This window comes from Callionymus lyra, chromosome 13, assembly GCF_982586985.1.
Source record: "Callionymus lyra chromosome 13, fCalLyr1.hap1.1, whole genome shotgun sequence".
NCBI lineage: Eukaryota > Metazoa > Chordata > Actinopteri > Syngnathiformes > Callionymidae > Callionymus > Callionymus lyra.
Genome location: NC_141830.1, coordinates 21153007 through 21224283, shown reverse-complemented (window position 1 = coordinate 21224283; position 71277 = coordinate 21153007). Strand labels below are relative to the sequence as shown.

The 71277-nt window shown below is 38.9% G+C and overlaps 4 protein-coding genes across 4 annotated transcripts in view; 1 reads left to right on the top strand and 3 right to left on the bottom strand.

Moving 5' to 3' along the window:
• Positions 1 to 8528, bottom strand: part of cep76 (centrosomal protein 76) — a 9440-nt gene extending 912 nt beyond the window's left edge. The window contains exons 1-11 of the mRNA XM_087806565.1: positions 8385 to 8528; positions 7731 to 7886; positions 7514 to 7598; positions 7211 to 7435; positions 6935 to 7120; positions 4891 to 4988; positions 4668 to 4796; positions 3496 to 3684; positions 2454 to 2620; positions 1893 to 2052; positions 1661 to 1834 (exon numbers count right to left, since the gene is read on the bottom strand). Coding sequence (XP_087662691.1) covers positions 1661 to 1834; positions 1893 to 2052; positions 2454 to 2620; positions 3496 to 3684; positions 4668 to 4796; positions 4891 to 4988; positions 6935 to 7120; positions 7211 to 7435; positions 7514 to 7598; positions 7731 to 7886; positions 8385 to 8441 — 1626 coding nt within the window. The 5' untranslated portion in view covers positions 8442 to 8528. The remainder of the gene's footprint in view (positions 1 to 1660; positions 1835 to 1892; positions 2053 to 2453; positions 2621 to 3495; positions 3685 to 4667; positions 4797 to 4890; positions 4989 to 6934; positions 7121 to 7210; positions 7436 to 7513; positions 7599 to 7730; positions 7887 to 8384) is intronic.
• A 1898-nt stretch (positions 8529 to 10426) lies between these two features.
• On the bottom strand, positions 10427 to 19321 carry ptpn2a (protein tyrosine phosphatase non-receptor type 2a). The gene is made up of 9 exons (XM_087805932.1): positions 19122 to 19321; positions 16061 to 16151; positions 15879 to 15979; positions 15713 to 15811; positions 14557 to 14694; positions 13726 to 13935; positions 13113 to 13274; positions 12821 to 13032; positions 10427 to 11920 (listed from the first exon to the last, which is right to left on the bottom strand). The coding sequence occupies exons 1-9, from the start codon at positions 19176 to 19178 to the stop codon at positions 11731 to 11733; spliced, it is 1260 nt and encodes a 419-aa protein (XP_087662058.1). The 5' UTR covers positions 19179 to 19321; the 3' UTR covers positions 10427 to 11730.
• Positions 19322 to 24814: 5493 nt separating this feature from the next.
• On the bottom strand, positions 24815 to 30152 carry seh1l (SEH1-like (S. cerevisiae)). Its single transcript, XM_087806152.1, has 8 exons — positions 29966 to 30152; positions 29641 to 29691; positions 28183 to 28329; positions 27771 to 27982; positions 26765 to 26863; positions 26557 to 26697; positions 25455 to 25609; positions 24815 to 25244 (listed from the first exon to the last, which is right to left on the bottom strand). Exons 1-8 carry the CDS (start codon positions 30074 to 30076, stop codon positions 25087 to 25089), a joined length of 1074 nt encoding a protein of 357 aa, XP_087662278.1. The 5' UTR covers positions 30077 to 30152; the 3' UTR covers positions 24815 to 25086.
• A 1076-nt stretch (positions 30153 to 31228) lies between these two features.
• cep192 (centrosomal protein 192) lies at positions 31229 to 60433 on the top strand. Its single transcript, XM_087806575.1, has 51 exons — positions 31229 to 31309; positions 31827 to 32058; positions 32442 to 32540; positions 32783 to 32907; positions 33242 to 33258; positions 33918 to 34050; positions 34138 to 34253; positions 34637 to 34723; positions 41090 to 41393; positions 41656 to 41834; positions 42053 to 42124; positions 42424 to 42579; positions 42732 to 42942; positions 43021 to 43170; positions 43726 to 43790; positions 43923 to 44147; positions 44257 to 44401; positions 44465 to 44541; positions 44630 to 44896; positions 45450 to 46167; positions 46256 to 46367; positions 46443 to 46590; positions 47316 to 47928; positions 48038 to 48229; positions 48292 to 48440; positions 48505 to 48735; positions 48835 to 48957; positions 49303 to 49443; positions 49518 to 49581; positions 49653 to 49792; positions 49969 to 50061; positions 50823 to 50941; positions 51291 to 51467; positions 51710 to 51800; positions 52165 to 52344; positions 52425 to 52685; positions 52759 to 52880; positions 53374 to 53483; positions 53738 to 53900; positions 54161 to 54251; positions 54666 to 54744; positions 54826 to 54949; positions 55225 to 55330; positions 55389 to 55608; positions 55678 to 55754; positions 55990 to 56085; positions 56165 to 56284; positions 57826 to 57938; positions 58116 to 58242; positions 59257 to 59315; positions 59910 to 60433. Exons 1-51 carry the CDS (start codon positions 31249 to 31251, stop codon positions 60040 to 60042), a joined length of 8013 nt encoding a protein of 2670 aa, XP_087662701.1. The 5' UTR covers positions 31229 to 31248; the 3' UTR covers positions 60043 to 60433.
• Positions 60434 to 71277: the final 10844 nt, after the last annotated feature.

Below are 71277 nucleotides of genomic sequence, written 5' to 3'. Positions count from 1 at the left end.
TTGTGAGTAGTGTGTGTGTGAGTAGTGTGTGTGTGTGTGTGAGTGTGTCTAGGGTTGTTTATTGGCAAGAAACTGGTGATATATCGCCAACACGATATATCGTGATAGTGTAGTAACAAGTATATATTTGTAGTATTGTTGAGTACTTGACTCTGGTGTTGTGATAGTGTAGTAACAAGGATATATGTGTAGTATTGTCGAGTACTTGACTCTGGTGTTGTGATAGTGAAGTAACAAGGATATATGTGTAGTATTGTCCAGTACTTGACTCTGGTGTTGTGATACTGTAGTAACAAGGATATATGTGTAGTATTGTCCAGTACTTGACTCTGGTGTTGTGATAGTGTAGTAACAAGGATATATGTGTAGTATTGTCCAGTACTTGACTCTGGTGTTGTGATAGTGAAGTAACAAGGATATATGTGTAGTATTGTCGAGTACTTGACTCTGGTGTTGTGATAGTGTAGTAACAAGGATATATGTGTAGTATTGTCCAGTACTTGACTCTGGTGTTGTGATAGTGTAGTAACAAGGATATATGTGTAGTATTGTCCAGTACTTGACTCTGGTGTTGTGATAGTGTAGTAACAAGGATATATGTGTAGTATTGTCCAGTACTTGACTCTGGTGTTGTGATAGTGTAGTAACAAGGATATATGTGTAGTATTGTCCAGTACTTGACTCTGGTGTTGTGATAGTGAAGTAACAAGGATATATGTGTAGTATTGTCGAGTACTTGACTCTGGTGTTGTGATAGTGTAGTAACAAGAATATATGTGTAGTATTGTCCAGTATTTGACTCTGGTGTTGTGATAGTGTAGTAACAAGTATATATGTGTAGTATTGTCGAGTACTTGACTCTGGTGTTGTGATAGTGTAGTAACAAGTATATATGTGTAGTATTGTCGAGTACTTGACTCTGGTGTTGTGCTAGTGTAGTAACAAGGATATATGTGTAGTATTGTCGAGTACTTGACTCTGGTGTTGTGATAGTGTAGTAACAAGAATATATGTGTAGTATTGTCCAGTATTTGACTCTGGTGTTGTGATAGTGTAGTAACAAGTATATATGTGTAGTACTGTTGAGTACTTGACTCTGGTGTTGTGATAGTGTAGTAACAAGTATATATGTGTAGTATTGTCGAGTACTTCACTCTGGTGTTGGGATAGTGTAGTAACAAGTATATATGTATAGTATTGTCCAGTACTTGACTCTGGTGTTGCAGAATTTAAGAGATCACATGACACTTGATGAAGTCGTAACTGCTTTCATTTGTTTTCAAATATGTCCAAACATCAGCTTTAAAAGCTGCTGGAGTCGACTGTATCCTCTAGTCCTCAGTCATCGCTGCGATCTTGTAGGATTTCATCGTTCAGCTTTGGAGAATGTAGTGACTGATGTCATTTAGTGGCCAGAAGTTGAATTGCCACAAAAAAATAACAAAATGTGAATATTTTCATTTTAACTTTAAATTTTAAAAAAGTGAACAATTTTATTTGAAAGACATTTCATTGAAATGTAAAATATAAAATAACTCTGGTAAAAAATATTATTTGAAAGCAAATGTTTGGAGTTTTTTATTTATACAGTGCTTTTGAAAAACATTGCTTATTTAAAACAATGTATTTCTATGTTAGAGAGAAAAATAAAGTGTCTTACCTTCCTGTGCTCAGAGACATAGTATCGTATCTCCAGCTCCAGCTGGTTACTCGCAGCAGCAGCATCCAGTGTCGAGGAGCAGAGAGGGGGCAGTGGGGGCAGAGGGGTCGCGAACCCGGGGGTACACACAGACTTCAGAGCCTCGTCACTCATCGCTTTCCACCGTGACTGGTTCTGAAGAGTTCAGAAGGTTAATACGACACAAAGGGCCGGTGCTGATCGGATGTTCTACCTGCAGGTCGAAGACACAGAGCTCCACGGCATCCGTCGGCTGACAGTTTGCCAGGAAGGTCTGATGGTTGAAGACACAGCCCACGGTGCGGTACGGAGACGAAGGTTTGGGTTGAGGAGCCGAAGGTGGTGCATCAGGAACGATGTGCTGATGCAGGTATCTGACAAAACACATGTTTAAGTATTACATTGATCTTGTTTCAACTGACCTTGATTGAAGAACTTAATATTCAAGTGTCAATTTGAGTTGGTTTTGAAGAGCCCTATTTTGGGCCAAAGCATAAATCCAAGGAGTGGAGTTGGCTTTTTTAAGCCAACAGCACCGACTAAGCTCAGACAATGAGAACTTTTTCATTCATGAAGCTTCATTGTTTCATCATAATACTAAAACGTTCAGCTCGATACAGATACTTAATACAGATAATTTGTATTAATGATTATTAAGAAGAAGAAGAAAAAGAAAAATAACAAAACCATGCGTTAAAAATGTGTTATAAAACTTTTGTGCAATAAGAAACTGCAACTATGATAACAAGTTCCAGGTCAGAAAAGGAAAGCTAACCTGTGTGCGGTGAGACTTTCCCAAAAAGTGATGCTCCCATCGGTTCCTATGGTCATGACCCAGGTGTGAGGCGTTCCCTTGGCTTTGGTTCCAACACACACGTATGCGTCCAGGCCGAAGCCCAGCAGGAGACTGCACAGCAGCGTGGCGTGGTCCTCACAGTCACCCTGATGACGACAGACAACACTTTTTTTATTTATTAAACGAAAAAATAAATAAGTGATATACATGGAAATAAACTGAAGAAAACAATTTGGACCCGAATGTATATTGTCATTAATGGTTAGTAGTATTTAAAAGCAAGCATTAACTGCAAGAAATATTATTGAACATCACTTTTTAATTCTTGTTTGTTTGTTGTTGTTTTTTTTATGTTAAATTTGTTCACCGATTGATTCGAACAATTCCAAAGCAGGTGTTTTGCTTTCAGCAGACAAAAAGGTAAGTAAGTAAGTTATTTTTATTTATATAGCGCTTTTCCAGACCAGGGTCACAAAGCGCTTAAACAATCAAAACAATACTCAAAAAAGTATATACTTTAAAGATCAAGATAATACTGAGAACAACACAGGAGTTCCAGAAATGTATAATGGTAAAAAACTGCAACAATTTTTCTCATAAAAGGAGAAATATCCATCCAGGGACTTGATCTGAGGAAAGCAAGCAAATCAGAAATGATGGATGTTTTAAAAAGCACTTGAACTTCAGTGATGTAGTCCCTTTTCCCTGGAATGTGATAGGTATATCTTATATATGACAGGAACATCTCAGTGTTGGGACGTGTCTGTCACGGTGAAGGAACATTTTAACGACACTTGGAACTACTCCTGCATCACCAGTGAGTGAGAATAGTCTTAGACAAGAGAATTATTGGGAATTCACAAACATTGACACTAAATAAGTCAAGAAACTGTCTTCTAAAAAGAATATTCAAAGCATACTTTTCTTTACAGTCACTGCATAAACGCATAACAACATAAGGGTTTTTATATTATTTATCTTAGAGATTAAACAGATTTATTTTGCAGGTGTTTCCACTCACCTTCCCCCGGCATAGAAACGCCATAAGGGTGCACCACTGCTCCATCTTTTCTCCTCCGCCGACCACCGGAGCTTTCTCGTGGGCCAGAAGGCTGACGAAGCGAGCAGCCTGTCGCGGACCTTCTAGCAACCGGCCGGCCCGCAGGACGTGTACGTAAGAACACACGGGCCTGTTCACACCATTCTCATCCTACAGTGAGAAACACATCAGCAACAAGAAGAGACATTAGTCAACCAAATATATTTAAAGAGACATAAACAAGGTACACAGGAACAATTTATGATAAATGCTTGTGACGCAGAAGTAAAACCACGAGATAGAAATGGCCACACTACCAGTCGATAGCTGGGTTTGACAGGTCTGTTAAAAAGCTCTTAAGTGCTACGATCTTCCTTTGAGCGCTCTTAAGATTGCTTCTTAACTTATGAAGATCTTTCGAAATGCAGATCCAGATTCATGATTGTGAATTATCGACGTACATCGACTGACTAGATTAAACATTCTCTCCGCATGATCAGTGTTTATTTAATAATAACCAAAAATAAGAATATAGGCTAATAATAGAATAAAATATGTTAACAATTGTAAGGTACATTTCCTGACAGAGATGTTTCCTCAACCATGTGAACAATGTTGTCGTCAGCAGGTGATATTTTGGACTGTGAGATCACTCGTCCTTATTTGGATTATTTGTCAAATCCTTTATGTTTCATCTGCGACAAAATCTCTCTTCTACAGAGGCAAGATTAGCGGACCGTGGTGTAGTTTGATATCGAATATTGGCTCCGGAAACAGTTGAGTCATCGTCCATGACAAGATCGTCATCGATCAGGACCAGTCAAATTCGTCAGTGAGGGATAGTTAGCATGATTATGGCACCTGGAACTAACAGAAGAAATAAAAGTTTTGTTTTTCTGAATGCCACTGTACCCAAAGATATTTAGATAGAAGCTGCTATCATTTTAGGGGTTTATCAAATACTTTTGGGATTTACTTGTGCCTCATGAATGAGACTTCTAGACTTCAACATTATCCCATCATCCTTCCGTCTCTACTGACAAACCTCTTGACTATTCATCTGACTTTTCACCTTATCTCAGACTATTGTTTAATAGTCATTGAACTTCTTATGACATTTGGTGGGGTTTTCTGAATACAAGATTTTATCCAACCTGTGCGAAGATTTTCACCATCTTAGACTGGTTCGACGAGCGGATCTCCAGGAACTCCCTCCACCATTGCTTGGCATAGACAAGGAAGAGCCTCTCCTTTTCTGCTGCTCTCTGTCTTTCCAGTGATTGCTGGGACATATTTGCAAATGAGAAAAATCATTAAAAATTCATTAATAAATAAATAAAAAAAGAAGCAAAGGTCAAAGAAGGAGAGAGTAGGTACCTGTGTGCTCACTATGTCGGCGTTCAATGTTTCAGTGAGAGGAGGGTAAAGCTCCAGGCTGATGGTAAGAATCCCAACTGGGAGTTTGGATTCACTTCCTTGAAACACAATATATCATTTGTCTCATATGTCACTTCATTCAAGAAATCATTTTTTCTTTAAACCAGGGACGTGCGGTCAGGGGAGGCAGTTTTCAATGTGTAATCCATCACAAACTGTCTACATATATGCAATTGACGCACAGCGGTGGCTGCATCTCTGAATGTCGCCAATATAATGCTCACAGATACATACATTTTCCTCGATGTCTGTCTTACTGATGTCTTTAACCATTAAAGTTTAATGTTTGTAAAGGTCTTATTTAGTTTTGCTGAGCGGAAATACAACCACAGTGAAAAGGCAAAGCTTGAGGCATATGCTAATGAGCCTCATCAAACCACATCTCCATTGTGGCGGAGAGACTTTGAAAACTAAAGGAAATAAGGTTTTACAACAAAGTAAAATTAAGAAACCGTTTTAATTTCAACCGTATAAAAAAAAGAGATAAGACTAAGAAAACTACAATATAATATTAAAAACTACTTTTGTCCTTACATAAAATATTATTTGTTTTTTCTCACGCTTATATTGACCCATTTAATACTCAATATTTATCTTTTCATGATAATAGGCGTCGGTCCTTTTTGTATAAATCTAGCCAATCACGGGAGTCACCACGCAATATTAACCAATCAGAAGCAACAAAAGGCGGGTCTATTTTTAGATGTTCACCCAATTAAAAGGTCTCCGATTTTTTAATATGGTTAAAGATTTTGAATTCATATCTTTAAATAAATTGATTATTAAAATATAATATTTCAGCTTTGACTCTCATGTCAATGTCAAAGATGACAGGTTTATGCTATAACTGGAGGTGAGGACATCAGTCTTATACATCATTTAAATCATCTTTTAAAAATCGAAACCCAAGTGCATGTGTGTGAAAAGAATGCCGATGAGATATGAAATAACCAATAGCCATGTGAATAAGTTTCCTTTTTGGGTTTATATACTTGTGACTATGACACTAAAGGAATCAGTGCCAACCAAACATGAACCTCACCGCACGTCACTGCTTCAAACAATGGTTACGGAACAAAGAACTGTGAGTAACGTGTGACTAATAGACAGGAAAGAAGCCGTCATAGCTATTGGTCATTCATTTCATGAGTCAGAGATTTAAAGGTATTTCTGTTTATTAATTTTGTAAATACATTTTTAGACTATGAAGGTGCACTTTTCTAAAAAGTTGTACCTCATTGGTCGAATAGCTCGTCGACATTATATAAGCATGATAGCAATATCAAAGGTTGTAGCATAATTACTGGATGTAAAAACTCGCTGGAAAAGCAGCAACTTATTTTTGCACACTGCCAAAGAAGAGAAAACTGGGATTGTGTACGCTTATATGACCAACCAATAGCTATCATAAGGTGCATTAATCTCAAGTACTTTAGATTCTGCACAGATTTAAGATAGATGTCGGACAGTCGACAAATTTCTGTTCATGAATTTTGTGGAGGAAGAAATGCAGGTTTGTAATAGTTCTACCTCAAAAAGCTAGTATGTGGACATTTGAGATGCAGATGGGGTGTACGTATGCTCCTCCCATGATCCAACACTAATAGACTCAGGGACTCATTCATTCCTTGTGCTATTAGATTGTTTAATTCTGAGTTTGGGGGCAGAAGTAAAATAAATGATGATTATATTCCATGTTAATCTTTGTATTTCTTATTTTTCTTTGATCTATGTTCTTTATCTCTAGATTGTGTCATCTTGCACTTTATTTTTATTGCACTTTGTTCTTGTTTTATGAGTTTATCGCCTGTGTAACTGTTTGCTGTAAAAATAATTTACCTTCAGAGGGATCAATAATGTTTATCGATCTATCCATCTATTAATAAACATGATAACGATATTAAAATTGGAATACTTTACCAAAAAATAGCTGTTAAAAACAAAGTGTCAGAATTGAATAATGAAAATAAAAACAGTAAATTACCAACTCCCAAAAGCTCCACGGCGAAGCAGGTCTTCCCATTTGGAGCACAGAGAACTCTTCTCCAGTCGAGGAAGTACGATGAGACCAGAGTGGTCTCGCTGGAAGTGTCAGTCTTGATAAGCACAAACTGGACTGGATCACACATGGACAACATGGTTGTTGCGTCTGCCATCTTAGTGCCTTCTCCTGCGACCCAGAAAACAACACCATGCTAAATAATCAAGTAATAAAAGTTTGGGAAAATTAAACAAAATCTGAAATGACGGAGAACCGTACCGTGGCAATCTTTGTGAACCTCTAAGAGAAAGCCTTCGTTCAGATCTGGTTCACAAGCACATGGAACCGGCTTTGAACGAAACCTCTGATTTCTGAAGTGCATGTAAAGTGTAAATGTGGAGTGCACCTGGCCAGGTAAAGGTTCTGGCTCTTGCAGGTGCTCAAGGAAAGCTTTACCACCGAGCACCTGCAGATACATCTGCCGTCTCGATGGATTCGTATTGCCTAAAAAGATGTGACACAAAACATTTAATTCAAGTATACTTTCTACATTTATGACCACTTAAAAAACGTGTGACTCACTCCGTTTGAAACTATGATCTCTTCTTTCTGTGGACTGAGTGGTCAGCCTTAGACCGAGTTCAGGTGCTGGATCTGTAGCCACTGTCTTGCAGATACAAGTCACACAAATTTAAAAAAGAACATTTAAAACATGCAGACATCAATCTTACTTTAATTATTTTGGTTGTCCTCTTTAAAAAGACAAATCCCAATAAAAAATGATAATACATTTTGGTACCTGATGCAAACGAATGTCCCCGATCACATCATTGATGATGCCTCGGCCCTGCAGGGCTTGAGCAATATCCGCCTCAGACAGAGGTCCATATGTATACGTATTTCCATTCCTAACCGTCTCGGCGAGCACCTCTTGGATCTTCTCTTTTATATCCATCTGATACGAAAAAATAAATAAATAAACCTAAATCAAATGATGCTTCTCAATGGAATCAGTTAAAAACCAAGAATATATGCACTTTAGAGAGGCAGGTTTTCATAATAAAAGTAGATTAAAAGTAATGTTTGGAAATAAAACTCGGCTCTTAATTTGAGGCAAATCCAATTCAAATTGAATTGAACTTGAATGTATTACAGTAAACGTGTTAAAGAAACACAAACACAGTAGACAACACTACACTGGGGATGACAAAAAGAATAGTAAGAATAGTGTCACTATTTTTATAGTAAAACTGGTGAAAGTTGTGAAGAAAGAATGAAAGGAGAGAAAATAAGTATTTGTCATTTTTATTAAAAACTAATTCAGGGACAATAGTGCAAAAGTTAAACCGTATTATTATGTCAAGGGGACAGGACTAATTATATATATATATATATATATATATATATATATACATAACCGTTACTTTATTGAATAAACGACATGTTTGTTTACCTTTAGCATGTGGCTGTGAATCAATTGCTTCAGCTCAGACGTTCTCTCCATAGTCATGGAGACATGGATTCTGAACTTAAGATTCAGGTAAATGTCAAAAAGGTTATTTAAAAAGTTAAATAATGTTTTTATTTGACCTGCTGAGGGAACACCAGCCTTCTCTCTGACTCTTCAAACTGTGGCGGAAATAGAAGCGGGAATGCAGCGACCATACGCCTGAGTAATTTCACGTTATAATTTATGGGCTTTTAAAAGGATCTTACCTGTTTAAAACTAAGCTCTTTCATCTATCTTAAAAAGGGCGTTTAGTCTTTTCCTCAAATTGCTGTTTTTCACTTACACAATATAAATTACGCCATTATAGTCAGGCATTATATTGGTCAACTCCGGGATCTAACTCTTGCGAAGGACCCTTTTGTAGTGTTTTCGTCGCTTCACCTCTTGAAGATAATAAACGTGCAATTTTCACGCTTTCTTTTTATATTTTTTGATTCAGAATTGTCAATATTATTTCAAGATCCCGACATTTTTCATAAAACGCACATTTGAATACATTTTCCTATTAGAAGAAAATTATGTTTTTGATGGATCTGTAACAAACCAGTTATATCTAATCTTAAGCAGTACAAAGACACTCATTATAATGATATTTCTTTTTCTCGTCACATTATAATATCATATAGAAAAGGTGAAATACTTGAAACTTGACTGCCCTTTAAAATGGTTGTTTCAAGTATGATTTAAAGTTTTGCGTTCACTTGTTGACTCACCTGTGATATAGCATGTTAGCTGTTGGTGCTTCTGACACAGTTTTTTTCATATACAGTAGTGTCCAAAAGTTAAAAGCAGGTGTTAAAAAATAAATATTGTATGCTTTCAAAGTGTGTTTATCATTTATTTTGATCAACGAACAAGAGGTTGTGTATAAACAAATGAGGAACCAAATCAATTCTATGCAGTTTTTAACCCTTGTTGTGTGTCTGGGTCAAGGTGACCCGAGGCCACACAAGTAATACCTCAAACACATTTGTTTTCACATCTGTCCCGTTTCAAATTAAATTTGAGGCCAATTACAACATCCGCCTGATGTCATTGCATGATGGATAAGTGTCACAGCATTGAGAACAACATCATTATTGACCTCATATCCAACTCCATTTGGAGAAATAAAGCCCCAAACATTCAAGGAACCTTTCCTCAGTGGTGTCTGCAGACACTGCTATTCAATTTTGACTCCTCAGTTAAGAGTACATGCTGCTTTCACTATTCACTTTCTATGTTGTCGTGCATATTTGAGTGACTTGGCTTTTCTTCTCCGATGGTTTTGATTCTTAGCCTCAACTCTTTCATGAACTTCTAGCAAGACTTTTCCAGACAAAAGATGGTTGTCCGTGATTGCCATTTATGGCAATCGATGGCCAGTTCCATTGATCAAATTTACATAATTTTGAAGTCTTTTTTCACACCCGCCTAAAACATGGGAACTGTATTGCCAGAGAAAATACCCTGAACAGCAAAAGAAAAATAATTTTCATAGTGTACTGATTTTGACTGAATTTTTGGCAATTTTCTTTAATCAGACATCAGACAGGGTCTCTACTATTCTCTCTGGAACATCTCGGGCAGATCCAAAGTATCCATGTTGTCCATGATGTTTTGCGACCTGGGGCGAAATGTCAGTCGCTAAAGAATGATCGGTAAAAGAGAAAAGATGCTCCTCATTCTAAATTCCCCGAGTTTCATGAACCTTCTTCAATAGTCAGGGATTATACAACTCAATTGTCCCACACTGCCGCAGCAAAATATTCCAGCCTCGTCTGGAGCAGTAATTGTATCGAGATGATCAAACCAGCACAGTCAATAAGAAGAAAGCTGGCTTTTGAAATATTGAATCAATTCCTGGAATCCACGGGCAGAGGGCTGAGTCTGCGTTAATCGATTAGGCCTAGAGTTAAACCACTTTTTAAAAGGGGAGACATTGATCATAAATTGTAGCAATGATAATTCAATAATGGCAGATAAAAGAATCACCACAGAAAATGTCATTTATAAAAGGGTGGAATCATTTATTACTCATGAAGTTTATTATGTTTCACTATGCATTTCCCTAAACCCATTTTTGTAGCATTGCCACAAACCATGGAAGAGTAGAAAAATGAGCCGACTGGATTAAGGAAATGTGAATTTATGGAATGTCACAGATCAACGTTCCTGGTTTAGGTGGTAAGTGAGGAAAATGAGTTTGAATGATACAATCGATGTTTTTTTTTTGTTTTTGCTTTTTTAAAGGTTCCATTATTAGTCTACTGCAGCAAAGTAAATACGACAAACCGCTAAGGTTTTGTTATGAAAAGAGGAAGTGAACACGATCCATTATATCTCACACTCGCCAACCTCTCGATCTAACTTAGTTCAAGGCACGTTAAAAAACCAACAGCAATCAAATAGGAAAAAAAATAATAGTTTGCCATCGCTGAATATTTCCGGTTTTCGCTACAACTGTCCCGACGCTGCGCCGACAAAGATTTAGTCAAATCATGTGAAGTGCATGCGTGGAATACAGAAGAAAACTGCAGTAGCAATAGAAGATACATTCTAATTATTACAAGGATGTTTGCTTTGGTTTCCTCACAGTGGGCCCTACCTGACAACACACACACACACACACAATGAACCCATCCAGTGGGTGAATATCCATGAGCTGAAGGACATTATCCGAGGGACGACTGGAACTTGGAGAACAATACCTCATGTATCATTGAAAAACAAAAAAAAAGGATCAACATTCTAGCAGAAAACATCATCAAGGCAGCTCTTAAATCCAGTCGCATAAAAATAGATATCTGTCCATTTTGGGATGCCCTGCTTTAAAGGAAGAGCAAGTGGCTGCTCAGGAGGAAACGAAAAAACACATGCAAGAGCCTTTTAAGATTAAAAAAAAAAAGAAAGAAAAAAAAGAACAAAACAATAAACTACAGGGTAGGGCAGCTGTCGGGCGAATTGGAAACATATCCACGAGTGATCAACAAATATCTGATCGTTACAAATGGAAAAATAAAATTGTCAATATTATCTTTGTACTGCACGGTTCATAGTGTACGACTATGACACAGTTCAATATCAGTGATGAGAAGGAAAGAAAAAAATCATCATGCTGGCACCGAGATCCTGAGATGTTGCAAGTGTTAAGATCTTGCATGAAAAAATATACACACGCTCCTGTTGATCTAGCGCTCACACGGCTTTTTCTTCGAGAAATAAATACCCTCAGTTATGCAAATATTACCATCTGAATCTACTGGGAAAAAAGGTACCTAATCACAGGTACTGGTGCAAAAGGTCAAAGTCAGTTTGAGTACATCCACAGCACCAGCATCCCGGCGGCCACGGCAACGCCGGCACCGACGTTGAGCAGGATCGGCCTCCAGTACTGCCAGTTCTCCCGTTTCTTCTCCGAGTCCGACAGTCTCTGTTTCATCTGCAGGACCTTCTGCGAGGTGTTAGCGATGCGCTCCTCCCGATATCGCTTCCTGACACTGAAATCATGATTAAAAAAGCATGTGGTTAGAATTTACCACAAAGAAATTGAGCTCTCCAGAGGGATCAATAAAGTTATCTATTAGTTTTATAAAATCATTCACTTCGTTGCAGTATGTTTTGCAGTGAGAATTCTGACCCGCTCTAGTAGAAGAACTCACATTTCCCCGATGCTTAAAACTCTTCACTGGCTGCCGGTTTCTTTCAGGATCAACTTTAAAATTCTGGTTCTTACTTCCATCAGTGATCTGATCCAGACTTACACCCCAGCTCGGGCTCTGAGGTCTGTGGATCAGAATCTACTGATGGTTCCTGAACACGCTTCAGGACCAGAGGAGAGAAATCCTTCCAGACTGTTGCTCCTAAGCTTTGGAACGATCTCTGTGTTTGATGATCTACTGACTCCTTCAAGAAACATCTTAAGACATTTTTATTTGTGCTTTTACCCGCTTTTCTGAGACTCCTGTGTTTGTCTGATGTGTCTTGATCTTTTAAAGTATATATTTTAACTGTGAATTGTTGTTTATTGTTAAAGAGCTTTCTGACTCTGGTCTAGAAAGACACTCAACCTTTACTCAATTACTTTTGTAAACAGCACACGCATGCACGCAAAATATCAAGAGTCTGGTGAAATAATGCTTTCGTCTGGAGAAATATTTGAATTTTAATTCATTTATGTCATTCCCTTTTTTTCTCCTTAAAAGGGATCGAGACCCCTTTTTATACACGTCATTATAAATCTTTATGCATTATATAAGCCAATTGTAATGGACATTATTTAATTGTTTCTTTTGCAAATTGAGTCATCCATCACCTCAGACGTTTATGATATGCTCTATTAATTCAATTCAGTTTCCATTTTAAAACAAAGCAAGAGCAGAAGGTTCACCGATACTTACGTCCCAGAAGAGTCTGTCTCATTGTGTACCGAGCTCGGAGCCTCCTCCTCTGTTGGCCGCTGGTCCTCAGTCAGCTGCTGTGGTTCTGGAGTAGATCCTGGCTGACCATTGGGGCGGCTGTTATTGAGGTTTGGCCTTGGAGGAGGTGTAGGAGGAGAAGGAGGCAGACACGGCTCCAGGTCATCCCTGGGCATCAGCTTATGCTGGTTGAGCTGTCGGGACAATAAGATGTTTTATTTTCCACAATCTCCATTCGAAAATAAAGAGTGACCGTCAGGTCTAAAGAAACTACCTGTTCTAGACTGGAGCCCAGAGTCGAGCGGGCCCCCTCGATCACAGCCATGTAGGAGAAGCGCAACTGGTCAGGAGTCTGGATCAAGCCCATGCGGTATTCTCTCATGTCCAGTAACACCTTTTGAATGTCGACTGACGTGGGATTCTTTCTGCAATCCATCTGCAATCAAGTATTCTGCTTGAACCTTCGTGAAGGTTTGCAAATGTCACATGCGATAAAACGTGAAGAATCACTGCTTTACTCTTCTCACTGATTTGTCAACGAATAATAATAGTTTAATATTAGTAGTTCTGCTTTTGTTCATTCTCACCTTTTTCTAAAATATTACATTTTTCCTAACTAATGAAAACTAGTGTTGAAAGGTCTAAAACATAATTGTTACAATTGTACCTGCTTTTAAACAGCAAATGCATTTTTTATTTCCATAGAAAATGAAAACAACTTTCAACAAAGGCAGGAAGTCATAGAAAAGAGGAACTATTTATGCAAAACCAGGATGTTTAAGCAAGTTCCGGTGTTTAGAACTAAAACATTTTAGAACGCTTTGATCATTTATTTTCCCAAGCGATGACTTTTGTATTGATTACAGTGAAATGAGACGTTTCCTCACCAGGAGCAAGCAGGTGTCCACCAAGGCAAAGGTTCCCGAGCGTCCGATCCCAGCGCTGCAGTGGACCACGCAGGGGCCGTGATGGGTGTCCAGTGAGCCGGACTCACGGACTTTGAAGAGGAAATTCAGGAAAGAGGCAGGAGACTCTGGGACTCCGAAATCAGGCCACGTGGTGTAATGAAAGTGGTATATTTCTCTCGACTCCCCGGTCTACAGAACAGAATGTTTGGTGAGTCACTGAGGTGTGACATGGGTTGAATCACATCCTGATATAAAAGGTGCAACATTGACCAATGTTTTGAGGTATAAAATAAATGTAAAATAACATTATTAAATAGTTATGTTACTCATGTTTTCCTTTACATTGCTTATAGGCTCAAAGTATGTGTAATTTTTATAGAATAATATATATTTTGTGTGCATCATACCTAAACAATTATAATTTCCAACTATAATATTACATTTTTAACAGTAATCGAACTTTATGAGTTGATCAAACTAGATTTTGTTTTTCGAGATTTAAAAGGAGCAGAAGAAGAACAGCAATTATTTCTGCCGATTGTTCAAAGCCAACATTATAAACACATACTAAGGGTAGTGTAGTATTTGTATTGGAACATATATATTGTAGTTCTTGTTTGGTTTGCAAAAGTCACACACCCACCAATGCACTAGTATACCATGTTCAAAAAACAATTTCTCATTTCCTGTCCTGTCCTAACCCTCCTAACCTAAAATCATGATGCACAACCAGTTTCACTAAATCTGTTACGCAACATTCTTTTAATCCCTCAAAGGTTACTGGTCAGGCAATTTTCCTCCCAGGCTTACCTTTTTGTTTTGCAGTTCCAGCAACCTGATAGTGTAATAGGATTGGTCCTCTTCCGAGAGGAGCCGCACGTCAAACCCTGTATCTGTGAAAGACATCTGGAGTTCTTCGCTTGTTGGCCAGTATTGTGCACACTTTTCCTAGAAAAGATTGGAATGGAAACACTCAGAAACAGATTTTTAATAGGATTACCAGGAAGTATTGATTAGGGGTTTTCTTTTCTTTTTTTTAATTTGCATGAGTAATTCTCATTTACCAAATTCATTCTACAGTAAGCCAAGACTATAACCGTCTAAGAGACCTTTGTCATGTGTGTATGAATGGTTGTGAAAAAGGAGAGTCCATCAGTTTTAATGTGATTTTTCAAACACATTCGCAGCTAAAGAATTGTACGGAGCCGCAGAGTTACATCTCAAGAGCAATGCTCGGTGCTAAAACTGTGTCAAATGAGATTTAGAAAATCATTAGATGCCGCTTCCATTTCCTGGCCGTGACTTAAGTGGTTTGCTGACAAAAGGATCCAATGACTGGGGTTTGCTCGACATGCACCGGGTCGGTACCTGGTTGTGACACACACACACACGCACGCGCACGCGCGTTCACTTTCAATGGGAACCGTTTCAATTTCATTCAACTATTTACATACTTTACACAACTTAAATTCAGGATCTAGGAAGAAGAATTGCTCTAGTAATATATCAAATTAAAGCTTTCTTGCAGCTTGAGAATATACCTGTATATAGTTGTCAATCACAATGTAATTATTTAGATTTAAGTTGATTTTCATGGGTGAAGGTCCAGTCAGTTTGACGATAAGTTTTTATTGCATTATTTGCAGGTAAAAATGTTGTTTACACGATCAATGGACTTATAAAATGCGAATTAAATACACTAGAATGTTGGCTCATAATAACAAGATATGGTTCATTCAGGGAAACCAGTCATTCATATATCAAGGAGCATTAAGTTTCTGATTACGCAACAATCGTTTCTTTATTAGAAGATTATCTCATAGTTTCTGCATGTGTTTGTAATTACACACTTACAACTCAGTGGAAAATTATAGATCGATCAGTATCAAATTTCAATGGAATCCTTATAGATAGACACAATACATTTTTTGGGAGAAAAACAAAATAAGATGCAGTTAATACTTACAGATCCCTTTTCAATGACTCGGTTTAGCATTATCACAGCTTTGGTACACTGCTCCCAAATCATCAGCCAGAAGTGACCACAAGTATTTCTTAAAGGCCCCTGGAACAAGCGAAAGATAAACTTAATGTGTACATGACGACATGAATATTTCCGCCACGGTACAAACCTGAGAAAGTATGTAGGCTCTTTGGGCTTCTTCCATGACGACCAAGCTGGCATTGATGTAGTCGTTTTCAGAGTTTTCAAGTTTTACCCGACTGTGATCGTCTGAGCAGCGAAGAAAAGGTTGTATGAGCAGCAAGAAGGACGGGATTCTTTCGGCAGCGACAATTTGTGCATTTCACTCACATGGACTGACGTCTCTGTAGCGGTTCAAATTCCGATTCGCCGGAAGCTTTGCTATTTTGTAAGGATATTCGCCGGCTTGGTTTCGGATTTCCTTCGGGAAGGAAGAGAGATTATGAAGTATGGATACAAGTTTTAGCACATTCCATATTAAGTAAGCCTGTACATGGAGGCACTTTCAAAAGGAACTGTGCACTTTGCCAAGATCCAAGAAGAATGTTATTAGTGCCATCCACCTTCACATCGTTTTCCTTGACACGTTAGCCATCTATAGAATAAGAGGGGCTGTACCCAAGACATGATTTACTTGTATTCATTTAAAGTCTTGTCAGGGTTCGTCAATAACCCTTGCCTGGCTACCATTGTCTACACGTCCAGATTGTCTTCAGTAGCAGCAAAAACCTTTGAACCCGGATTCAGCGATCGAAATAGGCAAAAATAAACAACCATTTAAGATTAAGTGTGATATTTGGAAAACAATTGCAGACGCTTTTAAACGGAATCATAGGTATACTAGGTGTGTATTGGACATTTTATACTGCAAATCACGATACAGGGGCAACGATACAATACATTGCGATACTGTAGCAACAACTATATACATCTGTAGTATTGTCTTGCCTCAAGTACTTGACTCTAATGTTGCAGAATTTACAGACCACATGACTCTTGACGAAGTCGTAACTGCATTCATTTGATGAGCCATACTTTTTTTCTTTCTTTTTTTTTTTTTTTTTTTAAATCGATAAAGTGCTGTTGAATATCGATACATTATCGTTAAAAGAAACACTGCGATAAATCGGTGTATCAATGTTTTCCCTACTCCCCTAATCGTAGGTCTACCATACGAAAATACCTCATGCCATCGCCACAAGTTTTGTAAAGTACACCTTGATGGTTTGTTTTTAATTGAAGTAAAACTTCTATACCTTATACGACTACATTTGTTCCGAGCAATAGACTCTTCTTTTCTTTCAAGTTAAACACTTTTGCTGATCCAGGAATATTGCAAAACATACTAGCCAGTCAAAACCACATGATTCCAGACATTGCCTCGAGCAAATGTCTTTTGCTAAAGTTGCTACATGAACCGCATTAAAGTAGAACAATGGGAGGCAAACCATTCCGAGAGTTAGTTCCACTGTCCATATGCGTAATGCATGCATCAATCTGTCAATTATCGTCACAAAATATATGAATTAATGTTACCAGATATTTGGGGATTTGAAACCAACATCAAATCTTACTTGTGTGTTCCCTTTTTGGAGACAAACTTAGATTTAATTGACATTTAAACGTCAATAGAAGCCGGGTTTTTTTATATTAATGAATGTAATGTTTTTTTTAGGCCTTTATAAGCATCTTGTGGAACTTGTGGATTCCTTAAAATCTTAATACTATACATACTACAGGACAAGAAAAATAACTGCTGTGGTAGGCCCGTTTTATTAAACGCGTCTCTGAACATTTTTTTGCTTACCGATAACTTTTTCACAGTACGTTTATTATCAATTACCTCGGTTGTATATATAACACACACAAAACAAACAAACACAAAATAATGAGAAAAAAGAACACAATCAAAAGACAGCCTCTAGACATAGACACACTCACATGAGCACACATGACTATCCTTTTCGTACAATTCCAATGCAATGACCAAGAAACAAAACAAAGCAAGTATTTTTGTACTTTTTCTTTTTTTTTTAAGTTTTCCTCCCTTTGTGTTCTTCATAGATAGTCATAAACGCTTCCAAATTTGACTATTTACGTCAGACCTGTGCAAACGGGGGGCCACATGCGCCCTTTGACTGCATGTATGCGGCCCTAGTAATGTCAAAGTATTTTCATGTATAAATGGTTCTAATGCATTAAACATTGTATTTTGTATTTATTATCAATTTACATTTTCACATAACACTTATTTAGTTTTCCCCTCCTTTTTGTGTGTAATTTTTGAGTATATATTAATCACTCAAAATATTTTTTTTTAAGTTAGAATGTTTTGAAAAAAAAAATCATATATACAAGAATAAAATTTGCAGCTTATTGTGCTTAAAAAATGTCACGGCCTAATGACGAACGTTCTTTTTAAGGGATTTTCTCGTCTTTATTTTTGCTTGACGGCCCCTAACAACATTCACAGAATTTAATGTGGCCCTTGTAGAATTTTATTTGCTCACCCATGATTTACTTTTGCTATACATGTCAGATTTCCTGACAAATTCAAAAATAGTGTAAATATTAAGCAAGTTTAACAAAAAGGTCACATGTAAAATACTAGAAAAATTATACCTATTGACTTAGAATGAGAAATTAGATCATTTAGATCAACTTTCTGAATATTTATCACAGGAAAATATACTTATATATCAATTAACTCGTGACACCACAAAAAAAATAAATCATGTTGTGTTTACTGATAATACTGGTTTCATGGAAATTATTTAATCTTTATAAACTGGATTAGAGTCACATAAATCACCTAGAATTGGAGACTTATTTATATTATAGGGTTAGTTTGTATAACTCGATATTAGATCCGAGGAAGAGATCATAACAGATGTGTTGGCAAGTAATAACTTGACCTGCACTAATCCGGAGCTTACAGTCACTAAACTGGTTCAGTATATATAGATTTTTTTTTTATTTGGAAAGCGAACTATCATCGGGTTAAACAATAATAATAAATAACCGTGGATATGAGGGGAGTGGGTGACATAAGCGAGCACGCAGGACAGAATTCGGGGTGTGAGTTTCACGCCTCCACACACGCGCCTCTACTCGGAAGTCCCGACGAGTTCTGAGAAACTAGTGCAGCTAGCATTAGCATTAGCATTAGCACCGCGTCGCTACGGAAGCGACCCCCGGAGATCTCGACCCCGTTCCCCCGGGAGGAGTTTTTTTAACGACCGCCAGCACCGTCGGTTGCTGGTTCGGAATCCGAAAAAGTGAGAAAAAGAAAAACGCCGGGTTGAAGAACGGAGCGAGAACTAAGCGAGGCTAAGAGAAGTTAGCAAAACGATCGCCATAGAAACATGTTCAGGCCGCGAGTCAAACTTACGTTGTACACGTTCTGCCATTTCCCGCTTCGATCGATGGACTCGAACTCCTGCTCCATGTTGAGCGACGAAAGCCCTGAGACGCACAAGATCCCTCGCTGAGTGTTGGAAGCAGATTCGCCCTGTCAGTCCCTTCTGTCTGTATCCATTACTCGCACGCCAGCACGCACACACACACACGCACGCACGGTGTGTATGTGTGTGTGACCGCAGGGTTCCCTAGGAAGCATGTTGCTCGTCCTCGTCTGCGCGGGGACACGCATGGCCGCCGGGTTGCCAGATTCTCGCTAAACCCTCCTATAAAGTTTAAATTATTTTTTTAAATAAATAAAAGTAAAAAAACAAATCACTAGACTTAAAAAAGTTATATCATTTAAAAAATATAAACAGTTTTTTTTTTTTTAATCATTCTTCTTCTTAACAAAACATTTAATCGACCCAATCGTTGTAACTGGGCTTCATCACAGAAGCACATGTTGTCCAAAAAGTAGTAGTAAGTAAGTAAGTAAGTAAGTAATTTTTATTTTTATAGCGCTTTTCCAGACCAGGGTCACAAAGCGCTTAAACAATCAAAACAATATTCAATAAAGTATATACTTTAAAGATCAAGATAAAACTGATAACACAACAGGAGTTCCAGAAAATCAAGGAAAAGCCTGAACAAATAGAAGGTCTTAAGATGTTTCTTGAAGGAGTCAGTAGATCCATCAAGCTCAAAGAGAGAGGAAGATCGTTCCAAAGCAACTAGATTAAGGATTTTTTTGTTGACCAAAGATGATGACTTTAATCCGTGGGGCTAAGAAGGATGCCAGTCATATTGTGACAAAGCAAATGTAGCTTTACATATCCTGCAGGTATTCTTATGGTAGGAGATTTCGTGGCCCAAAAAAAGAGCCTTGAGGAACCCCGGAAGAAAATATTTTTCTTCCAAGATATGTAAATACAAAGAGATTTAAATGGAATTGTTTTACTCACAGGTGTAAGTAAGTAAGTAAGTAACAGTTATTAGTAAAGATCTTTCTAGTCCAGGGTCACAAAGCGCTTTAACAATCAAAAACAATACACAGTTAAAATATATACTTTAGAGGAGAAGTCATAGCAGTAACAGCTGGAGTACTATTAGAAGTAAAAGTTTACAAAGGCATATGAGTAACAGTCTCCATGTTGTACTCAATAATCAATGTATATGCTGTGGTAACACCTACAGTAGTAGACGCAACTGTGGTATTTTTAGTAGCTTCATAGTTCCAGTCGTTGTATACTGTAATAAAGTGCAACTACTGTGAACTCTCCTGAATCACAAGTTTCAAATGTTAAAGTCTCTTCCTCTCCAAGATGCAGTAAGTTCCTCATCATGACCATGTTTTCAACTTATTACTTCATAAAGTTGCTGTGAAATCTGGGTGAACGAGAGGTTACGAGAGTCCATTATGACGTAATAATGGCTTCGCACCTCCTCCAGCCAGCTGTAATCACGCCCCACTTTGTTTATACAACGAGTCCCTTGGAGGTGGAGACTTCCGAGGGATTGATGACCCGCGGTGACAAACCTCAATGCTCGATAAATCACAGCAGAGTGGGTTGTACTTAGTAAACAAAAAGTAAGTGTTTTCAGTTTTCCATGCTCTATGCTCTAATGTTAATGAATGTTTATTACAGAATTATCCTTATTTCTTTGTACAGGAAACTTCATTGACTGGGACATAGAGTTGATCAGAGTTCAAACTCCCTTTAGAAAGACATTTTCTGCGGCTCAGGCCTGAACAGCAAACACCATTGTCGTCGTCCGATGGTCTCCTCACAATGCACGGCTTGTCTCCATCACTCATATTTAAAACATGTCGTGGACACATCAGCCATTGTCGGTCGCTACAATCCTCAAACATGTTATTGTGTACAGATCGGTTTGGTGACGTATTCCACTCGCCGAATTTGAACGTAAAGCTTCTCGTTATCGACCAATCAGATGAAGGATACAAGCTGAAAAGGAATTGTTAATTTGATTGGATGCACGATTCACTCACTGGAACAATTGGATCTAAGTTATGGAAGAATATCAGTGACGTCAGAATATTGAATGTGGATTTTTTTTATTTTATTGTAAGGTTTTTAATGTAATTTATTTATTGAAAAGTAGAATTAATATTGTCATCTTTTTGATTAATTGAATATTTTGAAAATTATTTTTTTTACACAGAGTTAAAATTCCAATTATTAAAAAAATAAATTACTCAATTTTTAAATTACGATATAAAAATGTCGATATAATGTCACCACCATAACTTGCAGTTTATTCGATCAAGTAGCTTGGTACTCTGTTGGTAACATATTTTAAAATATGTTTTTATAAATACATACAAAGTAAACCTTTCAATAAAACACTTTAAAAAAAAGTTATTTAAAAAGTTATTTAAAAAAGAATATTTAAATGCTTGAAAAACACTCAAATGAAATATTTCTACACAATATATTTTGATGGAAAACTAAGTGAAATCCTGCAAAAAGAGATTAAGAGGAGACTTGTGGATAATTCATAGAATTTAATGAAACTGAAATGTAGGTTTGTTGGTCATTGTTGAAGAGGTCGTGGGCCTCAACCATCAAAACACAACTGAAATTAAAACCGGTTTCATTTCTTCTATTTTTGAACAGAAATAAGCAACTCAAACCAGAGCAACACGTTTGTATGAAAGACACGACGAGGGAGGTAAACGTTCAAGTAAAACAACCGGCGTCTTTTCAGCCGTCACTCTCTGCCAGAGACGCCAACGTTTTTGAGGAGAGTCTGTGAGGAAGGGACGGCTGCCGGGGCAGCTCAGCATCACAGCGCTCTAGCACCGGAGAGGGAGGCAGCAGGAGACCACACCACATCCCAGCTCTGGGGGGATCCACAGGTGCAACTAAACACCTGAGCAACGGCAGACGAGGACAATGCAATACAAAGAGGAAATTGAACAATATTTTAGTCAATGAAATGAAAAATTCATGAATAGATCATATTAAAAACTGAGCTTTCCCAGAAGTTAGTTTAATAAAAGATGTATTTTGTGTGTATGTTTTTTGAGTTGTTTGTCTTAGTAATTAAACATATTTTGTTTGATTTTATAGAGTTTGTTTGAATAGAAAAGTTGATAAAGTAATTGTTTTTTTCACTCATTAATTTTTCTGCCCTTAAGGAAAATATTAATAATTTTGGTAATCATCAATTTACTACAAAAATAAGACATAAAAACATTCAAAGAAAAAACAGTTATTTAAATCGTTTTTTTTAATTGAAATGTATTTTAAAACATTGAATATATTTGATCATTTATATATTGAAAGGTTGATTTCTTTTTGGGTTTTAATGAATTTAATATAATATTTTAAATACAATTTAATACGTTCTTGAATTTAAAAAATGTAAGAATAATATAATTAATTATTTTACACAGTTTGATATTCAAAATCCAATATTCTTTCACTCTTTTTTTTAATTGTTGCCTTTGATATTCAATTTAAATACTTATCAGTAGAGAGATGGTTTTATAGTTTGCTTCAGACAGTAGTAGTGAGTATTGGAAAAAATCTGGTGATACTCCTAAATATTTACAATAGTGCCATCAATTTGATTTTTTTTAATGTAAAAGGCAATAAATAATAAACATCGATAAAACGATTTTTTTTAATTCATTCTAACAAGAAAATAAAACTGATAGAATCATTCGTTATGATAGTTTTCTAATTTTCCTAATTCAATTATTTAAAAAGAAAACGCACCCTTACAAATTCAATGAAATATTAATAAAAACAAATGCCAACTTTCAATACAGACATTTCCTGATGGCACCGACACACTTGCATAGACTTCTTGTTTCAACCGTGTGCAGTATATGAAATCAGATCACGCATCAATCAATCACAAAAATAAATTTAATCAGGCACTTCAACCAAAACAATGTGCTAACAAACATGTCATTAGTAAACTGGAGGATGCTGGGATGTCAGCTGACGGAGGAGGAACAAAGTTGTTTTTTTGCCAATCCTGCATGCAACACGCAGTGAAGGATTATTCACACGGTGATACAATCAATGCACCAAGACATTTACAGTCAGAATAATTGACAGTAGCAGGTTAATGAAGGACAAACGTCAAGCGGGAGTTTATGTTAATTGAGTTCCCTAAAGCTGGACTCGAACCACTTTGCTACCTTATCTCAAACACTGACGGTCCGTTTTATAAATACAAAGTATTTCCAAATCTGGACCCCCCGATCATCTCGCGTGTAGCCAAAGGGTTGTCTTAAATTAAATGCAATTTTATTTAAAGTGTCAAATCAAGACACTTAACAGTTTGAATACCACTAAAATATCAGTCATTTAACGTTCAGGTGGATGATGATGACACAGAGATGGAAAAAGAAAAGTCAGTTAATTAAACGTATAGATGGACAGTACTTTATTAATCCCCATGGAAGGTTCCACTGGGAAACTAGATTAACAAAACATACATTTCCTTCGGCCCCAAACTTAAAGGATCAAAGAAATGTGATTTAGTTCGAAACCATTATCCAATAAATGTTATTGATCCCAAGGTGGGATATTAGTGATAATTTACTGATTACATATATCGCAATTATTTTAAACATTGATTTTTTAATAGATGTTGGACTCTATTGTATCATCAGTCTGTTTGTACAAAACTCTATAATTGAAATCTAGTTCATCATAACCACGGTGATTGGTCAAACATTGAGGTTCGTCATCAATCCCAGAAGTCTCCACCTTTAAGGGAATCGTTGTATAAACAAAGCCGGGGTGATTACAGCTAGCTTGAGGAGGAGTGAAGCCATTATTACATAATAGTGGACTCTCGTAACATCTCGTTCGCCCAGATTTCAGAGCACCTTTATAAAGTAATAAATTCAAAACATGGCCATGATGAGGGACTCGTTGTATAAACAACGCGGGCGTGATTACAGCTGGCTGGAGGAGTGAAGCCATTATTACATCATAATGGACTCCGCTCTCGTAACCTCTCATTCGCCGGGATTTCTGACGGGGAAACGCCGTTAAGTAGTAACTAAATATTGTCATAATGAGGGTCTTACTATGTCTTAAAGAGGAACACTTCAACATTTCAACCTTAAAACTCTTCACTGGCCTCCAGTTTCTTTCAGGATCAACTTTAAAATTCTGGTTCTTACTTTCAGATCTATTCATGGTCAGGCTCCTCCTTACATCACTGATCTGATCCAGCCTTACACCCCAGCTCGGGCTCTGAGGTCTGTGGATCAGAATCTACTTATGGTTCCACGCACACGACTCAGGACCAGAGGAGAGAAATCTTTTCAGGCTGTTGCTCCTAAGCTTTGGAACGATCTTCCTCTCTCTTTGCGCTTGATGGAGTCTACTGACTCCTTTAAGAAACATCTTAAGACGTTTCTATTTGTTCAGGCTTTTCCTTGAATTTCTCGAACTCCTGTGTTGTTCTCAGTATTATCTTGATCTTTAAAGTATGTACTTTTTTGAGTATTGTTTTGATTGTTTAAGCGCTTTGTGACCCTGGTCTCGAAAAGCGCTATATAAATAAATATTACTTACTTACTTACATTTGAAACATGCGAGTCAGGAGATTTGGGTTTACACATTAGTAGCTGTTCAACATTATCAAATGCCTAAATTACATTTTAATTATTCTACAATAACAGTCGAATCCAATTGACAAAGACACATTTATTGAAACATTCCTCAGTGAAATTAATGACTTAAAAAGAAAAGATGCAAACACTCGGAATGCTCCCGGGCCTCACACATGTTGGTGCTGCACAGTACAAAGCAAAGCTCTCGACATTAGAGTGCGGGGGCACGACCCCAGGAGGGGGGGTTCATCATCGTCTCAGGCAGTGTGAGGATGAGAGCGGTCAGTTCTGTGCGTCTCGGCTCAGGCCGGGGTGAGTGGCGTCAGTCGGACCACACCAACACCACCTACCTTCGTCCGGACACTCCGTTGAAGGCGTTCTGGGAAATCTGCGCGGGGGTTCCCATCACAGTGCTCATGGAAGTGGGCTGACTAGAAGATCCCATCAGAGGGCTCCCATCTCCTTTCAGGATTCCGGTGGACTTCCATTTGCTCATGTAGTTCGCTGCAAGAGGGATTTTTTTTTTTAACTGGTTGCTGAGTCCAAGCGTTTACAATTACAACCAGTCAACATAATCTAATCTTTTTCTGAAACAGTAAGATGTTGTGGAACATCCGGCAAAGTCTTGATTCAAATAACAATCTTTCCATTAATCCAGGATTGGTTCACTAGTGAGATAAACTAAATTAAGTATAGGAAGGAAACGGCCCTCACCTTTCCACAGGCGCACACAACCGTCATCTCCAGAGGATGCCAGGACGGTGCTGGTGATGTTCCAGCTCACCCTCCACACCTGAGAGTTGTGGTTGTCGAACTGAGCCACCATCTCCACGTCGAACTTGGTCGGCCCAGTTGAGGTGCTCTCTTTTCTAGATCAAGTGACAAGAACATTGTTCGGTATTATTGATACTGCCCAAGACTATGATTATGATTCCATTTTCAGTCACTTATAGAATCAAGTGATTTTCAGAAGAGAGATATTGGCAACATTCTGGTGATACGATACCCATCACGATACAGGGACAACAACGATCAATATATTGTGATGCTTACTTATACTGTAGTAAGGAGAGTATATTTGTAGTATTGTCCAGTACTTGACTGGTGTTGTGATAGTGTAGAAACAAGTATATATTTGTAGTATTGTCGAGTACTCGACTCTGGTGTTGCAGAATTTACAGACCACATGACTCTTGACGAAGTCGTAACTGCTTTCATTTGTTTTCAAACCAAAATATGTCCAAACATCAGCTTTAAAAGCTGCTTGGGTCGACTGTATCTTCTCGTCCTCAGTCATCACCGGGATCTCACAGAATTGTATTGTTCCTTCAGATGCAGAGGATGTAATGACTGCTGCCATCTAGCGGCCAGACGTTTAATTGCAACACAAAAATAAACAAATGCGGTGAATATTTACATGTTAATTGTACATTTTAAAATATACAAAATCTATATCGATACATTATTGTGAAAATAAGTGTATCAATCTTTTCTCACAACACTAACCTCTAATAGGTGCTACAAAACGGATTTCGATCGGTTGAAATGTCAAATCAATATCTTCTTTAATACAACTGAACTAAAAGCACTTTTTACCTTTTACAGTACTAATTAAGCTTTGTTACCTTTTAACTAAAACAAGTTTAGATGGATTTAAAAAAAAATAATTAAAAAAGATTCTATGGATCTGTAAACTGAAGCCAATACCATGCAGTGTTTTTTATATTGAGTGGAAACAATTATTTTAGTTTAAAGTACAACAAGCGATTCATGCACTGATTTTTCTCTTTAAATGCCAACTGTAAAAAAAACTCACCTTATTGGCTTGAGATTGACAATCCTGACATCTTTTGTGGCGATGGCGAGCACATGGAAGGATCTTCCCAGGTTCGGGGCAAAGGAAATGTCGTGCACGGCATCCGTGATGGTATTCAGTGTCTCTGCTTTGGCATATTTCCTAAACACCAGCGGCGGTTACTTTTCAACAATAACACAAAAATGAACAAATAGATGGGAAATTCTACCTTGTGTTTTCGTTGTACTCGTAGATCTGAACTTTCCCACCGCTTGTCACGTTACTGTCATCGCTACCGACGGCAAACATTGGAGGATGAGCACGAGAGCTGTGAGAAAGAAAACCATGTAGATGTAAACACTCAATACATTTACAGGCTTTACTTGACAAATCACCAAATAAATAAACAACTAGGGGCGTGCTTTGACATGATAGATTGCAATATTGTACAAACAAGGATATATTTCTACTATTATCCGAGTACTTGTGTTGCAGAATTTACAGATCACATGACTCTTGACGAAGTCGTAACTGCTTTCATTTGTTTTCAAACTAATATTTCTTTACACTAACTTTGTAACTGCAAGAGTCGACTGTATCCTCTCATCCTCAGTCATGTGGAACTTTATAGTTAGGGAGTTAAAATTGCAACACAAAAAATGAAGGCTGTGAAAATGTGCATGTTAATTGTAGATACAAAAAAAACAATAAAAAATTGATTTTATTTTAACACACTTTATCGAAATATAAAGTATAATGGAACATAGATAAAAAATGTAAAATCTTATTTGATAGACATAAGACAAAAGTTCAATAAAGTGCTGCTGAATATGAATGTTGCATTGTGGAACAAGATATCACAATATTTAAAGCGATAGTTCACCAGAAATTCAAATTTAACTCATTTTCTACTCACCCTCATGTCGACTAAGGGTTGGGATTATTTTCAAGGTAATCCTGTTTTAGAGTTATAGACATGTTTGTTCATTTTGGTGTAGCGACTGGCACATTTGTCTTCGTCTTCATTTAACTGAGACAACTGAGCATCAGTCTCTACATTAAAATGAACAAACATTTTTTTCTATAACTAAAAACGAATAAATTACTCTAATAAAAATCCCAACTCTTGAGTCAACATGAGGGCGAGTATGTCGTCACCAGCAGTAAGCAATAGTTTTGTGAGATAAAACTGCTAAACTGTGACAGACCAGGTGCTTCTGTCTAGTCCTACGTACCTGGATGGGTTCCAGGAGATGCAGCTGCAGCTGAGCTTGCAGGAGATCTCGTGCTGAAGGGACCACTGACTCAAATTCATCACATCCGGGGCCTCGTAGATCCTCACCACTCCGTCAGTGGAACATGTGGTCAACATTAGGCCCATGTATTTGGGGGCGAATTTCACGTCAGTCACAGAAGTTCGACTGTCCACCAGTGTTGTTCTCTTGATCTGGAAGATAAGATTATATTTTTATATTATCATTTTTCTGCCCTAATACCAGAGTAAACTTTAAGATCGTTTTTTTTCTATTTACGACAGATTCTCAATGAATCTATTGTATACACTGTAGCTAGTTAAAAGTTACAGAAAAAGAAGTTCAAACTGCCTTAAATGTCATATATAGACGCACCCTAGACACACAGACTCACCCAGTGGCTCAATCCTCTCTGTTTGTCGTTCGACTCTCCAACAATCTCCTCCCAGACTGCAGCTGTCCTATCGAAAGAGCATGAGGCCAAAACTTGGCCAAATTCTGGATGTGCCCACGTTACTCTCCATACGGATCCACTGTGCGTCTGTGGAGATATGAGGGAACTTCACTTAACGTTGCTAATTCATACTCAAACACTTTAGTGTTTGATTACAATAAAAACAATAAATCTGTCTATTTCTCTTTTTTTGTGATGGCTGAAGCCATTATTGACGTTACAAACCAGAAAAAAAAGAAGATAGGTTGCCCACAGGCCTTGCCACACAACTATTTTGTTTTTACAAAATCCCTGTTTTTGGTTCTTACAAGACTTGCAATAAATCAGATACTGATTCGATCACAATAGCCACTGACTTGTCAATTAAGTAGTAACATTGTTGGAGTTGAACTTATGCTACTTCTGCACACACAAGTGTTTGACACACAAGGTTCTGCTTCTGCTTCTGCTCCTGCTTCATTGAGTGATTTACCGAACACTAACCCTCGCCAGGCACAATAATTGAGAATTTCAAACGTATGCTAGGATCAGGCAAAAAACAACATGACTGGCTAGAGTGAATCGGCAAAATACTTGATACAGTATGCATGCGATTCTCTATTATAAAGTGACCTCTTAAATGATACATTTCAGTGAAAACATAATTGCACATTTGTAATAAGTGTAACCTGTAAATTATTTTTTTTCCCTTGCAAACTAAAATGAAAAACTTCCTGTAGCGTTAGCTGTTTTAGGTCCTTCTTCACCCAAATATGAAGAGTAGAAAACACCACCATGCCAGTGTTTACGTTGAGGACGTTGAGAGATAAGTATAGAGAAGGTCAAAGGAAGTTGCTCTGGATCTTTATCTAAAAGTAACATCATGCAAAGAGTTTGTGTCTTCTCGTTTCGACTATTGCAACGGTTTGTTTTCATGTCTAAACAAGAAGGGTCTGTCTCGCCTGCAGTTAATACAAAACTCTGCAGCGAGAATTCTGACCCTCTAGTAGAAGAACTCACATTTCTCCGATCCTTAATTGTCTTCACTGTGACCCTGGTCTAGAAAACCGCTCAACAAATATTACTTACTTATAATGATTACAGTTTGGGTGGGTATTGAAAGAGGGCATGGTGACCATAGAAGTGACTAGTGAACAAGATAGATTAAGGAGACAGAGAGAAAATCAAAGCAACAAAAATGTCAATGACCTCCTTTGAGAAACAATCTCACAATTAAAAATAAACACTTTTGTATCACATTGCATTCTATCAACAACTACTTCTTATTCATCCATAGCTAACTTTTTAAGTCACTCTCAACCAATACCATAACCAGATAGTTTTGAGGTGGAGGTTTATACTACTAATGACACCAATTGTTGCATTGTCTTAAAAGCATATGTACGAACAGTGACTTACCTTCCAACTCGCTGTGCACTGCCACTCTCCATTCTCACTTTTATCCCAAACCTGTGTGTGAAAATGTCCACGTTACACATGAAAACGACCACTTACAAGTTGTTAAAGCTAAACCAAAAGCCTTGAATGTAGTGAACTCCTTAAAACTCAAAACATTTAAGTATATATGCAAGTTTAAGAAAACACTCAATACATTCAGAATCACCACCGCATTAAATTCCTGCCATTTAGTGCCACTGTGTGTTTAAAAGTGGATTTTATTGACAGAATCCCGGGGTTCGGTGCAGAAGCTAGCTAGCTGCTAGCGTTAGCATGCTTGAGGTACCTTGACACTTTGGTCACTGGAACATGTCGCCATTCTCCGCCCGTGGAAGTCATAAGACACATCGTGGATGAGATCTTTGTGGTCTGCGGCGATGCTTTGCGCCACAAACATGTTCACAACAACTTGAATTCACTCCCAAAGTGAAGCAGGCTCTTCATGTGTTTGGAGTGAGTTCGTTGGCGCGTCCCCGGTAGTTACTAGCATGTGTAGGTGCTCACCGTGGCCGCCTGGGGGCGCTTTGCGTCTATGTAAAAACAACCCACTTCACTGTCACAAACAAACTGAACGTGTTTATTTTTTAAACATAAAAAAAACGTGATTAGCACATTTATTTGATCACTTTCGGCATAAATCCATAAGAATATTCGTTCTATTGTCATTCATTTCAAATGAATGAACCATTTAATATTCTGTTTATATAATTATTAAAGTATTGATGATTCTTTATTTCCTTTTGGTTGATTATTTATTTTTATTCGTTCATTTTCTTGAATTTCTTATTTATTGTCCTTCCAACTGTCTACTTCATGTTTTGCATCGTGGGTCTGAGAGGACTACAATTTTATAAAATCGTAAAATTAACTTTTTGTAAGAGAGGGATGAACGGGAATTTGACAAAACAAGGTAGGAAAAATGAATTAAATAAACAAATACAATAGATAATTTAGGTGATTGTCATTTTTGTGGCTGATACAGTTACTTGAAAACACCAAATTATTATTATGGTATTATTAATTACAGGAACCTATTAAATCAAAACAATTAAACTCAACAATCCTAAAGCACAAAGAAATTTTTAAAGAAAAATAAATAACAAAAAAATCAAAACTTGCATTTTAAAATAAACTTAAAATACTTTAAATCAAAATGTGTGTGTGTGTGTCTGTGTGGGGGGGGTATTTAATAACGTGTTACGCCCAAACCCGTTATCTGTTAATGTCAATTCAAATGAGGTTTCTTTGTAATACATTTCTTAATAATTTCATAGAAATATAATGACTTTATAACCCACACAATAATACCATTATAGACAATATCTTTTACGAACGGTAGATGGCGGTAGCGTAAACAGAACCACCCCGATTACGATCGACGAAGAAGAAGACGAACTGCTATCTGGCGCGCTTCCTGTGGCGTCTGCTTCTCTCCACAAATGTTGCGTCGAAATTGAGGTACACTTGGTTTAAATTGTTTTAAAAGTTTATTTCGGACGTGTCGTCAATATATACATGTTATTCAAAAGACAGCATAAGGGATACATTATTTTCAGACAGACCTTTTTGATGCTTGGTCCGCCTTTCAAAGAAACTTTACGGACCTTTGATTTGGGCTTCATCGTTAATGGTAAATATTACTTTACGGCAGATAAATACTTCCATATGTTTCAAAGGAACGTTAATGGCTTCTGTCAATAGTTCAAACGTGTGTTTTTTCAACTTATTTTAAGTTGATTCTAGTGTTTAGCATGGACCAGAAGTTATTGTTTTTAGCACAAAGCTAACACAACATGTCACAAAAAAGTCAATACGAGGAAAAGCGTTCAATAATGCTTAAGAAGAATTTCCCGAAATCTTCTAAACTGTAGTTGTTGCACTACATTTTTGACCAAAAAACTGCTTTAGGATGTCGTTGCTGTTTTTTTAGATGTGTGTTTTTTTGAGTTTGCTCATTAAAAGCTTAAAGCTCATAGATTGTCACTTTGTAACAAACCTTTTTAAAATGTTTGTTTTATTTAAAAATGTTTTTATGGGTTTATTCTACATTTTCCTTTTTAAAAATAATGTGACTTGGAAAATTGGGTTTATTGTGTTTCTTTTGAATACATAACTTATAAATAAGCCTGTTTTAAATTCCCCTGCAGATTTCACTCATGGTTTACTCTTGAGCTCCAAACCAACCCCGCTGGAAGCTCTTTCTAAAACGATGGCGGATAGTTTCTTAAAAATTGAAGATGAACCCTTTCCAAGCTTCTTGGGCAATTCAATGGACAGCACAACCCGCACCAGAATTGGGAATGTGACCCTCGGCTCGGGTCCGGGAGTGCCGGTGGCCGCCTCAACCGTGGCTAAAATTAGACCGGATTGTGACAACAGGTGGGAATTTGATTCTTGTTGGGACAGATGTTCTACTGATATATCATCTCTTCGTTGAACACACCCTGTTTGGTAGTGGTGTTTTCATTGCTCCACTAAAAATAAACAATTTGATTTAATAGTAAAAAAGGGCAGTGGATTTCTTAATATTCAATATACAAAATATTAAAACGCTACATAGAGAGACATGTGATAAATGTTCATCATTTCACGATTTAAAGTTAAGTTGAAACGTTACAGGACATGTATTCGTATCAAAAAAGAAAAGTGATAATTTCTATTTGAATTTATATATCTATGGTAAAAATTGAGGTAAATGCAACACAAATACATTCAATTCTCATTATTTAAGTGTTTAATACCTTCTTTCTTTTTTGTTATAGACCAGATCTCATTGAATCTACATATCTAGAGGATAAACAGCAATTTCCTGACTCTGTGGGAGAACATTCCAAGTTCACACTTGGCTTCAGAGAAGACCGGTAATAACAATAAGTTTTCATTAAATATTTACCTGCATACAATAAGTAAGTAATGGTTTCCCCTCCCTACCAAGAAATGGAAGGACTACATATTTAATATCTGCTTCTAAACGTCCATGCCTCGAGCAAATACTTCAAACTATTTCTCTTAAATGTCTATGATAAGATCACTAGTAATGGTTTCATTTTAATGCTTTTGGTTAGAATATCTTTGGTGTTTTACTCATTTCTTATTGAAACAGGGATCAAACGGATGAGTCTATGGCAGTTCGTCGTCTTTCAGACCTCCTTGTGAAGATTAATCTGGATGAGAGCTCTCCACTGCCATCTGGCATGAGTCGTAGTCATGACATGGAACACAGTGCAGGTCTGAAACTATGTTTATCCTTTGAAGTAGAGTTAAAAAAAGGGTTGTCTCTGAGTTGGTTGTGATCATATGTTATCTTATCTTTAACACAAAAAACTACTGAGATTGATCGCTTGTCAATGATAAACTTAGTGTGTCATGGAATTAATGGCATGTATATATATGACTCACAAAATGTTTTGCTTACCATGTAACTGCGTTAATATTAAGTCATGTTGCACTAAAAATAACAACCATAAAGAAGTCAGCAATTGATTTGTCTTCTTTTTGGATTTGTTCATTGTTCTTCTTTTGAAGATTGTGATTTTTGTTTCTTTTCACCTGTCTTCTATAGGTTTATCAAAGATAAAGGTAAGGACAAATATTTTCATTTAAAAGTTTAATTGTACAAATATTATTATTTAAATACTACATTACGTTGTCCTCAAGAATACCATTACTCTTGTAGTCCAGGTCTTGAAATGCATTTTCTAGTAAGTGTGTCCAAAACGTTTTGTATTTGCTACATACAAATTAATACAGTTCTGATGAAAACAACTATTTAACCAGTAAAAACAATTGTAACTACTTTGTTATATAGGTCAAGATGGGCTTCTTTCTGTGTTCTGCTTCCATTGGTCAGCCTATTGTGGGGAAAAAAGCTTAATTGTTGAAATTGTTATAAAATTTGTCAGAGTGGCAGTTTTTGTTTTTAAAAATGATTGTCTATCGGAATACTGGTGGATTCAATGAAGACAAACGATAATTAAAATATTAACTCGGTCTTAGTTTCATCAAAGAGTAATTAAAACTTGCCCACTAGTGTTTAAACATATATATTTTCCTGGTCCAACCTAACACCTTTTGTAAATATTTTGAATCTCCTGACCTATCTCCAGAGAGGGATTAGAAATGATTGATTTGTTTTCAGAAAAAAAAAGTATTTTCTTTAAACGATTTCACATGTAAATGGAAACATACAATCCCTTCTGTCAAAATCTGAAAAATAACAATGTACTCGCTCTTTGTAGACAGGGACAAGGTCGACTCCAAGTCCTGTAGACAATGAAGACGTGAACAGTGACCATTTCACTGGGAGTAACTCTAGTTTTTTGGCAAATGAGAAGCTCATGACCGTGGACAGCATCAACAGCGACGATACTGGTAGGTTTGTTTATATTCCAGGCTGCTCAATGTTTGAAATTTATTTATTTGAATCGTTTTTTAAACATGCATGTTTCTTTGCCCTAGATGAGGACATCGATCTAAACAACTTGCCAGATGAGGAATTTGAACTTTACCTGAGGAAGCTGATGCTTCCGGGCATGCAAAGGGGCCAAGTAGAGGGGCAGGAGATCCCTGGGACTGTAAGAAACATTTTTGTTTCATAGAAGGGGAAAGTGATTTGCATTAGATAACGGAAGAAAATGAGCATTTGAATATTTACAAATCAGTTAATGACATCAGTTAGTTTTCTACAGTTCATCTGTTATATCTGTAATGTGTCTTAATGAATTCACTTTGCAGATCATAATTATTATTATTGTATGTATATAAGAGATGAGAAACTAAAATGTAAATCACAGATAGTGTATATATGATTACAAAAAGAAATAAAATAACAAATCCACATATTGTTAAAAAACATTTTAATTTTACTTTGATCAGACTTAGCTTAAAAATCATTCATAAAGTAAGTCACAGATTTCACACAACTGCTGAAATGATTCAGTCTATTGCTCTTTTCTAGGCACCGCCAACCACAGTGGACTACATGGTAAACCCTACGCCTGCAGAAACAGTCCCACATAGGCAACTGGATCTTGATTATGACCAGGTGATGATAAATATCCTATAAAACCTCAATGATTATGACTATGATTAATCAAAGGCGCCGACGAGGACGGCTGCCTCTCCAGTAGCTCCGCAGCAATTTCTATAATTTTCTGTTTTTTATTAATTTTTTTACTGTAATTTTGTTAAATGGATACTTTTGAACATGGGGAGAATCGTCTTGTTTACTCAAGAGAGGATCTACTGTCGCTGAAGTCAATGGCACGGGCTGGAGATCGCCACGAGATCCCGATTGAACTTCAGCGCCGGTACAGAGGCTGTCGCGCAGGGAAGCGGATAAATGCTAAGCTAACGGACAATCTGAGACGTCACAGACCAACGATCCCAACGATCACGATGGGGAACGTCAATTCACTGACGAATAAGATCGACGAGCTGTCTGCCCTCAACAACCAGCGGATCTACAGAGAGAGCAGTTTGTTGATCTTCACGGAGACGTGGCTCACTCAGCTGACTCCGGACTCACTTGTGGAGCTGCCTGGTTTCAGCACCGTCAGAGCGGACAGAGACGCAGACGCCTGTGGGAAGCGCAGAGGAGGAGGTCTGATCATGTACGTGAATAAACGCTGGTGTAGTCCGGGACACGTTACTGTGAAGAAAGTCTCGTGTTGTCAAGATTTAGAACTGTTTGCTGTAAGCATGCGTCCATATTATCTACCGCGTGAGTTCAGTCACGTGATCGCGCTGTGTGTTTACATTCCTCCGAGCGCTGCATCTGCCTGTGAGAAGATCCACACAATGACAGCTCGACTTCAGAATCAACATCCTGACGCGTTTATCATCATCTCTGGAGACTTTAATCATGCCAACCTGGACTCTACTCTGCCTACTTTCCATCAGGCTGTGGATTGTCCCACCAGGAATAACAGGACAATTGATCTTCTTTATTCCAACTTGAAGGACGCCTACAGAGCCAAACCTCTTCCTCCACTTGGAAGGTCCGATCGCAACCTGGTCCACCTTCATTCACAGTACATTCCTCTGGTGCAGAGACAGACTGTGACCACTAAGACAATCAGAAAGTGGACACCAGCTGTGGAGGACGCCATCAGAGACTGCTTTGAAACAACAGACTGGGATGTGCTGCTGAGGTCTCATGGTGAGGACATCGAGGGACAGACACACTGTCTAACAGATTATTTAAATTTCTGCTTGGACGTTGTCGCCCCTACTAAGACTGTCCGCTGTTACCCTAATAATAAACCGTGGGTAACAAAGGAGGTCAAGGATGTCCTTAACAGGAAGAAAGTGGCTTTCAGGAGCAGGGACAGGGACGCCATGAGATCAGCTCAGCAGGAGGTGAAGCGATGCTTGAGGGAGGCAAAGAATAGAATAGAATAGAAAATATTTATTCATCCCCAGAGGGGAAACACACTTTTACAACAGCACAGTTGAAAAAAATAAAGTGCAAGGAAAAAATAAAAAAATAAAAGAGATAATACAAAATAAAATAAAAACGATCTTAAAAATATACAAATTATTTACAAAATTAGAAATTTAACACTATTAACAAAATACAATAGTATAAAATAAAATAAAAATAAAAACAAAAAAATTAAAAATAAAATAAAAAACACGAGAGGAAAAACACACTACGGATTAGCATCAGGATATTTAAAGTAGAGAGTTAAATATCCTGACACCAGTTGGGATGAAGGACCTTCTATAACGCTCCGTCCTACACTGGGGGTGCCTGAGCCTGCCACTGAAGGAGCTGGCCAGCTCCTCCACGGTCAGGTGCAGTGGGTGGAGAGTGTTGTCCCTGATGGAGGATAGTCTGGAGAGTGTCCTCCTCTCTCCCACCTCCTCCACCGAGTCCAGCGAGCGGCCCAGGACAGAGCCGGCCCTCGTGACCAGCCTGTTCAGTCTCTTCCTGTCCCGGTCCCTGAAGTCAATCACCATCTCCCTTGTCTTACCGGTGTTTAAGCAAAGGTAGTTGCTCTCACACCAGTCAACAAAGTCCTTGATGACTGACCTGTACTCCAGCTCGCCCCCCCCAGACACGCAGCCCACAATGGCCGAGTCGTCAGAAAACTTCTGGAGGTGACAGCTGCTGGAGTCATAGGTAAAGTCCGCCGTGTAGAGGGAAAAAAGGAAAGGTGACAGCACTGTCCCTTGAGGCACCCCGGTGCTGCAGATGGTCACCTCAGACCTGCAGTCCTGCAGCCTCACATACTGCGGCCTGTTGGTGAGGTAGTCCATCGTCCATGCTGCCAGCTGTGTCCCAACTCCTGCGTCCTCCATCTTCTTCCTTAGCAGCGCCGGCTGGATGGTGTTGAAAGCACTTGAGAAGTCAAAAAACATGACTCTCACAGTGCTACCGGCGCCTTCCAGATGAGTCAGTGCCCGGTGCTGCAGGTAGATGACGGCGTCATCCACCCCCATCTTTGGCCTGTAGGCGAACTGCAGCGGATCCAACGCAGAGCTCACCGTCGTGCGTAGATGGCGGAGTACCAGCCTCTCCAAGGTCTTCATCAGATGGGAGCTCAGGGCGACTGGTCTGAAGTGGCTTGGTTCCTTCGCGTGCACCGCCTTGGGAACCGGAACCACACAGGAGGTCTTCCACTGGACCGGGACCTTCTCCAGTTTGAGGCTCAGGTTGAAGATGTGTGTGACCAACTCACAAAGTTGATCAGCACAGTCCCTGAGCAGTCTGGGGCTGAGTCCATCTGGTCCAGCAGCTTTCCTGATCTTCAGTCGCCTTAATTCTCTCCTCACCTGTTCAGATGTAACAGAGAGAGGTGGCTGTGGGGGGTTGGGCAGCTGAGGCAGTAGGGCGTGTTGGGGGGGAGAAAGGTGGCTTGGAGGTGAGAACAGTTGGGGGGAGGGGGCTGAAGCAGGGGAAAAACAGCTTTGTGAAGAGTGGGGGGCAGAGATGGAGGGGGGAGAGGGGCCCTGATCAAACCGGTTGAAATACTGGTTAAGTTCAGTGGCCCATCTTTGGTCTCCCCCTGCTGTGGCTCTGGCTCCACTCTGGCCATGACCTGAGATGTTCTTCAGGCCTTTCCACACATCCCTTGTGTTGCCCTGCGCCAGTTGCTCCTCCAGTTTCCTCTTGTATTCCTCCTTGGCCATCCTGATCGCCTTCTTGAGCTCTCGCTGGACCTCTTTAAGCTCCTCTCTGCTCCCTGAAGCAAACACCCTCTTCTTCTTGTTCAGCAGAACTTGAAGTTGAGGGGTCACCCATGGCTTGGTGTTGGCAAAGCACCGCACCTTGCGGGTCGGTGTGACGTTGCCCTCACAGAACTTTATGTAATCCGTGGAATGGTCATTGAAGGTGTCGATGTCATCACCATGAGAGAACACGCTCCAGTCTGTAGATTCAAAGCAGTCTCTCAGCCTCCCCTTGGCTTCATCATTCCACATCTTAACAGTTCTTTTCTGTGCAGGCTGTCTCCTCACCATGGGAGTGTATTCAGGTCGCAGACGTATCAGGTTGTGATCAGAGCGGCCGAGGGGGGGCAGGGCGGTGGAGGTATAGGCACCTTTTACATTTGCATACAAAAGTTCCAGAGTCTTGTCCTCCCGGGTGTGGCACTTCACGTATTGTGTTAAGGTGGGAAGAATGGAGGAGAGTGAGGCATGGTTAAAATCCCCGTTTATGAGCAGGAGAGAGTTCGGGTGTTTGAGCTGCAGGTCCGACACTGAGGCGCTCAGCCTCTCGCTCGCTGCGGCTGCGTCCGCAGAGGGAGGAATGTAAACAGTGAACACAATCACATGTGAGAACTCCCTCGGGATGTAATACGGGCGGATGCCCACCGCAACAAACTCTATGTCCTTAGTGCACACTTGTTCTTTAATGGAGACATGCGCGGGATCGCTCCATCTCTCATTAATAAACACCGCCACTCCTCCTCCTCTCCTCTTTCCGTCCATGTCCCGGTCCGCACGAACCATCTTGAACCCCTCCAGGGAAACAACAGAGTCCGGGGTCTTCTCCGTCAGCCAGGTCTCCGTGAAACATAGAAGGCTGCTCTCCCGGAAATCTCTCTGATGCCGGGTCAGCGCAGCGAGCTCGTCCGTTTTATTCACGATCGAACGTACATTTCCCATGATGATCGATGGAATAAAGGGACGGAACCTACGTTTCTTCTCTTGTTTCATCCGACCTGCTCTGCATCCGCGTCTTTTTCTCTTGATTTCCACGGGAATTGTCCATTCCGCGCTGAGAGAGAGAGCGGTGTTGCGCAACCCCAACAGCTGATCCCTTGTGTAAACAATAGACCCGCTGAGCGTGTCTGCCGACGGAGTTCCCAAAAGTGACGAAAATAGCAGAAAACCGTATGCAAAAGTTGTAAAAGTGGTCTCGTTCTGTGCACAACGGCAACAAGATCCGACCACTCTAAAGAAAAAATTAAAAAAACGCCAAAAAAATGGAAAAAGTGTAATAAAAAGTAAGAAGAAAGAGGGAGCTGTTGTAACCAGCTGCTGCTCGTGCGGCGCCATCCAAGGACACCTACAGGAGGAGGTTGGAGGAGAAGCTGAGCCGAGAAGAAATAAGAGAGGTCTGGGATGGTTTTAAAACCATCACTGGACACAAGACCAAGGCCTCTCTGACTGCAGTGGACACGGTGGAGGAGGCAAATGGACTGAACAACTTTTTCAACAGGTTTGAGCAGGTCACCTCACCCTCACTGCTGCCTGCCTCAGGACCTGCCCCACCTTCTTGTGCCCCCCCCAGCTCCACACAACCACTTCCCAGCTTCACCTCACTCCAGGTACAGGATGTACTTCGGAGGATTCGTCCAGGGAAGGCTGCTGGTCCTGATAAGGTGTCTGCTCGACTGCTAAAGACCTGCGCTGCTGAACTAGCTGAGCCGCTCCAGCATGTCTTCAACCTCAGTCTACGGCTGGGGAAAGTACCAACTCTGTGGAAGACTTCCTGTATCGTTCCAGTCCCTAAAAAGATCCGACCAAGTGTGCTGAACGATTACAGACCGGTGGCACTGACTTCGCAGCTGATGAAGTCACTGGAGCGGCTGGTACTCAAACATCTCAGGCCACAAGTCCAGCACGCACAAGACCCTCTGCAGTTTGCCTACCAGCCAGCAGTTAGTGTGGAAGATGCCATCCTTCACCTCCTGCATCGGACCTACTCCCACTTGGATAAAGGAAGCGGTTCAGTGAGAATCCTGTTCCTGGACTTTTCTAGTGCCTTCAACACTATCCAACCCACTCTGCTCCAGGACAAACTGACTAAGATGCATGTGGACCCTGGTCTGGTCTCCTGGATTACGGACTATCTTACTGATCGACCACAGTATGTCAGGCTGAAGGATATCAAGTCTGACACTGTGGTGTGCAGTACAGGAGCACCTCAGGGGACAGTACTGGCCCCTCTCCTCTTCACCATCTACACTTCAGACTTCTGCTACAACTCAGAGCTGAGTCTCGTCCAGAAGTATGCTGACGACACTGCCATTGTTGGATGCATCAGGGACAACAGCGAAGACGAGTATAGGAGTCTGATAAGTGACTTTGTGGACTGGAGTGAGAGGAACCACTTGCAGCTGAACACCTCAAAGACCAAGGAGCTGGTCTTGGACTTCGGGAGGTTCAGGACAAAGCCACGTCCAGTGTCCATCAGAGGCGACGAGGTGGAGATAGTGAACAACTATAAGTACCTCGGTGTGTGGATGGACAGTAAACTGGACTGGTCCTTCAATACAGACCATGTATATAAGAAAGTTCAGAGTAGACTGTACTTTCTGAGGAGGCTTCGATCATTTAACATCTGCAAGAAGCTCCTCTGCATGTTCTACCAGTCTGTGGTGGCCAGTGTCATGTTCTATGCTGTGGTGTGTTGGGGTGGAAATGTGTCCAAGAGGAGTGTCAACAGGTTGGACAGGTTGATCAGGAGGGCTGGCTCTGTGGTTGGAATGAAGCTGGACTCACTGGTGACAGTTGCTGAGAGGAGATCATTGAACAAACTACTGTCCATCATGGATGATGACAGTCATCCTCTCAGCACTGTCATCAGTGAGCAGAGAAGCAAAATGAGTGCACGAATGCTCCTACCCAGGTGCAAGACAAATAGACTCAGGGACTCATTCATCCCTCGGGCTATTAAGTTGTACAATTCTGAGTCCTTATCTTTATACTTAGATTGTGTCATCTTGTTCTTCCGCTTATGTTCTTTTCTTATTTTATTTTTTATGTATTATTTTTTATTGTTTATGAAAAATTGCTGGCTACTGGAAAAAACAATTTCCCGAAGGAGACCTCCTGAGGGATCAATAAAGTTTTACCTTACCTTACCTTACCTTATATGTTGTACTTATGGATAAAACTAATGATAATGTTGGTCCATCATGGCTAACCATGATAAACATGTGGTCCATTTCTCCAGCATGACTTCCAGATGCCTGATGTTCGCGTGGCAGCTACTGGTATGGATTCCTGTCCAGCTAGTGATGAAGACACTGATGATGAGCAGCAGTTTGCCAGAAGGATCAGCGGTTCAACTGGAACACATCTGCTACCAAGCACCAGCAGACAACTAGTTGGGGAGAGCAGCCGGCCAAGTTTTCGGCCTGGACTAGAGGGCGGAAGCTCCGATGATGAGCCTTCAAGGGCAGTTGTCGGCCCTTTTCGGTCTGCGATTGAGCATAGGCGGTCTGCCGAGGGGCGAGTCATAAACCCACCTGTGACAGGTTTGAAACTTTAGCTTTTTGTAAAATACAGTGTATTAACACTAAAGTGCTAAATGACAAACTAAATTTAAAATGTTTTACTCTCAACCATATATCTGTTGTTTATTTGTGTTTGGAATTTAGCATATATGAAGATTAACAAATGCCTAATAATATACCAAACATGCATTTAGAGAACAGTTACATTTAAACAGTTATTTAAGAAGTTTATTTTTCCTGAAGTCTTTTTTTTTTTCTGTGTTATGTGTTCGGTCGAACTCAGGTGATGGAGGTGGAGGAGATGGTAGTAGTGGGAGTGAAGATGGTGGGAATGCTGCCAGACTTCCGATCCCCTCTGTTCCTGCCTCATATAATGCTTTGCGAGGCATGGGTCTCGTGGGCAGCAGTGATGTTCTTGAAGAACAGAATTCTGCCCAAAGCATGTTGACGGATCTTGAAAGGGTCAGAGAATTTGCCGTTACAGTTGATTGAAATTAATTTTCCATGTGTGCATAGGACTCCTAACAGTATCTCATTATGGACACAACATACTGTTATATCGTAGAATATGTTGAGAAATTGATGTTATTATTACTGTTTATTATTACTATAGTTGCATAAACATTTTATCCGCTGTGTGTCCTGCTAATAAATGAATCGCATATGCTCATCATTTTTAGATGGGTGACCGTGTGGGTCCAGTTGGAACCGGAGCATCACCAGGTGAAGTTCGAAGGCTAAGTGGGGCGCTGGTGAGTACGACACAAAATGTATGTCACACTGTGGGTGTGTGAGCCGACTGAGAGCTTTAAGCTTCTTTTTTTAAACTAATCTTGAGTAGGGTCAATGTTAAATTTTAAACAGTTGTCTATTTTTTACTAAATCTTTTTACTTCTTTGGAAAATATTTTTTAAAATTTATTATTATTTATTTGTATTTCTACTAAATGTAAATTATTTCCTTCAAAATGTTAATAGAATATTTTAGTAGCTTAGTTTTCACTCGATGGAAAAAGTCTGCAGGTTTCTGACGTCACCAATTTTTACCCAAGGATGCCCTGGACAGCACACAATCGGGTGCTAATTTTGAAAGAATCCTGGATTCGATCTACTTAAAAAGTGATACAGGACCTGGAAGGCCACCAGACTTGTCAAGTGTGAGTGTGAACCACCTTCAAGACGACCAAGAGAGCTTCCATCTTTCCCACGTAAGACTTTTTCTTAACTTCCAATCAATGATCTGCTTTACTTAGAAGTTTAGAGACAAGACTGTCGCATTTAAATAACAAATCTAAATAAAACAATGTGTGTATGTTGTATGTTTTCTTCATTTACCTCAACATATCTTCATAATTCGTAGATGTTGTCGTCATTCGGCACAAGAGAAGGCCCCTTTGGAGATGCCGTTCACACCGATGCTTCAGATACTAACAGTGAGAGTGACAACAACAACCCACTGTCCACTTCACTGGAAGCCAAGTACTTTACACAAAGCTTCCAAGGGGAGCAGGAGGCTACAGATGATGTCTGGAATAACTATTCGAATACTGTGGATCTTGATTTTCAGCAAGGTCAGCTTTCTTTTTTGTGTCTTTGCAAGTTTATGGTACATCCATCAATGGAGTTACTCTATATGCTTTTTGTCGTAGGGGCCAACGCCACAAACAGTGTTGTCTACCAGAATGAAGAAGGGCAGTGGGTTACAGATCTGGCCTATTACTCTTCATTTCAGAAAGAGTTCGATGGGAAGTCACCAGAAAGTGATGACAAACGTGTAACAGAAGATTTTGTTGCTCCAGGTATGTTAACAAACAAGTGTTTGCATCATCATCAGCTTTGTATTGTATGGTTGTAGTTTGCTGATAATTCGGTCAATACTAAAGTTTCTTTGACTTCTAATCACAAAGTTTATCTTTGGCGCTCGCATTTGTTCACACAGATGTGCTGCCAAAAATGGCAGCACAACAGGGCTTCAGGAAGCGCAAGAACATTTCAGACATACTAATGTGTGTGTGATTAAATATATTTCAGGAAAAGGGAAAATGGGCTTAAATCCATCCTGGACATGAATATTCATTATTGCAGTCAAATCATATACATATTCATTCAAGTGGGAGCCAGTGCCTCACCAACCCACGCATAAGCATGTGTTATGAGTCAGCGTGAAACCCAAAATATATCAATGAAGTGATCACATTGTACTCTTGATTGATGGCGTTGCTTAAATTGCACAGTTATTTTTTTCTGCCTCTGCCATAAAAACTTTCTGTAACTGTGGCCCTAGTAAAAAAAAAAGTTGTCATTGAGCCCTGCAATTAATTGTAAGCCTCTGGATTTATTATTTCTTCTCACAGGTAATGCTTTGGAAAAGCTTGAAAAAGACCAGGTTGAATTTGAAAAGGATTATCAATTCATGCAGGTAAAAGTATTTGGTAGTCGATATTTTAATTTAAAAGTGCAGTTAACATGTTGTTGCACTTAAATCATCGCCTTGGAGTTTAATTAAAATGCTTTCATGTTTGTAATCTATTACGTGCTGCTGTTTGTGCAGGAGGAGCAGATTGTCCCAGCCAGTGGCAATAACACCTTTCAGAGCGATTCATCTTGGAAAGCTTCTACCAACAGTCACGTTCTGATGAGGGCTTCCCAGGTTGCTTCACAGTACAATCACAGCGATCAAAGTTACCTTAGACTCTCCTTAGGACAGTTTTTTGAACAACGCTCAGAAGCTATGGGCTTCCTAGGAACCACTGATGAATTGAACTGGATTAAAAGGGTAAGTTTTCAGCTTTTTTGGGTGTAAAAGAAATTAGACTCTTATTCCTCAACGGAAGTTGAAACTTGAGATATGGACACTAAGGCCATGATTTCTTTTGTCTCTCCAGCCGTCTTTTGGCTATGTTATTACATCGCCAGAGAAAAGGGAACCATTTCCACTGCTGGAAAGGACAAGCTTCTCACTAAGAGAGGATGGATCTCCTGAGAATAATGCCACAGACCACAGTGAAGCTGACAAAACACTTAACCCTGGTGTGTAAACTGTAGCTGTGATGGCATTGACACGTATTTATGTATTAATACATCTACTTGCAGATGATTTGGACCAAACTCTTAAAGAACTTGGGGAAAGAGAATCACCGAAAGGTGATATTTGTAATCTAGATAAAGAGGTATGTTTTAATGGCTAATTTACTGTAAGTGGTAATATTTTAACCTCTATTAATGTCTAACTCGTTTCCTTTTTACATTGTTGTTTAGAAACAGACCACCGCTGTTGTCCTTTCCGAAGCGAGAGGGGGTTTTGACCAAACTAGTCCAAGTCATGCATCTCCCTTAGATGATAGTCGGCAAATTCTGAGCATCAGTACCATCGAGTCGGCCATCGCAGATGCCTCCATCAGTACCGATGCGTCCCAGCTGGCCAATATGATCATGGAATTGTCAAAAAGAAGGCGGGTAAAGAGATTCCCACAGTCGGCTGGTTCTTTGAGCCGCTGCACAGAGAACACGGAAGCTACAAAAGAAGTAAGAAATTGTTTCCGTCCTGAAATACTTTTCTTCACTGCACATGATTCCATAAGATAACGTCAGAGTTTAAAACTTTTTTGAATGCACATATTTATTGTAATGCACATTAATTGAGGATAAAGGTAATAAGGTAAGGTAGAACTTTATTGGAACTCAGTCTCAATTTAAGAGGCTTTTGAAACTATTAAGTATTTGAATTCCGATAACGATATAGTATAGGACATGTTTTATGTCAAGCTGTAGGGTTGCTATGCTTAAGGCTTTTATCAAAATGCATTACAACATATTTATTCTTAATATTTATTATTTATACAGTATATTATATAAATTGTTCGGGTCACTTTACCTCAGGGTCAATGTGACCCAAAGCCCCGAAAACAAATGTGTTTTAGGTATCCCTTGTTGTCTCTTGGTCAAGGTGAACGACCTCCTTGGCTTCCAGAAATACATATGCAGTGCTGGAGGTCATTCATCTTGATCCAAAAATCACACGATGCTTAATAACACATTATTGACACAGAATTAACATGTCTTCTGTCGTTGATTTTAGAACACAATTGAAAACTTGGAGAGAAGTGGCTCGTTGGACACACTACAGAGGAGCGACTCTGGTGGAGACCTGAGCGCCTTTGATATTGAGAAATATCTGCAAAAGGGGGATATGTCGGACTGCACCAATACCTTTATGGGACACACTACATTTGACTTGACCAAATGGGCTGACAACCTCAATCAATCGAGAACCTTTCAGGCCGGATATTCTGGGGAGCAGAGAAGCTCTTGCACTGCCAGTCCTCCAAAAGTCGGAGTCACAAAGACTGATGACTGTGGAGAAAGGGAACAAGTTACTGTTTCTGTCGCTGGTTCAAGCTCCAACACATCTGCGAGAGGCAAAAGTCGTTCAAAAAGAAGCTTCATTCCTCGTCCATCTTTCAGCTCATCCAGACATTCTGCAGACGCTTCCACGCTTGAATCTTTTGCCAACGTCAATCAGAAAGCATCAAACAAAGTTGGGCCTTTTCAGGAAACAAAAATCCCAATTAGCTTGAATGTCCTGCCAAGAACTTCCTATAGACAAATGGAAGAGGACCCCAGCATACCTTTGCAGCAAGCTAGTGTTGTGGTCAAACCTCAGTCTGTAGGATCCTCAAATTCCCCAGAAAAGATGCTTCATGGGATGAGTGGTATGGCTCCTCCCAAAGCTCAAACTTGTCTGGATAAGAAGGATCATAACTCGTCTCATCAACCCCCAGTAGACTATACATCTGGTGAGTACTGAACTGCCAATAGTATTTAAAACATAGATTAGTTTCTGTTGATGAATATTAATGTTTCACCACAAAATACATTTTTCAGAACTGCCAAAGTGTTTTGCTTCTGGTGAAGAAACTCAGTGCAACTTCAGACCATCCACTTCTCCTCTCACACACTCTTCACCAAGTCAGAATATGCTCCCTACTGCTGTTGGGTATTTACTCATTCATTTTCTTTAGTTATATTTTAGTTCTTCTGTGTGTTTTTATTAAGTCATTTTTTTCCCTAGTGCCGTTTCGCCGATGTGTGGCTCGGCAGAAAAACGCCTGGGTGTACAACTCTCACCTGAATCCACTTGCTCCAGTCCTAGTCTCAGCCGGTTGACATACATCTCTCTCAATGATGGCACTTTTGTACCAACACCAGAGAGAAAGAAGGTACATTTGTTCATTACATAAATAAATATGGAAATTATCATTTTATTGAATTGTGTATGACATGGAGTTGGTAATTGCGTTTTGTATTTCAAATCATGACTTAACATTTCTGGAAACCAAGAATGCATAATTGCATAACTTCTAAGTAAATGGATCCCTTTACACAGGGACACAATCGTTCACGTTTCAATTGCAAAATACTCCTGAAGGGGTATTGAGGAAAGAATTTTCTTTTCCATTAAATAAATGTAAAACCTGTTTGATTCCTCTTTCATTGACTGTTGTCATCATGTCATAACACACCCTGAAACTGTAAAGTAGTCAGGTTTCGTAGTTGTAGTATACATATATTGACTAATGTGAAGACAATCTGTAACACACGAGATAGATAAGTCAACTCAATTGAGATCAATTTACTGATAGTGTATATTTTCAAAATCTGAATCGTCATGCAAAAGTGTTGGGTGCAGCTGCAGTGCTTTCTATTTCTCCATTTTATCAGTCAAACCCTTTGTAGCATAAATTCAAACTCCACTGCTCGACATCGATTAGTCTGAATAATAACTTATTGGTATCTGAGGCAAAAGCCAATACTCTTAAGATAACAACCGTATATTGATCATGATAAGATTTTAATGTCCTTTCTTTTCAATTTTCATTCCAAAAATGAAATCTACACAGATGTGTTTGAAAAGAATGTTGTATAATTGTATTTTTTTTTTCAGCCGCAGCTGAGTAACTGCACCATGGCATTGAGTACCACCATCATCCGGTTCAGCCCTACACCGCCCATGGAGCAAGAAGCACTGTCAAATTCGGATCAGAAGTCCAAAAGCCTTGACCCACTTCCTCCACAGAACTATACAGATTCAGCAGCTGTTTGTGGAGCCTCTGGTCTCAGTTGTACTCGCAGCCAGAGCGAGTGTAATCACCGCATGCCCGGGGACAGAACCAAAGACCCAGCTGCGAAAGCTCACGATCACTTTACCGATTTGAATCCAAAGCAGCTCACTAAAGTAGACTCTGGCTACTGCAGTAATCTTTACATCCCACAGACCAGCACTACGACAGCTCCTCAACAGACTTGGGGACCAAATGGCCCAGCACGTGCATACTCGGGTGGAATTGGCCCGCAGCCGTCATACCCTCCCGAGGCTCCTCCTTATTTGCCTCCATCGGGCTATCAGCAAATGTGTCCTGGCTTCATTGATATTCACCATACAAGAGACATGCAGTCCTTGATAACAGGACCGTCCGTGTTTAATTCCCAACTGACTCAGCCGCACCCTCACCCTGAAGTTCCAATACATAGTGGCTATCATATAAATGCAGCAGGAAGTCTGTATAATATTTCCTCATCAGGCATGTCTCTTTTTTTAACTTTAATGAAGTTATAGATTCTATCTTTATTTGCCTAATGATTTGTTCTTCTGACTCACTACTTCAGATGCAACAAACAGTGACCTCATGGCAAGAAAGATCCATCCCGTATCACAACCTTTGGGTCTCCTGGGTCCTTCTGCGCAACATCCATTACCCGGTACCAATTCCAACCAACAAAATATGAGGACAATGGGGAAATTATATGGTCATTATGGGTCCGAGCCAATGATGTCTAGTGGACTTGAAGAACTAAGAAGTAAGGCGATGTTTTGTTTTAATCTAGTTATATTTAATTTTTATATTTATTTTGTTTCTCAGGTCAAGTAGTTGTTCCAGAGGAGCTGCACTTCCCTAATGCCTGTTGCGTCGGCATCGCCTCCCAGACCACTCTAAGCATTTTCAACCCCTCAGAAAGATGGCAGCAAGTGTCCATCTCTGTCGCAAGTTTAGCAGTAGATGGAGAAAAGGTAAGGGCACTTTAATTTGTGGCAAGTTATTCAGATTACAATTAATTTTGCTTGTTCTTGACAGGTGGAGAGTTCCCCCTACCAATGGCTCATTGTGAAGAACAGGACAATTATTGGACCCAAGAGCACAGAGGAACAAAAAGTTTTGTTTATTCCACCGCAGCCTGGCGTCTACCACTGTGTCCTGAGTGTTTTCTCGTGGCCGGCGTCTGCAGGGGCAGAGGTGATGGCCAGAGCCAAAATCTTTGCCAGAAGGGTCGTGCTCATTGGCATTGCAGAGAATCCATCATTAGACGTGAGTGCCTGTTGTTTATACATTTTGGCCACTTGTTAATTTTAACATAAACTTATTGTTGTTTTTGTTTTATTTTGGTTTGAATAATTATTTTCCAAGGTTGAAGTCAGTAAATCGGGGCTGGACTTTGGAGATTTGCCAGGCGGAAGTACCAAAATTCTACCTCTTAAACTCATCAACAGAACTCGTGCCACTGTTCCCATCAGGCTCGTGATAAGTGCTGTAAGTCGAGAATTCTTTAAGCACGCACATATACATCTAAAAATATCTACTTGTGTTTTGGTTAAGTGATTACATTTAAGAAAACAAAGTCCCCTATACACTCACGAAAAAGTGGGAAGAATGTATTTTCAGACAGAAGTGCATAGAATTTTCAAAATAAATTATATAATTGGTTTGGAAAACTCTTTTTGATTGTTCATCTCTTGAAAAATGCCCTTTTATTGTAAAACATTGTTTCATTTATGCTACCACCTTCCCCCTTTGATCCTTTTTTTTATTTAAAATGCTTAATTGTATGTGCCTTCTGGATGAATGTCTTGTGAAAACGTTTCCTTCACTGTCTAGAATGCAATAGCATGGCCCTGCTTTACGTTGTCCAAGCAACCTGTTGCACTGACATCTGATGGAGCGCAGCAGGCGGGACACATGACCACAGTCTCTTCTCCCGCCGTGATGAATCATGTGATGCATGCCAGCTATGTAGAGGTGAAGATTTGTTTTTAAACAACCACATTGTCTTATATTCTCCTCATCCTAATCATAAACGATTTGTCTGACAGAATCCGGAAGGTTTCATTGTGTGGGTTCACTTCAAGGCTCCACAAAAATCCAAACCTCCCTCTGGTAACTCACCTTTTCTTGAATATCATTCGATGAAAGCTGCATTTGCCGAGCCATGTCTCTGTCTTTGCTAGGCAACATTGGTCCTGCCGATGAATACAGTGCAAGAGTGGATATTGAAGTGGACTCCCCGGGTGCGAGTCGTGTGATCCAGAGTGTTCCAATAATGGCAAGGTCTGGAACTGCACAGGTTCATGCACCCAAAGACTTGCAGGTAGAATTACCATTACTACTTCTCATTCATGTTTACACGAGATCCACTAAACTAAACATTTTGCAACTCACTGTGTGTCAACTTGTGAAGTGTTTTAACTGTTGGTCCCTATGGACCTTCCTCATAAATATCTTTGGTTCATCTTGAGACATGTTCCTTTCATTTATCATGTGTAGACGGTCAGCCTCTCTGCTCCGCTGGGCAAGTCCTCCCGGCAGACATTGCCCTTGAAGAATGCAGGAAACATCGACGTGCAGTTAAAACTAAAGGTAAATCTGAGCTTTTTTACTTCTCAAACTGTTTTTTTTATTTTTTATTTTGTTTTTTTTTGTTTGTTTTTCAGTAAACCAAGTTTCCCCTAATTACTGTAGTGCATGTCAATCAAGAGATCATTGAAACATCTCTGGCTGGAAAAAAATGTTTTTTAAAAATTTAGAAAGAAACCTTAAGAAAATGGTTAGATAGAATGGATAGGCAATTAAAAATTTGCATAAATCTGAAGGTTACGAAGCCTTTTCCTGGGCTTTTTCAACTGTTAGCTGTAAATTGGATCCTAAATAGAAGTAACTCGACTTGTTCGTCGTCCAGATCTGTTCAAAGTTGTTCTAAGCTTCAAGGATGGCAGAAAAACTTCCAAAGCGATTGATTTTAATTATTTGACCAAAACACTCATTGCTAGTGATCACTTTGAGTTTCATGGATTCAACTGTTTTATTAGGTTTTCGAGAGCAAATTAGGTTTGTTCATTTTTGTTTTTCTATTTATTAAAATATATATAAATATATAAATGCCTGACTCATTGTTTGAAGCTGCGAGTGGAAAAAATGACATATGGTGACATACGTTTTTAACTGTTACTTATTTTTATAAATGTTTTAAGTATATATTTTATTTTATTTTAAGTATTGTTTTTGTGACCCTGGTCTGGAAAAGCGCTATATAAATATAAATTACTTACTTACGAATCCCAAATCTGTATTTGTCATTCATCAGCTTATTATTTTCATCCGTGCTTTTTGTCTTTTTATAGAGCAGTGATGCCGAGGGATGTTTCACAGTCATGCCCTCTGAGCTGTTGCTCAGAGTGGGAGAAGAGCAAGGCATTGTGGTCTCTTTCACTGCACAGGGCAGCAAAAAATACAGGGAAAGGTATGTTCATTCACTTATTGGACAATTGTTTGCTATATGAAAACATTCAGCATGAAAAACATCACATAGACGCTACACATTTTCAGAATACGTCAAGTTTCCATTACAAACAAAACTATTGATTTCAAAGAATGATACTTACAGGCAACGGGTAAAAAGTTATTTTTATTTGTGGTTGGTCGATAAACGTATTACTTGTCGTTGCTTTATGATCACAAGGATTTATATCTTTTTTTCCCTCCACCTCCTCAAATCTACTCTACTATGGGTCTCTCTTTTAAATCATGGATCTATTTCAGTTTAAAAAAATAAATAAAATAAAGTTCAATTCATTATTCTTTTCTTCCAGCCTTCTGACCATCTTCGTGATGCCCTCTGGGCCTGAATATGAGTTGAACCTCAAAGGAGAAATAGTTCCAGAGATCTCTGGGAAAGCCTCCTTCCCTGCTGTGGACAAAGACATCCCTTCAATTCTCTCCAACCGGCAGTTTGTCACATGGGGAGGGGTCACTCTTGGACAAGCTGTGTAAGCAACCTTTCTTATGATTCCCTTATTGACATCATTTTGAAGCAACACCACTTTCATCAGTCATTAATTGGATTATTAGAGAGAGGTATGTTTTTATTATCCATGAGAAATGTTCCACCAGCAAAGAAACTATTAAACAAGTTTATTTGTGATTGTTCTCATAAACTTACATTTCCCACTGGAATCCAAAGCACATTTTCATCTTCATCTTCATATTTACTTTGATTTTGTCTCTTCAGTCAAATGAAGTTGATTTTGAGGAACAACTCCTCTGAGGTCATCCAGTGTTTGCAGCTGCTCATTCGAGGTCAAGACCAGGACTGTTTTCAGGTACACTCATTCCACCAGTGCAACATTTTATATCCTTGACATACCTGAATAAGATTCAACGTTCCAAATAGTTTGCTTCTAATGATTTTCTCTCACATTGAAATGTTTAACTTGATGATAAACACTTATTTTTTATCCTTGCATTTCATTAGTAAACACTTAAAATGAAAAATAAGACCTGTTGGCAAAGAATTGTGACAGGAACCCTGTACTTCAGAAGCTTTTTTCTTACAAATTGTTTTTAAGTTTCTATTCCTTTTCTTAGTCACTCTTCCCTAGTGTTCCAGCTAAGGCACTCTTTGTGTCCTTATTTTGAGGCAAATGTTGCTGCTGTCGGGTTTAACACTTCTTAAATATGTTTCAGCTCCGAAGCATGTTCAGCTCAGATGAAGGTCTGACCCGCCGCGGGGAGGTGACCTTTCGTCCCAGAGAGGACGTGACTATTCACCTCCTCTTCGCTCCCACCAGAGTGGCCTGCATGTTGGCCAGGCTGGAGATCAAGCAGTCTGGAGCGAGACCTTCACAGTCGGGAACCAAATTCACAGTAAGGAGATTTCTACTTGTATTCCAGCGTTTCCTTTTTTTTAAACCCATTTTTTACAAGGCCTCACTCTTCTTATGTAGATTCCACTTTTTGGTTATGGTGGCACCAGCAACATTATCTTGGAGGACCAAAGGAAACAGGCGGATGGTTACGTGGCCACGCTGACCGACATTGCCGTTGATCATGTCAGCAAGGTGTGCTTGTGTGTGAGAAACACCGGTTCCAGAGCAGCTTTTGTCAAGGCCGTCACCTTCTCTGATGTGCTTTCCCGGCTTGTCATGGAGCGCACAGTCATCAGCCTTACTCCCTCACAGTTTGTTCTGAAGGAGCGCACACAAAAGGCAAGTACATGGATTTTTCACTTATATAAAAAATATATATTTTATATATGTCAATAATACTTGGGATTTTCAGGTGATCACGGTGATGTTGAAGTCTACCATAAGAGAACAGAGTCTAGGTCAAGCGGGTAATGCCCTGCTAGCTACGATCATACTGTTCTGTGGTGATGAAGTGTCCAGGCAGCAGTACAGAAGGTGAGCTTTCAAAAAACTTTACTATGAGTCTATATGCTCTTTTACACTTCACGTAAACCTTAAACACAGAACACAAAAGTGTTTTGTGAGGCGAGTGAATTTCCACAAGTCGTCTTTTTGTTTGAGTATTTCTAATTATCTTTCATTTTGGTTGGGGAAAAAAGAGGCCAATGGAAAAAAGGCTTTATAATATGAACAAAACTGTAAATGTATCAAGCTAGTACTAGTAATCCCAAAATGAAACATTTACTATCAGTTCTGCACAGTTGTTTCTTCACATTCACATGTCTGGTATTTAAACATTTTCTGGTCTTTGTGTTCAGAAATGTGTGGATGTGCCAACTTTCTGTCAAGTGTAAAAAGCTTAATTCATACAGTTGTAGAAGTTAATCAGTCTTTACAAATGGAATATGTTATTTTTATCAAACAGCGAAAGATGGTCAATGATCTGTAGATTAGATTAATCCTATTTCTTTGTGTGTCTTCTGGACAGATTGTTACAAAACAAACCAGATGCTGCCCTTAGAGCCCTCTCTGAGAATAGTCTGCAGAAGGACATTGATTTTAACGAGAAGTTCCTTGGAGAGGATTATATTACGGAAAGTAAGTGCTCTTTCTAAATAATATTGTATAAAGATGAGTGTAAAACGGGTATAAAACCAGACTGATTCTTTATATTTTGTTGTTAAATTCTTTGATGATGTTTATTCAATTTCATTGTGAATTTATGTGATTTTTATAGTTTGCATTTTTTAACAACGTTTTGCATTTTTCTGTATAATCAAAGCTAACATTTGATGTGATGATCTTTGTTCCTTAATCATCATTACCTCATTAAACCCTCTCTGTCCTCGTAGCCTGCAACTTGCCGCAGCGACCGAATGAGGCGCACATTTTCTTTGGAAATATGAGGAAAGTGACTGTGTCGCTGCTGGGAAGTACCAAGAGCGCCGAGTGTGAGAGGGGCAGCGGCACAGAGACGTCAGTACCTTCAGCTTGGCATCATTCCGAAACGGAAAGGTATTTCAAAAATGAAGACATTATTAGGGGTAAATGGGTTTTAAATGTATGTGATCGAGTAGTGATGTAAACAAAGATCAGCTACATAATAATGATCTACTTTGAAATAAAGGTGCTCTGATGTGGACATGGTTGAAACTGTAGACATAAAATGTTGTCCTTTTCTGTTCTTGCTGCTGTCTCACTCGATGTGTGAAAGCATTTGGTAAATGCTCATTCAATATGAATTTTACCATTTTTTACACGATTGTGTTCTACAGAATCCTGGAAAATGGAAATGTGTCTCTGGATGTGTTGCCAGTAAAGGGACCCCAAGGCTCAGCGATGGCTGTGACTGAGCCGTCATTGAAGGTACCACATGTTGGAAATCGACTTTTACTACTTTTCCGTTTTTTTTATGTCTAGGAGGGAAACAATAAGGGAGGTTCTTGCATAAACCTTTTTTTTAGTCAAGAACATGTTCTAATGTGGTGTGTGGAAATTGGATTTGGTGATTGTTGTTGTTCTGTTCATCAAAACAAACGTTTCATTTTATGTTCTAATGTGTCTGTTTAACATGATTAACAATGTGTATTTGTTTTAATTTGTTATTATTTTGTTACCAACCCAACGCTGATTTTTCTTTTAATACTACTCTATAGAGATTTTTAGAAAATATGCTGAACCAGCTGATGTTTTTCATAAATTCAGTTTAATGCATGTCTGTCAACAACTAATCACATGAAGCAGTTGCATGAAACGGTGTCGTTTACTTGTTCTCACTAGTCTTCAGAACCGTTGCCCAAACCGTCCGAGTCGTGGCTAATTCGACCAGAGCAACTGTTGCTTCCAGCTCCTGTCCTCAGTGAGTGACTTGTCTTTCTGAACCATCCTAGCTTTTTACGGTGGCCTATAGATTACATGTATTTTTTTTAATTACTTCTAGATGGTGCCACCTTCACCATTGGTGTTCACATACAGAATAATACCTCCAGAGAACTGAGCTTCGACTTATCCTGGCCTGCACACTGTCTTACCGTCACCCCTCAACATGGAGTCATTAAGTCACAGTAAGAAACATTTTGTAGATCAAACGTATAAAGTCCATTTTATACGTTTGTGGCCCATTTGGCAGATTACATTCATCCCTTCGGCTATCATTTAAACTGAATATGTCAAACAAAATATAAAGTAACACTATTTATACAATGAATAAAACAAAAACCTTTTAATTGTCTTAACCTTTTTATAACACGATCTCCTTTATATTGGAAACGTCTGAATTAAAATTTTAATGGAATGTTTTATCTCATATCTTGTGCTTTTCCTTCTTTTTTTTTGTCAGATGTCACCTGCAAATTTTAATCAGCCCCAACCCATCACTCGCAAACAACTCTTCTCTGCTTCCATGGAGTGGATTGATTTATGTTCAGTGTGATGGACAACAGAAGGTACAATTCATTCAAAAAAAAACCCGCAAAATCTGGATTCTAATGTTTATTTAATCAGGTTATCAAGGTTCAAATCCGTCGAGACTTGGCTCTGGATGTTTCTGCTGCACCAGCAGATACAACCCGCTCGGCTCTGGCCCCCCAGCCTGCCACCCCAACCGTCGCTGCAAACAGACTCGCTCCAACGTCCGCAGTGACACCTGTAACAACAAAATCCCTGTTGGAGATCAACAACCGAAACATCCTTTTCCCCAACACACCATCAGGGCAATCATCAGGTAGGAGCTGCTTATACACGTTTAATAAGTTGAGCATTAGAAAATCTACATCTTCGCTCATCTCTGTAGAGGCCGTGTTGGAGGTGGACAATGGGGGAGAAGAAGTGAGATGGCACTTGTCCTCATTTGCTCCTGTGTACGTGAAGGTTTGTCCTCTTATTTCTCAAAACACTTCATTTAGTTTGTTCTCAAAGTTTGATCATTTAAGGACAAAATTGTGTCTTTATACTAGATCTAAACATTAGACATAATATTCCTGATATTCCAATAAGACACAAACTTCTTATTTTTGTGAAATTAAAACTAAACCCCTTTTTTGTTTAAGTCTTTGTTGTCTAAATGTTCAAGTTTATGACACGACTCTTGTTCCTCTCTCACCAGGGCGTGGACAGTAGTTGTGATGTTTACCGAGCCACTTACACAGCTTTCAAATGTTGCAGAGACTCGGGTAATTTAGGAGCTGAAGAAAAGATGAAGGTAGTTAAAAAAAAAAAAAAATAGGAAAATATTGTGTTTTTTTTGTTGAGGTTGATTAAAAAAGAAATGTTCTCTATAGTTTACTTTTAGCTTCCTACCGAGGTACCGGGGTGACTACGCACAGTTCTGGGACCTGGAATGTCACCCATTGTCGGAGCCCCAGCAGAAAACCAGAATTCGCTTTCAACTCTGCGGCACCGTAAGTTTAACTTTTGGTTCCATTATTTTCTCTAATAACTTTCTTCTTTTGGCATAATGTTTGCTTATGTAAACTGCAAAACATATTTTCTCAAGAAAACTATGATTCTATGATGTTTTGATTAGCTGGTGACCTTTAACTGTAAAAGGTTTATGGTTGAGAGCAAATTAAATGATGTTTTCTAAAAATGTGTATTAAGTTAACATTAAAAATGAATACAACAATTGGCATCGCAGTCATTGAATCCAATTCAGCCCCAAAAAAACCTTGATTTCTTTCGTAAAAAGGTTGTATTTTTAATTACGCCTGACCTAGTTATCATTTTTATCAACACAAGTCTATGAGTTGAATTAAGTTTGCCTAAATATATTTCTACTTCACAGTGTTGTCACTAATGACATATTTATTAACCCATATCTCTCGCTAAACAACCCTTTTTTTCAAAACAATATATTCCCAACAATGTCACCAAAAGATTATGACCACATTAAAGGGCATGTTGAAGTCTTCCTCTCCAAGATGCAGTAAGTCTCTCATCATAACCATGTTTTGAACTCACTACCAAACTTCATGAATTTCTCCCCTGTCTGAAATCTGGGCAAACAAGAGGTTACGAGAGCGGAGTCCATTATGACGTAATGATGGCTTCACTCCTCCTGTAGCCAGCTGTAATCACACCCTGCTTTGTTTATACAACAAGTTCCTTGGAAGTTTAGACTTCCAGGATTGATGTTGGTCAACCTCAAAGTTTGACCAATCACAGCAGAGTAGGTGTAGTTATGATAAATCAAATTTAATCACCAGAAAAAAAAGTTAGTTTCCCTTTCACACCCACGTTATCCAAGAGTGCAAAAAGTTACTTTCATTTTGTTTCAAATCAACAACCAATATTGAAATGATGAAAATATTAAGTTTACATACTTGCTCTTTATTTATGGGTTTCTTACATAAAGCAATGAAATACAACTAAACTGTATGTAAGCTAAGTCAAGAAAATCCTAATTTTTAGTAATTTAGCTTTTGTTGATCCGCAAGGCAGTCATTTTAACAAGTTAATATGAGACGATTTATTTACTTTACTTTAACTGATTTATATCACTTCTGTTTTGTCTTGTCGGTCTTGTTTCCTGTACAAAAGATGTGAACTAAACCATGACATGAACATGAGAATGATGAGCTTTTGTTCCCAGGAGAACATGCTTGAAATCCATTTGCTCTCTTCAAAGCATTAGAAAATGTTTCCCATACGGGTGATGGTGGTTGAATTACCAAATGAAAAGAGGTGCTTGTAGGAAAGGAATGAGAGCTCCCTGCTGAGTTATGTCGGCAGCTTCACATGTGTGCTGAAGGATTGGGTTCAAAGCCCGAATGCACAGCGAGAGAGAGCTGCGAGAGATGGATCAGTGTGTGCCGGTTGAATGACGGTGATTGAATTGCTGTGTTGAAGTTTTCTAAAAACCAATCCGAATGAGTCGTCTCGGAAAAATACAATGCTTTTGGTCAGAACAATGTTTCTTCACCGCCTTTTGTGTGTTTTTAAGGGTCTACAATCCAGTCTGGTTGAAGGGCCACAGGAAGGAGACGGCTCCCTGGTAAAGATCGAAGCTACCTTCAAGACCAGGAAACGAACAGATGGGCCGCCGAGTAAAAGCAGGTACGCAGACCCGTTAGGTGGAACATACGCTAGTGCTTCTTGATATGAATAAGCGTTTAAGATGCAAACATCTTACTGGCTCCTGGAGCTCAAACTCGACGTGAGAAATCGATGGTTGCAGACAAGATTGAATAACCGAGGTTATGTTTGACATATCGTTCCGTCTGTGACTCTCAGTCAGGGCGAGGCTGCGCAGAAGGGCTTGTACGCTCCTAAAGACGTGTATACGTTCCCCGCCACACGGATCGGAGAGTCCAGCATCATGAAGGTGCACATCTACAACAAGTCTCCTAACATGCACGAGGTGAGCTTGCTTTGCGCGTCTGCACACTTGTCTACCCGAGTGAGATTCTTCTTCAGTCAAACCTCTAAGTCACACGTCTATAATCTAAAGCCAGGGGATCAAATCTGACCCGCCAAGTCATTAAATCTGGACCCCTGGCTCGTAATCAAAGTGGATTAATGTTCATTTTGACATTATGACCTAAAGAGATGTTATTGTTTAAGATAACTGATGTGTTTGGTTCAGGAGGAGAAACACAGAGTTAATTAAGGTGTATTAAGCCTCCAAGAATGGAAGGAAAACATCCCAGTCATACTTGCTGTTAAAGACAGTTTGGTAAATATAACATTTAGGCTGCGTTTGCTCACTTGCCCTCAGCACCGCCCTCACCATCTTAAGGGTCGTTCCAATTCTCATAACAGCCGAAGTGATCTTCAGAAAATCCCTCCTCGAGATCGAGTGAACATCAATGTCCCATTCAGAGCTGTATATTACCCACAATGCACTGCTTTGTTGCATGAGAAACACATCCATGCGGTGGCAGTAATGGACCACAGTTGTCTTCCCTCTGTTTACCACCATAGAAGAAGAAAACAACTTTTTAATTTTTTGTATTATTTCAATGCTTATTTATTTTGAAACTGTTTTTGAATTAGTTTTCACAGCTGATTTAAGTTGTGTTCCGTCTTTATGATCCAAGCTTTGTGATAATCCATATGTTGTTGTTTGTTTAAAATACCATGTTAATACGAGTCAAAACTCTCTGAATTCACCCAAAGTTGTTATAAGTGTTTCAACGTTTTTTCTTAAATATGCATCATTTTTGTTGCATAATTTGAAAACTTTTTTTTTCTACTGCTTTTCCCCTTATCAGGCTCACAGCGGTTTGATGACTATCTCAGCTGCTTTATGGCTGTAGGCAGGATATACCTTCAAATATAGACATTGTCTACAGTTACAACCTGGAAAATGAACGTCATTCTGAGTTGTTTTATTCAAGTTCTCATCCTTTCTGTCATGTTTGTCTTCTTGCAGTTGAAGTTTGCAAATCCTCGCGAACCATTCCACATCAAGAAGTTCAAAAGTTCTGTAAGGTAGGTGTGATTTTACTGATCGTCACAGTCTCACAGTCGCATCAGTTGATGCAAGAAGTGTTTGCGTCGCTGAAGCTCGGTCGAGACGGACGGAAGTGGAATAAACGTGTGAATGGAGAGTATTTGTGGTGGAGTTCATGAGGAATATTTTCGCCTCGTGTGCTCAATGTAAACGCCATCAAAAAAGGAACTTTCTTAACAACACGAGTGATGGACAGGTAGGGTCTAGAAGGAACTCACATCTGAGCCAAGGTCCCACATCACAAGACGTATCAAGATGCTGATTTAATATTGCACAGGTGTGCCTTAAGCAAGCCACGAGCCCAGGTAGGTCTTTTGTGTGTATAAAAATGTTTTATTTCAGTGTGTTGGAGGTTCTTCCCACAAACACTGGAGTCGATTTTCCCAGAACTTTTTAACTGATAGATGTGCGTCGTCTTTGTCATATACTAAACACGTTTGTGTATTTGTAGCTGCAAATGTTTTCCAGAACTTTGTTGTTGTTGTTTGTAATCATATTTATAAAAAGAAACAAAAGTCTGCTCTGACATAAGGTCGTATTAATGTTTTCTAACTTTGCTTCTTTTTTTTTAGGTCTCAACACTGTGCCAAACTGGCCGTCTACTTCAAGCCCAGGACGGCAGGAAGACACGAGGGTCTTCTGCTGGTCCAGCCAGCGGGAGGTGAAAGTATAGTTGTGCAGCTGACCGGAGAGACACCGACCTGAACTCAACGTCCATCTCTTGGTTCACATTAAAGTTTTTTGTAAAACCCTCTGGTCGTCCTGGAGCAGAGACTCATGGAAGGATGGACGGGTGACGGAGTAAGAGGTTCATCATCTTAATGGTGATTACAAGAGAAGGAGCTTCCCGTGACTTTATATCTTTGCCATGTTTGTCACTGATCCTGTAAAATGATCTTGTTTTCTCTGGCACTGGAGCTTCAAAGATCAACATCGTAGAACATTTAATTTCAACACGAATGGCTTATTTCTTTCATACATGAAGATGCTGGATGCCTGCAGACACAAGCAGTGACACTTTGATTAAAAGTATATTTGCACCTTTTATATGTAATATATTATATGTATCATTGTAATAAAGACTTGATGAAACGAATCTGTAATTTTGTTTTTAATTGATTTGAAACACTGAGATGCAAAAATAATTGATATAATTCTCAAGCAGAACAGTAGATGGCAGCAGATACAATTTTGAAAACTTTTCTGACAAACGAGCCACGTTAGAAACGAGTCAATGCCATCTTGTGCAAGACATTGACGTGTATACTTTGCCGACTTGTGAGTTACTCGAGGACATTCAACCAGTGCTTCTACGTAACAGTCGAACATTACCTCGGATTCGAGTGTTCGTCCTTCACGTTAAGAAACAAACCAGCTGCGAGCTTGAGAATTAAAAAACGTAAACATGAGAGAACTTGAGACTTTTTCCTCACACTCTGCAGGATCAATGTTACAGCATTTACAAAATGATCACATTTATAACGCTTTGAGTCTATTTTTTTTTTAATTAAATGGTTAAAAAAAACTCGCATTTGAAAAAGAAAACAAATCTTGAAACCATTAAAAAAAAAAAAAAAAAACAGCTTTAAATTTAATGATCAAAGACAAACAAAAACTGTTTAAAGACCAAGAATTCACCTCTGGTGGCCCCCCAGCCAGGCCTGGTTGTTTATTCTTTTGCATTTTTAACTCTGGAACTAATACGTTGATGTAAAATGGAGTCTGATCCCTGCCAAACCATAATAATACAAAACCATCTACTTCAGATGTGAAAAACAACATGGTTCTATTATTATGATGATGGACTATACATGTGTGTTTGAATCCTCTCATATGCTGCCATGAAGAAGTGGTCAAGATGAAAGGAAAGTACGTATTATTAGTCGTAATCTGGTCTTCCAGGTCGTGCGTCTGCTTCACACAATGGCAGCCAGACACGAGTGTCCATCTGCGGCCATTGTGCGCGTGTCTTTGTACGAGCTGGCGCGTGTGTGTTTATGTCTTCACCAATTAGCGGCTTCTCACCTCCTCAAGCAGTGTGTCAGACGGTGAGGGGCGTCTCGCTGGATCTCGTCTGCCACCCGAGGATCGACTCTTTCACGGACACATATTTATTAAGGATGCTCGATGATTAACTTGTTTTTCTGCTTCGTACGCACCATGTCTAGAGATCAAATCCCGTCTTTATGCATCATTTTTTATATTTACTCGGCTATGTTATGATATAAATTCTTCAAATATAAAGTGAGAAATGCAAAACCTTATCACCATTAATGATCCAATCACGTGTTGGCTCAGAGATGTCTTAGAAATGTGCCACAAACCTCCGATGTAAAGCCAAACCATTGTGCCCAAATCCATAAGGACATCTGATTGGCTCAAACTTTAGTATTTAAAATCGTTTCTCCGACTCCTCCTGGTGTTGAACAATGTTTTCGCCAAGTTAAATATTTTTTTGGCCGTTTTTTATTCATTTACATTTGTTTACAAAACCAAATAAAGACTCTTGTTGAGTTACTTCCTCGTTCTATAAGTTCAAAAAGCCTTTTGGTACTTTAGTACTTAACATGACACTCACAGTTTGGGTCGTCCAAGACACAGTTGTGTCGTGGAGAGCATTGTTAGTACTACGACATTACTATATTGCACAAAAAAATAATAATAATAATTTCCCAGCAAACCGCGACTAAAGGAGAAAGTAGTTTTTACAGACTCACTGTTGGGTAACAACCTCTGAGAGCAAATCAATTGTGGTGCTTTCAAATACTGCACAAAATGGGAATCCAAAATATGTGTTTTCAGAAACTTTAGCTTGTTACATTCACTCAATTTTCCTCTTTATTTGTGTGATTTTTCTTTCTTCTTTCCCCTGTATTTGTTGCACCATTATCGGTCCTATAAGGGAGGAAGAAAAGACATGGTCACGTTACCAACGCTGTGTTTTCTTCCAATTAAAGAAGAAAATAAAACAACTATCTTATTGGAAAAGTCCCAATTGGATTAATTCCCACTGTGATTGCTTCCTTGTTCAGTCATAAACCTCCTAGATAATTATATTTTTTCTCGTTAAAAAAGGTAATAGTGTTGTTTTTTTGTTTTTTGTTGAAACAAAAGCATGATTCACAAACTGTTTTAAACAGAACCCGAGTGCCAGTCTGAACCAGAACACAGGAGCTGTGACACAAAGCAGACGATTTGATTAAACAGTCCAAATATAAAAAAAACCCAACAAGAGTCCAATATCTCTTAACACAATAAGAGTCCAATATCTCATAACACAATAAGAGTCCAACATCTCACACAAAATGTAAAACAAGAAAACAACTTTAACAGATGGATGGATGGATGGATGGATGGATGGATGGATGGATGGAGCAAAAAGGCATAAATGCAAAATCCAGCAGAGGAGAAGAAAAACTAGACCTGAAGGCAATTGGTGGAAATACTGTATTTGATCACTTGATCAGCTTTAGCCATCAGTCCAGCACAAGGGAAAAGAGCAGCAGTAAACAGGAAGTGACAAACCAAAAGGAAAACAACTATAAATTAGTATTTCATTCTGGATTTTTTTTTTGGATTGTTTAGTTTTGCACATACACAGTGTATTGATTGGATTTTCAATAAATATTTCTACGACCTTGGAGAGATTTCGTCTTGTCCGCATCAACAGAAGTGCAGCCGATCTGGTCTGTAGTTTGATTCCCCTGTTTCTGATTGATCGGATAGAGTGAAACTTTTTCCTTTCATGAACTTGTTTGCGATCTAGTGCTCGAGACAAAGTTCTCTCCATTAAGCTCCAGGTATTTGTTCAAATACGCTTCAAGCACCATCAGTTGGATACCTGTGGATAATCTGGATTTAGTCGCCATTATTTAGTTGAGGTTGTTACCCTGGCAACAGTGGAAGAATAAATGTTGATGTTTCTACTCTGGCCTCGGATTGTCTCATAATCTCACAGTAAACTATCTCCATCTCATCTTGTCCTGCGCAAGATAAGACGCAGACTTTAGAAAATGGAGACCAGTACAAGGGAAAGATAATGGAATGAGACACAACAATACTTAAAGTTGTTCTCTTATCAAGATGAAAATATCCTCGAAGCACTGAAAAAGTGTCAGGAGCAGCATCTTCACACTCTTCCAGGAAGTTTTTCAAAGATCATTGAAACAGTTTAGTCAAACATTCCTCTAACAAACCACTGCTTCATATACGTTTTCCCATCTTTCCAACTTTCATTTAAGTACAAAGCTGGAGCACGGCTTTAATAATTCAGTCAGATCCCTGCCTGGGAGCACAGACGCCTGCATTCGCTTCTCGCTGATGTTGTCGCTGTGAAAGGCTTCTGAATCTTTTCCCTGTTTTATGCAGATTAAAGATTAACATGGTCTACTGTGTGACCCTTTATCTGAACACTTGAAAAACTAGTCTGGAACTCAGCGTGTGTGAGTCTCTGCTCAGTGTGCGGCACGAACCAAAATAATCCTTTATTGACTATAGAGTATTTTAGAATTTTAAAAATTTGTCGGATGGTGTCTGACGTTAAAACGCTTCGCCCTTTTTTGGGATGAGTTTTGTGCGTCAGCAGAGAGCACCTCCACGAAGACACTCGTCAGCTGTGCTCCGTGCATTATTGATGCAGACGGTGACGAGGCCACGCCGGCCACAGGCTACTACTGCTGACATCAGACGTGGCGGTGAACTCTTGCTGAACTCCACACTGAGGAGACTTCGTGTTCCCAGGTTTCAGCCCAACATGCTGCTCTCTTTGAAATCGAAGATAAGATGAGTTTACGGACATCAGCTTCTTACAAGTGGATCTTGGTTAGCCCCTTTTAAAGGGCACCTAAACCCAACTCTCTCCTGAACTATTAGTTATTACTTAATAATGTTGTCCCCCGTCTGAAATCTCACAGAACGAGAAAATGATCGGCGAGCCTTATCTGACGTCAGAATAGGTGATAATCCGCCTCCAAAAAAAGGCTTGACAGACTCTCCTTCAGGATGACCAATCAGAGCAGAGTGGGCGTGGTTGCTTGGACGAGATTTCATCTCAGCCAAAACAGCCCTTTTTAAGTGGGCGGGGCTTAGGCGCATTTTCTAATATAAATATCTTTATTAAATGAGGGTTTTGTGCAAAAAGAAACATTCTGATGAGTGTAATAGAGGTTTCAGAAGATCAATTTAAGAGACACATTATGGGGCCCTTTAAAGAGAGACTGGCTCTGATTAGTTAATCAAAGAATCGCTTGAAAACATTAATCCTTATGTTATTAAAATCTCACACTTCGCTATTAGAACCCTGTCGTGACTTCATGAATCTGTGGGGAAATCAAAGGTATAAGGTCATCCCCACAGAGTGATTAGAGGGGAGATTTAAATGGCAGCGGAAGTGAGTGTCATTCTTGCTAGCTTGGATTGCTGTAAAATTACAAAAATAAAGAACACGAACGGGAGGAAAAATCTAGCATATGTTTTAAAGATGCCGAAAAGGCATTTCAGGCTGAAAATGATGTGCACTGAACATGATAACTGGCTCAACGTCATCAGCAGGATGTTAATGTGAATGTATTTTGAGATTTTGATCATTATAGTTGTATCAGTGTATCAGCGGAGAATTATAAAGCACAACAACTTACTAAACAACATAATTTATTGGCAAATGGTGTATAACAAAATTTATAAAATGTATATATTGTAATTTATTTTCCCCCGTTATTGAATCATGCTTCCACAACCAGTAGTTTTAGGGCAGAAATATGCTCTGTATAATTATTTTTGGAACCTTTTTCAGCAAACTGACTATATAATGACACATAACAACCCAAAGTAGTAGAACTCAAGTACTATTGAAACGTGTAAATAATAAAACGGAACAGTAATCCATGTGGGAACGTCAAAAGTCCATTTGTTTCTGCTGATTCCCCGAAGATCCCCTCGATAATCTCGGCTTTCTGTCTGACTCTGAGTGACATCCACAGTTTTTAAAAGGTTTTTCTTCCCGAAAAAATGTTTTATTATCTTTCTTACAATGTCCTTCACACACCACTGCCAATTCATTAAATGCTCAAAAACCAAAAAGAAGTCGTTTTTGCTTAATTCGAAATGTTAAAACCGCGTCCATTCATTTTAAGTGACCTGTTGAAATGATCGGATAGTAACATGTCAATCAAACTCAAATACCATTTCCACCCGTCCTCTATTAGCCTTGAGAAAAAGTTAAGTTAAGTGCAACTTTTGATGCATAGTTTTATGAAACATTACGAACAGTGGGGGCTCAATGTTTGACTTTGAAAATGTAGCATCCTCACAACGTTTTGAAGCTTACCTGCTCAGGGGTGGAGCCTTTGTTTCACAACTGTAATTAACTGAACAAAAGTAGTTTTTTGTGTTTCATTTGAAGATAACACTTTTCCAATGCACTCGGAAAAATAAAAGGTCTTACATGAAAGATGATTGGTTAATATACAGTTACTGGAATAAACAGATGTTTAATAGGATCCGATCACACAAGGCTGAAATCCCCAAAACATAGAGAATGCTTTGAAATGTTTAACTTCAGTCGTGATCCAAATGTTTCCGTCGCTATTTGGAAGAGGCAAATAAGAACGGAAACCATAAAGTATTTTAACGTACCGTCACCAGATCTCAACTTCAAGCTTAGACAGTTTCTCATCTGAAAATGTACTCTTTATTCCATTATAAACTTTAAGGTCCCTAAGTTTAGTGCAGAAGTTCTTCCGCTTGATACACTGATAATGGAACTGCTGATGTTGCATAAAAAACATGACGTCGTCTTTGCCCCGAAGCCATATTTTAAATGGGAAAAAATTCTGCCAGTTGGCGTATTGGTAATGAATCCCTCACCCCTCTTCTCATATCGAGTGTGATTTTAGAAAGAAATGTCCCGGAGGTAACAACAGTGGAGGCGTCTGTGAGGTCAGTGGTCTCGGTTTATGTATTAAATCATTCTAATTGATCTGTAGTCATCACCCGCCGGCTAGTTCTTCTGTTTGTTTATGTTGGGATGCAGCAAAACAAAAGTCTGGTCAATGTATGCAGACACTTTTCTTTTAAAGAATAATGATGTTAGTGAGTGAATGTAAATATTAAACATCCTATATATATATATACTGTATATATATCAGGGGTCTCAAACTTAACTGGTAGGGGGTCACCAGAGGTCGGACTAAGCCGCCGCTGGGGCTCTTATAGCAGTTTTTTGTATTTAACAAATTTGGTTTATATTTTGTTGTTTAATATTTTATGGATTTTTTAAACAAATTCAGCTATAGAAGTTATAACATTTAATGTGATGATCTTTATTCCTTAACCATCTGACAAAAAAAAAAAACGGAGACCCCCTCCAAACCCCATTTTAACTGCACAATCTCATGTCTGGTCTACATTCCTGGCACTAAAAAACTATACATGATACGTGTCATGCGCATTTTGTGACTAATGAATATGTTTATAATGTTAACTTTTGCTTTATGATGTGTCACGTTCATCGGTTTTTATAGTTAAAAACGTTTTTGGAAACTCTATAGATTAAAATCAAAAGGTGTTTATTACATATAGATGTGTATTGACAGAACTTTCTCCCATTCTTCTCGCCGTCAAGTTTGATCGCCACTTAAGTCATTCAAATTTCAACCGCCTTTCTTTAGAACTTTACCCAGGGCTACACAACTATGTCATAGAAGGGGTTTTAAAAAGGATTGATAGATGGATAGATGGATAGATGGATGGATGGCTGGATGGAGGTGAGGCAAGTCGCTGTGGTGCCTCACTGGCTGGTTATTTGTTTTCGCCATCAACATTTTACAAGACATTACACAGGCTGTAGAGAGTCATGCTTTATAACAAATATTATATATGTGTATATGTTCATTTTGGCCAACAGACAGACTTTACGTGACTCAGTTTTATGGATGGATGGATGGATGGATGGATGGATGGATGGATTTAATGTTCTACTCAAGGCTCTTCTCAGTCACATACATGATTGATTCATGTACCATTTAAAAGAACCCAGAATATAGATCACAACAAATTAAAATGTTTGTAACAATAACAGCAAGTATAACAAAATAATAATGATGGGATATAAAGAATAACCCAACAATGATAATATAAATAGCATCAACACTCCTGCCTCATAGCATATGTAGTTAGCATGTCAGCTAGCATTTGCAAACCCTAGTACTTCATGGTTCTCTTCTTGTTTGTGAGTGAATGGTTTCTTGTGGACGCATATTTTCAGTAGTAAAACATGTTTAGTTGTTACAAACTGTGTTGTGTGTAACCTCTCGTTCGTCCAGATTTCAGAGCAACTTTATAAAGTAATAAGTTCAAAACATGGTCAAGATGAGGAACTTACTGCTCCTTGGAGAGAAAGATTCAACATTTGAAACATGTGAGTGAGTCAGGAGAGTTGGAGTTTGACATTAGTTCACCTTTATTATATTTTCAGATTAGATTAGATAGACTTTATGAATCCCTCTGGAGATCTCAAAGTGATTTTTAGGATTTTAAAGTATTAGTTACATTTTAGTTTCCAGGGAATGTACATCAAAATGTCATTTTGGAGTGTATGTGCGCCATTTTGTTAAATTTTCGAATGGTAACAGTTTGATGCAAAAATGAGATGTGATTTTAGGGTTAAAGCAAACTGTATACATGTAAAGTGATTGAACTGTTTAAGAAATCACCAGCTCTTTCCTCTGGTGAATTGTTCACCATTGATTAATCGTCTATACTCAGGCACAACAGACGCTCTAGTGTGTGGAATCAACTAAAAAAGGTTTTTCAAACGAGTGGTTCAGGAGGCAGAAATACCGAGCGGTTGCCAGGCAGATGTGCCGTTCTCTGGTGGACTGAGTCAGCAGGTGTGGGTGAATGTAGGCTCGCATGGAGGAGTTTGGGAACAAGTAAACAGAAGGAAGGAGGTCAGTTTATTACTGTGCAAAGATGAGTCCTCTCAGAATCACTGCCCTCAGGAAAATGCTTCCCTCCTCTTCCCGTTTCTAGTGGGGTTTAGTGAGAGAGTGGCCAGTTACAGTGCAACCTTTTTTCAGACTCTCAATCTTTACTCTAAAATCTTTACTCTTTTGATGAATCTACTGACTCCTTCAAGAAACATCTTAAGACATTTTTATTTGTGCAGGCTTTTTCTTGATTTTCTGGAACTCCTGTGTTGTTCTCGGCGTTGTCTTGATCTTTTTAGTATATGTTTTAGTGGGTATTGTTTTGATTGTTTAAAAGCTTTGTGACCCTGGTCTGGAAAAGCGTTAAATATAAATTACTTACTTACATACTCTTGTTCATCATCATAGCAACATCTCTCACCTAAATTTTCCACCTAATCTTTTCTTTCTTCCCAAATTAAACCTGAGCATCTTCAACTCTGACTCTTCTAATTCTACCTATAAATATACGGTGGTCCCTCGTCATCGTGGTTTACCTTCTGCACTCTCGCTGTTCTTTTTTTAACCCACTGATGTATATTTAAATATATTTCTAAGACTAAATCCTAGTGCATGAACCAGCACCACTGTGTTCTGTGTCGGATCAGTGAACGACTGTGTTCTGTGTCTCTCTTGTTCAAGAGACTGCGTTAAAAAAAAGAAAAATAATTATCTGCACAAAAGGATGTTAGAGCAAGGGATGTAGCGCGACCCGAGGAGCTGTAATACATCGTAGCGTTCCAGACTGACAAGGCTACGAGTTAGTTTTTTTTTCCTTTTTAGTTTTTTCAGCCAAAACACAGACACGCTGTTCTCGCCTCGCGTTGTTCAGCGACCAAAACCACTCGCGCTCTCTTCGCTCTAACGACAAAAAACACTTAGAGTCCGTCTCATGACACCTTCACTGACCTCGAAACCAAACTGATGTAGGTGTAGAGTTTATAAACAGTTTAAGATCGTGTCGAATTCTAATGACAGATTTATGGAAAAGGTTTATGATAAGTGTGCAAGGAGGGATTTTGAGGCTTTAACATGGATTTCAATAGTAAAAATATTTGATTTTTTCAGAACGTAACCTGGCAATAAACGAGGAAACGCAACTACGTATATATACAGTACAGACCAAAAGTTTGGACACACCTTTTTAGTCAATGCTTCTTCTTTGTTTTCATAACTATTTACATTAAAGTTTCTCACTAAATGCACCAAAACTATGACTGAACACATTCTTTTGATGATCCTCAAAATATATAGGGGTGTTTGAAAACATATATATAGAGATATATGCCAATATTTTTACGATATTGTATTGATATTTGACATCACTGTATTGATCTTATTTGGGGGAAAAAATGATACGTTTTTATTTTTATTTACAGGTTAAAAGCAAATATTCACGGCATTTGTTTATTTTTGTGTTGCAATTCAACTTCCAGTCACTATATGGCAACAGTGATTACGTCCTAAACTAAAGGAACCCATTAATACATCATTTATCGTATCAACAAAGTCGTCAGATGTGAAAATTGCATCCAACATGTTGGAGCGTCATCATGTATCAATAATACAGCAATCGTACAAGACAACATTTCTTCCACACCCCCAGTTCAAATGTATGTTCTGTCTTTCTTCAGACTTTTAATACCACTGCGGTAACACGCCTCCTCTCCAGGCTTCCTCGAGATCTTCAAAGACGGAGTGCAGCTCCTTCTTATCCTCTGTTCTTCTCTTTCAACATCCTCGAGGCTAACTCGGCGTCTGCCGGAGTCGTCCTCAGCAGGAATCCACGCTGCTGCTCACTGATGGTGACTTTGTCCTCTTACCCTGGTCTCAACAAGTCTTTCCCTCATCTTCGTGATGTGAGGCCCTCACACAACTCGCCGTCGTCTCTGACTTCAGCATTTGCGCCCTTTCTTTGCCCAACGTCTAGACGTCAAGTTCTCAAGTTTACTCCCATGGGTGTACCTTTTTCCCCTCGATCCTTCTGGGGGAACCTCTTTGGTCTTAGGCTCCTGGTCCATCTCCGGTTCCCTTTTAGATATAATGACCTTCCTTTTCAACTACCATGTGTCCCTTAATATTGCAGTCAATGATTGCCACAACTTCCTCAACTCCAACCATTCCCTCTACCACTCGTTCCCTACTTTCCAATCATTCTTTCCATCCAAACAAGAGCTCTCTGGGATCATTAAATATGTCTACTTAAATTCTATGGGACAATACACTAAATTCTTGACAGTATTAGCAGTTTTTAAATACACTTAATCTAAATTGTACAAGAAAAACTTTTTCAAAAAAAAAAATTGCTTCCTATTCATGTAAAATAAGCATCAAATTCTGGTCCAGATTGTAATCTGAACAAAATGTGTCTTTTCAGAAACAACTTGTTGTACTTTAAATATACATTCATACAAATCCATTTAAAAGTTGGTTTTAAGATGTGCTTGCATGTGTACTACTCTGGATAAAACTTAAAATATCAGAGAAATATTTTTAATAGTATTTAATTAAAAGGGTAAAGTGGGCAACCAAAAAAAAGCCACTGCCAGTGATCTATTTTAATTAGAATTTGTAGATTTGTATTCAGCTTCCAGTTTAAATTGTATTAAAAAAAAAAAAACGATATTAGTAAGTAAGTAAGTAATAGTTAGTGTAAAGACCAGGGTCACAAAGCGCTTGAACAATCAAATGTAAAAGTCCCAGATGATTAGGAAAAAACCTGCACAAATAAAAAAGTCTAAAGATGTTTCTTAAAGGAGAATGAAATTAAAAAAAGGGTCGAACACAACAACAACTTTTAATTCCTCACAGAAAATATAAAACTGTACATAAAGAACCAACTAACTTAATTGTTTTCGGACAATGAGACAAATTCTTCTGACACCTTTGTTATGGTGTTCAGACTGCTAGAGTTGCCTTTTAACTCCTGACTCCAGTTTATTTTATTTCAACACTTTCTTTGTTTTAAGAAATT

Coding starts and splice junctions, on each gene's coding strand:
- seh1l (XM_087806152.1), bottom strand. CDS start 30,076: ATGTTTGTGGCGCAAAGCATCGCCGCAGACCACAAAGATCTCATCCAC. Junction 26,864..27,770: donor ATCTCCTGGAACCCATCCAG/GTACGTAGGACT, acceptor TCTTTCTCACAG/CTCTCGTGCTCATCCTCCAA. Junction 26,698..26,764: donor GAGTACAACGAAAACACAAG/GTAGAATTTCCC, acceptor GCTGGTGTTTAG/GAAATATGCCAAAGCAGAGA.
- cep192 (XM_087806575.1), top strand. CDS start 31,249: ATGCTTGGTCCGCCTTTCAAAGAAACTTTACGGACCTTTGATTTGGGC. Junction 42,580..42,731: donor AGAGCTTCCATCTTTCCCAC/GTAAGACTTTTT, acceptor CATAATTCGTAG/ATGTTGTCGTCATTCGGCAC. Junction 44,148..44,256: donor AATTGAACTGGATTAAAAGG/GTAAGTTTTCAG, acceptor TTGTCTCTCCAG/CCGTCTTTTGGCTATGTTAT.
- ptpn2a (XM_087805932.1), bottom strand. CDS start 19,178: ATGGAGCAGGAGTTCGAGTCCATCGATCGAAGCGGGAAATGGCAGAAC. Junction 14,695..15,712: donor GAGTCATTGAAAAGGGATCT/GTAAGTATTAAC, acceptor AATCTTTTCTAG/GAAAAGTGTGCACAATACTG. Junction 13,033..13,112: donor TGGGCTCCAGTCTAGAACAG/GTAGTTTCTTTA, acceptor TTGTCCCGACAG/CTCAACCAGCATAAGCTGAT.